At 42.5% G+C, this 71,159-nt stretch overlaps 5 protein-coding genes across 9 annotated transcripts in view; 3 read left to right on the top strand and 2 right to left on the bottom strand.

Annotated features, from left to right (window-relative positions):
* Positions 1-6,809: 6,809 nt before the first annotated feature.
* zgc:86599 (cytochrome c oxidase subunit 5B, mitochondrial) lies at positions 6,810-15,071 on the bottom strand. Its single transcript, XM_024397164.2, has 4 exons — positions 14,916-15,071; positions 14,386-14,456; positions 7,125-7,224; positions 6,810-6,962 (listed from the first exon to the last, which is right to left on the bottom strand). The coding sequence occupies exons 1-4, from the start codon at positions 15,010-15,012 to the stop codon at positions 6,850-6,852; spliced, it is 381 nt and encodes a 126-aa protein (XP_024252932.1). The 5' UTR covers positions 15,013-15,071; the 3' UTR covers positions 6,810-6,849.
* Positions 15,072-25,714: 10,643 nt separating this feature from the next.
* Positions 25,715-48,497, top strand: tcf7l1a (transcription factor 7 like 1a). Of its 3 annotated transcripts, none has more exons than XM_024397162.2 (12): positions 25,715-26,681; positions 26,826-26,904; positions 27,251-27,414; positions 37,388-37,471; positions 39,698-39,815; positions 45,189-45,282; positions 45,419-45,505; positions 46,203-46,340; positions 46,425-46,590; positions 46,733-46,840; positions 46,926-47,013; positions 47,124-48,497. In XM_024397162.2, exons 1-12 carry the CDS (start codon positions 26,496-26,498, stop codon positions 47,696-47,698), a joined length of 1,887 nt encoding a protein of 628 aa, XP_024252930.1. In that variant the 5' UTR covers positions 25,715-26,495; the 3' UTR covers positions 47,699-48,497. The 3 variants fall into 3 exon arrangements, with proteins under 3 accessions (XP_024252930.1, XP_024252929.1, XP_024252931.1); XM_024397161.2 differs by having other exon boundaries at positions 26,823-26,904; XM_024397163.2 differs by having other exon boundaries at positions 25,716-26,681; positions 26,823-26,904; positions 46,224-46,340.
* Positions 48,498-49,894: 1,397 nt separating this feature from the next.
* Positions 49,895-55,768, bottom strand: LOC112230827 (caspase-7). The gene is made up of 3 exons (XM_024397160.2): positions 55,174-55,768; positions 50,636-50,799; positions 49,895-50,534 (listed from the first exon to the last, which is right to left on the bottom strand). Exons 1-3 carry the CDS (start codon positions 55,388-55,390, stop codon positions 50,157-50,159), a joined length of 759 nt encoding a protein of 252 aa, XP_024252928.1. The 5' UTR covers positions 55,391-55,768; the 3' UTR covers positions 49,895-50,156.
* Positions 55,769-59,611: 3,843 nt separating this feature from the next.
* dusp11 (dual specificity phosphatase 11 (RNA/RNP complex 1-interacting)) lies at positions 59,612-66,366 on the top strand. 3 transcript variants are annotated; one of them, XM_024397158.2, is made up of 10 exons: positions 59,612-60,023; positions 60,273-60,324; positions 60,451-60,526; positions 61,132-61,263; positions 61,352-61,475; positions 61,629-61,689; positions 61,794-61,840; positions 61,916-61,991; positions 62,086-62,214; positions 65,267-66,366. In XM_024397158.2, the coding sequence occupies exons 2-10, from the start codon at positions 60,290-60,292 to the stop codon at positions 65,658-65,660; spliced, it is 1,074 nt and encodes a 357-aa protein (XP_024252926.1). In that variant the 5' UTR covers positions 59,612-60,023; positions 60,273-60,289; the 3' UTR covers positions 65,661-66,366. The 3 variants fall into 3 exon arrangements, with proteins under 3 accessions (XP_024252926.1, XP_024252927.1, XP_024252925.1); XM_024397159.2 differs by having other exon boundaries at positions 60,232-60,324; positions 61,162-61,263; XM_024397157.2 differs by having other exon boundaries at positions 59,614-60,023; positions 60,232-60,324.
* A 4,693-nt stretch (positions 66,367-71,059) lies between these two features.
* Positions 71,060-71,159, top strand: part of atp6v1b2 (ATPase H+ transporting V1 subunit B2) — an 18,322-nt gene continuing 18,222 nt past the window's right edge. Inside the window, exon 1 of the mRNA XM_042311619.1 lies at positions 71,060-71,159. This exon is cut by the window's right edge and continues 94 nt beyond it. Within this exon, the coding sequence (XP_042167553.1) occupies positions 71,115-71,159 (45 nt within the window). The 5' untranslated portion in view covers positions 71,060-71,114.

Genomic DNA, 71,159 nt, shown 5'->3' with positions numbered 1-71,159 from the left:
AAAATACTACTTGAGTGAAAGTCACCCAGTAAAATACTACTTGAGTAAAAGTCACCCAGTAAAATACTACTTGAGTAAAAGTCACCCAGTAAAATACTACTTGAGTAAAAGTCACCCAGTAAAATACTACTTGAGTAAAAGTCACCCAGTAAAATACTACTTGAGTAAAAGTCTAAAAGTATTTGTTTTTAAATATACTTCAGTATCAAAAGTAAATGTAGTTGCTAAAATATTAAGTAGCCAGGGTCACACTCCAACACTCAGACATCATTTAAAACCAAAGGATTTGTGTTTAGTGAGTCCACCAGATCAGAGGCAGAAGGGATGACCAGGGATGTTCTCTTGATACGTGTGCGAATTGGAGCAGTTTCTGTCCTGCTAAGCATTCAAAATGTAGAGTACTTTTGGGTGTCAGGGAAAATGTATGGACTAAAAAGTACAGAATTTCCTTTAGGAATGTAGTGAAGTAAATGTAGTCAAAAGTAGAAATAGTAAAGCAAAGTACAGATACCCCAAGAAACACCTTATGTAGTACTTAAAGTATTTTTACACCACTGCATAATTGGCTGAGGAGACCAATGACTCAAGATAGAATGCATCATGACAATTGACAAAGACATACATACTAACACCCTTGGGAAAGAGTGAAGTCATAGACAGGTTAGCACCTACAGTTTAATTTGGTTTAATTTCTAATCTTTATGGATGGACTAACATCCTAGGACTGTGTAATATAAACATTGTGAATATTTATTTGGCAAAAGGATTGTATGCTGGTATGTACATGTGTGTAAAATTGTGAAGTGTTGTTACTACAGGAGTGTTGGAGGGGGTGTACTTGTTTTTGTGTAATTAAGTAGGTAGAAATATTATATTGCCCCCCCAACTAATCTACAGTTATAATACAAGCCTACTACTAATGAGTTTCTGGAGTTCCAACATAATCTGAAGGATGGCAGCCTAAAATCCCAATCCTGCCATATTGCACGTAAATACAACATGTTTTTCATGCAAAACATTCATTTGTGGTTTAGGCTGCCACCATTGGGATTATTTTGGAACTGCACAGTGTGCGCAGCATGACTATCTCAGCAGTAACGTGACCAACATCAACATGAGGCTTTTTAAATGATTTTTTATTGCCAATCAAATATTGGACATGGTTTATGAAAACATTGCAACTAAATGATAAATACTTTTCCCAACAATTTTTCTTAATGGAAAATTGTGATGAACTCTGATCACAGCACTGTCCAGATCCTTCCAACCTACCTTACAGCAGTAAACCCCTTGTGAAATCTGTGAATGTGTGGACTGAGGACAGCATAGAATCACTTAAGATATTTATTTTATGTACAGATTGGGACATTTGTCATGAATTAGACGTGCACAAGTCAACACTGATTGTCACAGACAACAAGTGTTGACTCTGTGATACCCAAAAAGCAAACAAAGGCATACCCAAACAACAAACCGCACATCACAATGGAGGTAAAGGACTGTATCAACTGCAAGAGGCAAACGATCAAAAACAAGGACCAACAACCACTGCTGGGGCGGCAGGGTAGCCTAGTGGTTAGAAGGTTGCAAGTTCAAATCCCCGAGCTGACAAGGTACAAATCTGTAATTCTGCCCACTGTTAACCCACTGTTCCTAGGCCATCATTGAGAAAGAAAGGTAAAAAACATTTTTTTATAACCTTTAAAAAAAATGTGGGAGTCAAGGAGAACAATCACCAACATGAACCTGCAAAACAAATCCTTGCACACACCAGATGAGCTGACCAAAGCCAATTAATTACATGTTTTTGCATGCAAGATTTGACGTGTATAATGTGATTGACTCCATTGTTATTGATGGTTGTGTTCGTAGGTTGGAAATCAACCCTATAGTTGTCACTGGAGTCTTCAAGCACACCTGTATGAATAAGGCAACAGGTCCTGATGACATCTCTGCTTTTCTTCTAAAAACATGTGCAGAGGAACTGACTCCGGCTTGGTGCCCTATCTTTCAGAGGTCTGTAGACTCCCATACCGTCCCATCTCTGTGGAAAAAGGCTCTTATCACTCCAGTCCCCAAAAAGCTTTGTCCAAAAGAAAATAATGACTAGGCCTGTTGCCCTGACGCCCAGTGTTTTGAAAAGATAATGGTGTGCGAGCTCCGTTCAGATGTGAACCGTGTTTAGCAAATTGATAAAAGGATCTATAAGTAAAGTCATGGGATTCATGATGCAATCAACACCATAGTGCATCTCATTGTTTAGCATCTGGAAAACCCCAAGGCTTGTTTCTGACTAGCTGTACTCAGCAGCTAGTTTCTGACTAGCTGTACTCAGCAGGTTAGAGTTGACAATACCCTCTGAGGCTAGAGACATTAGCACAGGGGCCCCACAGGGTTGTGTGAGTTCACCAATGTTATTCACACTGTACACAAACGAATGCACTAGAGTAATCCTGATAATTATATTGTCAACTTTTCTGATGATACCGGCATTTTTGGTCTGCTGTATAAAGATACTGACACTGCTGTGTACAGGTCAGAGATTCAAAAAAAAGTTAGTCAAGCGGTGTGATGAGAACCATCTCAATGTTAATGGTGTTTGACCCCAAGTACCTGGGTGTACACATGGACAATGTGCTGTGCTGGAAGGTCCAAGTAGAGAGTGTCTACTGCAGAGTCCAACAATGCCTCTATTTCCTACTTAGACTCTGGGATTTTGGAGTTGACCAGAAAAGAATGCTCTCGTTCTGCAGTGGAACCATAGAGATTATCCTGAGATATGGCATCAAAGTATGGTTTGGTATTTGATCAGTTCAACTGAAATCCCAAATTGCCCACCTGGTACAAACTGTCATGAAGGTCATGGGTGGCAATTATCATCAGCTGTTTGCGTCAAGGGTGTAGACATGGGAGGCCCACCCACTGGGAAGCCAGGCCTTGACAGGCCCATCCAAACAGATTTGATGTGGTTTAAGCATTGTTGTGGACTTACATTTTATTTTTTATATATGTTCTATTAAAAAAAAGTGCAATTTTGAATGAAAATATAGGATTTTTCACACAGGGGTGCCTTTCCTAAACTGGTGGACCGTTTGGGGACTTTTTGGCAAAAGTAGAGTTATACCCACTTCTCCAGGCACCACTGCATAGGACTGATGGAAAGACAGCAGTCACACACAGCATGATGTTAAAGCACCACTACACCACAACATAGGGCTGATGGAAAGACAGCAGTCACACACAGCATGATGTTAAAGCACCACTACACCACTGCATAGGGCTGATGGAAAGACAGCAGTCACACACAGCATGATGTTAAAGCACCACTACATAGGGCTGATGGAAAGACAGCAGTCACACACAGCATGATGTTAAAGCACCACTACATAGGGCTGATGGAAGACAGCAGTCACACACAGCATGATGTTAAAGCACCACTACATAGGGCTGATGGAAAGACAGCAGTCACACACAGCATGATGTTAAAGCACCACTACATAGGGCTGATGGAAAGACAGCAGTCACACACAGCATGATGTTAAAGCACCACTACATAGGGCTGATGGAAAGACAGCAGTCACACACAGCATGATGTTAAAGCACCACTACACCACTGCATAGGGCCGATGGAAAGACAGCAGTCACACACAGCATGATGTTAAAGCACCACTACACCACTACATAGGGCTGATGGAAAGACAGCAGTCACACACAGCATGATGTTAAAGCACCACTACACCACTGCATAGGGCTGATGGAAAGACAGCAGTCACACACAGCATGATGTTAAAGCACCACTGCATAGGGCTGATGGAAAGACAGCAGTCACACACAGCATGATGTTAGAGCACCACTACATAGGGCTGATCCCATGTATTATAGATGATGCTTGTACCACGTTTGACCATGATTGTTTTTAGTATCTCAATAAGCAATTGGATTTGTCCACAATGTGTTTTTAAAAATAAAATCTGGAGTGATACTTAAATTCATTTTTCGAACACAAACATACAGCAGGGTCGGGAAGGTCTTATGGTCTCAGACCCATCCGGCTGATCTGACCCTAGTAGCCTGATGCTGGAGCTGACCGGGGGCTCTCACAGCAGATATGCCCATGATGAAGACAGGGTAAGACACCCTGGACCTCTAGGAAGAGACCAGCAGCAGCCTGAAGGTAGGATAGTTCCTCCAAATCAGACCTCTGTGTCAGAGAGAGACAGGAGAGCAGTGGCTCAGCGGCAGTAGACAAAAAGTAGCTTAATGAAGTCAGCACAGTTGATGTAATCCCCCTGAGTTCTCCTCCCGAAACACAGCCTTTCTGCCTCTCCCCCTTTCCATCTACCTCTTCTCCTCTCTATGGCATTCACCCTCTCCCTTCTCACTCATCATATCCCCCCCCTTTTCCCCCTACACCCTTCCTACCTCCTTTCCTGCAGTATTAATAATTTCCCAGCTCAAGTCAGGCATTTCTCAGACCTGTAGGATGTGACTGTCCTCTCTTCCTCTCCCTCCCCATTCCTCAACCTCTCCTGAAAGAGTGGTAATGGGTAGAGGAGATGGAAATATAGAAGGACAAGGAATGAGTCCCAAAATACACAGGAAAATAAAACAAAAAACACAATGGGTAATTGGGCTTCACCATCCTTTTCTTCTAGTAGCCATGGAAACGCAACTTCATTAGGCTACAGGGGATTGTAGCTCCGGGCAAATCTCCACTGACAACCTAAACCTAGACTATTCCCCCTCCACTTAGTGCACTATATGGGGAATGGTGTCATTTAAAAGTTGTGAACTATAGTGAATAAGGTGACATTTGAAGACAAGCAGTGGGTCAAAGAACCCTCATATTTCCCACCATCTTGTGGAAGACATCCGTATCAACATCCTGTAGGCCTACTGAGAGAATGGAACAACACTAGTGTGACTAACTTAAAAAGAACTCAGACATTCTGATGTTCTGTCCGGTACAGGAGAAGTTGTGGAGTCAGACTGAGATGTAGACGCGCTTCAACACAGCAGTTTCCAAACTAACCAGCCAAATGACTCAAGATCCTCAGGAATAACTAAGCAGAAGTTGTTTTAAATGATATCGGCCAGTCCCTGAAGGTGTCAGTACGGTTCACTAATTCATATTAAACTGCTTATGGCAGTAGGCAGAGCATGGCATTAGTCATGTAAACACCTTACTTTGCTCATCTTAAAATCTCCACATGGGTCATAATCAAAGTAAACATAAGTACGCTGATTAAAACTTGGTTTTCAGGGCAATTTTGAATGATTACATGTAAACACCTTAAAAACATTTTTTTTTGCAGTTTCAGCAGTGTATTCTGTCTGTGCATGTAGTAGCACCAGCCGACTCGAGCAAGCCTCCCTCTAACACGAGTGACGCGTCCCTACGTCCTATCGGCATCGAACATGTCACCCTCCCTAGCAGAGGGGGTGACCTCGACAATTTGTTAAAATGAAAGGCTGCCTGGATCTTTCATTTAAAGACCCTTGCGCCTGTCGGTCTCAACGCCGATTTTGATCTGAAGCCAATCTTGTGATTTTGCATCACTATGTAGCCAAATTCTAATCGATGATATCCATTTGTATGTTTTCTTAATATGAGAATTAACCAATGATCTCGGGCCACACCCAGCCATGATTTGACCCCTGTATGTGTCCTTTGACTCTATATAAACTGGTCACCCCGCAGTGTTTGTCATTATACCCTGATGAAGACAGCGTCTCTAAATGTTGGATATTAGGTTATTGCGTCTGAGCCCCTAGTGTGCGGCTCACTATTTTTTCAAGTGTTCTACTCCGCTAACCAGCACCTCTCCTAAACAGGTGTTCCACTCCGCTAACCAGCACCTCTCCTAAACAGGTGTTCCACTCTGCTAACCAGCACCTCGCCTAAATAGGTGTGCGTTTCTTTCACTTCTAGATCGAACTCCCCCCAAAAATAACATGGTCGGTCAAGTAGAACCTTTATTTTGAGAGGCGATTTTCTGCATTCATCAAAGTCCCATCAGGTAGCCCGACTTCATGTGTCCATGTAAACAACTATTAGGGAAATTGTTCTCCTCAAACTATGTGAACATTTTTAATCAAACCACTATATTAATCTGACTACCCACAATAAATTGTATTGTGTGCATGTAACCGTACTCATTGTATAGAATGAATATGGAACATCTGCAGGGAGGCACAGATCTGGGATCATCTGATGGTAAATGTCTCCCTCTGTTGGTGACTGGCCACATGTAGCAGAAGCAAGTCAGAGAGACCTACAAAACTGAGGTACATGTACAGAACATCACACAACCCACCACAAAGGAGATTTTGTTTTTTACAAAGTGTCCCGGCATCACCACCACAATCTACACGTCACCACTGAAAAAGCATGAGGAGTTAAAGAGTTTATTGGTTTGATAAGAGGGGTAAACTGGACCAAGTGTAGCATTGTACAGTACATACGTCAACGTAAACTGCTGTTTGAATATAATTGCTTGAACAATAACATTGTGTCCCACACCGTAAAGCCTAGGCTTTTGGTACATTTAAAACAATAACTGGCACTGTAAGCACAGACCGACATTGAGGTTAGATCATCAAGTACACGCTAGGATGAGAAAGAATTGGACAGCAAAGAAATCATAAAAAGGAAACCAGAAAGTGCACAACATTCTAATTTAGAAACCCCTACTCCCAGTGCAAAGACACTTCCTGAAGGAGCATTGTGATTTCTGACATCACTGTCTAACCCCACTTCACCCCATTCTAAAGAAGCTGGAATCTTTCAGAGTGAATGTAAGGGAATAGGTGTGTATGTATATAATAGATAGAGGGTGTATATATATTTTAGTGTGGCAGCTCGTGGGGCACCAGTTTGTAGTGGGAGCCACAGGAGGGACAGCGCTGAGCCTCGCCCTGATGGAGCCAGAACCACACCACTGCTGTGTTATCCTCCTCACCTAGAGATGGAGAGAAGGGGGAAGGGGGGAGAGTGATCGAGAGATTAGATATGAGCAGAGACGAGAACAATCGGACAGCCAAGACAAATGAGTGGTTTGGCTTCTGGCAACAGAGCGCTACCAGACAGATGTTGCAAGACTAATATGAAGCCAGTCACGTACAGACACAGCCCACAATCCTCTTTGTGGTGACGGAGGGCACCAGATGAGGGTCAGCCTTGGAGCCAGCATACTCCTTGGGTTTCAGCATGCTGTAGGGGTCCTGGAAGGAATTCAAACAAGGCAGGTTCAGTAATAGAGACTTATACAGTATGAGAGAGAACTACAATAAGGGCAAAGCCCACTAAGAACCCTTGTAATGATCCTAGCTAAGTTAGCCAAGTAACATCAAAATCACACGGTCACATGCGTCGTAAAACAGGTGTAGACTAACAGCGAAACGCTTAATTTTACCGTCCCTTCTCAATGCAGAGAGAAAAATAAGAGGAATAAATACACAATAAGTAACTTGGCTGTCTATACACACACACAGCGTACCAGTACAGAGTCAATGTGCAGGGGTCCGAGGTAATCAAGGTAGATAGAAAGGTATGTGGACACCCCTTCAAACTAGAGGGTTTGGCTATGTCAGCCACACCAGTTGCTGACAGGTGTATAAAATCAAGCACACAGCCACCCAATCTACATAGGACAAACTTTGACCATAGAATGGCCTTACTGAAGAACTGACTTTCAACGTGGCACCGTCACAGTATGCCACCTTTTCAACAAGTTAGTTTGTCAAATATCTGCCCTGCTAGAGCTGTCCCGGTCAACTGTAAGTGCTGTTATTGTGAAGTGTAAACGCCTAGGAGCAAAAATGGCTCGGCCGCAAAGTGGTAGCTCACACTAGCTTACAGAAGAAGCTTGTTCTCTGGAGTGAGGAATCACACTTCATCAGCTGGCAGTGATGTAGACACCGAGGAACTTGAAGCTCTCAACATGCTCCATTACAGCCTCGTCAATGTGGACATGCTCTGCCATCCTTTTCCTGTAGTCCACGATCAGCTCCTTTGTCTTGCTGACATTAAGGGAGAGGTATGTCCTGGCACCACAATGCCAGGTCAAGGACCTCCTCCCTATAGGCCGTCTCATCGGTGATCAGGTCTACCACCGTCATGTTAATCAGCAGACTGCAGTTGCTACATCCATTTCCTTACTTATAAAATGTGTGATATTTACCCATTGATTCCTGACGAATGTAACAACACTATGCCACTTTGTTTACATGCTCATCTCATATGTATATACTGTACTCAATACCATCTACTGTATCTTGCCTATGCCGCTCTGTACCATCACTCATTCATATATCTTTATGTACATATTCTTTATCCCTTTACACTTGTGTGTATAAGGTAGTAGTTTTGGAATTGTTAGCTAGATTACTCGTTGGTTATTACTGCATTGTCGGAACTAGAAGCACAAGCATTTCGCTACACTCGCATTAACATCTGCTAACCATGTGTATGTGACAAATAAAATTTGATTTGAGTTAAGTTTGGGGAAGATATTGGTCACCATAAATACGCACCTTTTTAATAAAGCATTACATGCATAAATCGCATTGGCCTTCACTTTCCAGAAGTGTTTTCCCGCTAATTGATTGCATTTTGGAACATTTGCGCTTATAGCCTACTGCCATGTGCGCATTGCTGCGCTTAAAATGTGAAGAAAAATCACATAATAGCTTATCAACATATTAAGCTAAATGTTCTGATCTGTTGCATCAGCCTCAATGCTTTTAAAAGATTAATACAACTACTCGCATCAATTTGGGATCTATCGCATCCCACAACTGTCCCAGAGTATGTTTGGAATATTTATTTCTTGCACAGAACAGTTGACTTATAGCATAGGTCAACTTTGGTACTATTAGGGATAGTAGATTGACATAGGCTTTTCTTTTCTTTAGGCCTACTCATCTTGTTGGCTGACGAAAATTAGGCCAAATATGGAAACCTCTAACATTTCAATATGGGCGTCGGAATTTAATTGTAGCCTACTTATGAGTTGAAATGCATTGGCTACAATCTGAAGGGGCCAAGTGAATGAGGGGCTTCGGAGCACAGCAGCCAGGAATTACAATTATATTCAGCCCACGGATACAAAAGGCATAGATTTCTTTTTATAAATATCCTTTTCATTTTATTAAGCTATGTTCAATTGTATCCCTCATACTATAAAATAAAAATGTATGGCATGGAATTCTAAGCAAATCTTGCCTGCTAAATTAACTACCGTCGCCGACAGCCATGTGGCATAGCCATATCAGGGCCTAACATAAGGACAACTCCGCATGCTATTCTGTTCTTCTGAAATATACTACATCTTCAAATTATGTTTCTTTAAACCTGTGTAAAATAATGGATTTGTGATGGTGTAGAATATTTTACATCGATTTACAGTTTAAAATGTAGACGTTCCAAAAAGGTCTGTGTCAGTGGCTCGTAGACTATGCATGGAAGCCAGGAGATAAACATGTTTATGTTAATTAACGTGAGACTTGCAGTTATTTGCTCGACAATCACCGGCTGACAAAAGTGTGTGACCGCCACAGCCCTAGCCCTGCCACATCTGACAAGCATCAGAGCCGGCGTACTAGGATTCAATCTTGGTCCTGTGTAGACACTGTCTGTTTGATGGCTCGGAGGTCGTAGCAGGATTTCTTATAAGCGGTCGGATTAGTGTCCCTCTACTTGAAAGCGGCAGCTCTTGACTTAAGCTCAAGGCAGATGTGGCCTGTAATCCATGGCTTCTGGTTGGGATATGTACGTACGGTCACCGGGGACGACGCCGTTGATGCACTTAAATCCTTAGCCTATAATTTATGCCGCCCCATGGAAATCTAAGTAACATAAAATCCCAATCAAAATGTCTGCTAAGCTAGAGATGTGTTGTTTTTACATGGGCTGCGTCTCAATCCACCACATCCACTGATATCGCACTTTCCAGTGAAAGGTGGCAGAGCTTGAGCGGTGTTTCAGACCATGAGCCATCTCACAAAAATGTCTGTAGTGTCCAAACGGTTTGGCCTACAAAGTGTTATGACCACTACTGAACCACTTTAGCTCTAGGATGCCCACAAACCTCATGATCATAAAAAGAAAATGAAAGTATATACAGAGATATTTTAGGCACTAAACTAAGGGGATAAATACATGTAAAAAAAACAAATCCTGATCTCTCATATATAGGAGACTTCAGAATAAACTTACTTTAGATTTCTGGGGGGACTTATTCAATGTGTTTATTGGCTAATAGCAGTAATGCCAAATTCAATGTTTCATCCAATAATTTCTGTCTTTATACCTTAAGGGGTCTTAATTAAAAATGATCCGTGCTTCTACACCTGCATTGCTTGCTGTTTGGGGTTTTAGGCTGGGTTTCTGTACAGCACTTTGAGATATCAGCTGATGTACGAAGGGCTATATAAATACATTTGATTTGGTAAGACCAAAACAAATCCATATTTTAGCTTACAACAATATGCATATAACTGGTAGAGTTGGATAGAAAACTCTTTAGTTTCCAAAACTGTTAAAAATAGTGTCTGAGTATAATAGACCTGATTTGGCAGGCGAAAACCTGAGAAGAATCCATTCAGGAAGTAGGATTTTTTAAAGTTTTGTAGTTCTCTATTCAATGCCATTACAGTATCCATTGACTTAGGACTCAAATTGCAGTTCCTATGCCTTCCACTAGATGTCAACAGTCTTTAGAAATGGTTTCAGGCTTGTATTCTGATAAATGGAGGGAGTAAGACCAGTCTGAATAAGTGGACCCTACCGTGTCAGAGCTTTTTCATGCGCAATCCCAAGAGAATGCCTTTCATATTGAGGACGTTATTGTCCAGTTGAAATATTGATTATTTAGGCTAAAAACAACCTGAGGGTTGAATATAAACATCGTTTGACATGTTTCTATGAACTTTGCAGATACAATGTATTTTCTGTCTGCCTGAGGTTTTTGTATATAAAGAGACTATCGAACAATACGAACATTTGAGTAAATGAATGTCTTCTGAGTGCAACCATATGAAGATCATCAAAGACAAGGGATTAATTATCTTGATTGTTACTGTTTGTAATGATATGTCTGCTGGGCTGTTCTCAAATAATCGTAAGGTATGCTTTTGCCGTAAATTTGACACCGTGGTTGGATTCACAAGTTAATCTTTAAAGCTATGTAAAATAAGTTCTGAATTTATATGAGTATTTCTGTATTTGACTTTGGCGCTCTGCAATCTCACTGGATGTTGGCCAGGTGGGACGTCCCACATACCCTAGAGAGGTTAAGCTGCCTTCCCCTGATTCTGATCAGCTCCTTTTGTTGGTAGTGTTCAAATTTTGTGATGATCGGTCGGGGACTTATGGTCTTGTCCGAGCTCCAAGTCTGTACTCGGTGGAAAGTCACCTTGTTTACAGTCTCTATAGGAAGTTTCAAGGCGGATTGCATGAATTCTCTGATCTTGATTATTGGATGAGTCCTCAGGAATCTCAGAAGAAAAAAAAGATTCACGCATGCTACGACTTTGTATGTCTAGTAGCGACTCCACCACCCTGTTTTCCCTGAGTAGACAATCCAGGTTGGAATCGTGGATTTTTACCTTGGCTGCGAGTGCCTTGTTCTCTCCTTGGAGTGTGAGAATTTCACTCTGGCTAAACTCCAAACTCCCCCTCAGACCTGCTACCTCCTCAAAACTTCTACAGTGTTGCATGAATTCCAGCCAGAGCACTAGCCTCTAATTCAACGGTAGGTAAATCGGTTTCTTTTTTGGGGTTAAAGTTATTTTGTGAGGTAGTCGGATCTTTCCATGATGGAGAATGTTGTTCCTCCATGGCGTAAAGCTGTTGGTACTCGTCTACTTCCCTCAGGATCTCCTTAGTAGCCAGGTTCGCTTTTACTGCAACCAGTTTTCCAAAAAGATAACAATGAGTCTATCCCACAACAGGTGTCTGTAGTACAGCCAGCTAGCACTCGCAGAACCCATTCAAAAACACGTTTGGTCTTTGTATTTAATTACCTGCCATTTCGCTTTAATCAAAACTAACAAACCGAGTGTTTTCCAGCATACAGTGTTCAGCTGCGCACTGATGACATCACCTTGCAGAGTTGGCCTTTATTTCTTGATGCACATCAGTTCTAGCGTGTTAATATGCTTTATGGGAAAAGTGTTGGAAATAGGTGTCTCCATAATGACAATCAATATAGCCTACCGACAACTGGTAAAAAGTTATAACCCCCCCCACCCTAGCCTGGGGTGACAAGTGGCATCCTGTCCTTTGTTCTGTGGAGAAAAACTGACAGGGAAGACTGAATGTCCACTTTTTAGCATAGCATCTATGATTTGTCCTTCTCAAATAAATATATTTTCTCCCCCTGATTTGCTTTGGGGTCAGTGTTATTGAAGAATAACATCAATTGCTAACACCGGTGTAGGCCGTCATTGTAAATAGGAATTTGTTCTTAACCGGCTAGCCTAGATAAATGTAAAAATTAAAGTTAAAGTTCTACCTGATGTTATTTTTTTCAACATAGAATTGCCTAATTTTCACATATATGTTGACACTGGTATTGTGCTGGATGAGATAATGAAAATGAGATTAAAACATGGGAGTTGTCCATTAACTTTCATATGAACAAGAACAAATGTTCCAGATACAAAAGATAAACATACTGTATGCAGTTTAACAAAGTTGCTTTGAGTAAAGGCATCAGCATGCTTCAGTTTGGCTGGCGGTCAGCCAAAGTCAGCTAGGCGAACGTGTTCGCACACTCCCGTAAAAGACCTTTGCTTCAAAAACGAGACAAAAAGCAACAATAGTGTAGTTTGTCCATTTTGAGATGTCCTAGCTTCCTCAAAATGGTCAGAATTCATCTAAGGAACCTCAAGAAATCTGTCCATAAATTACATTTTTGCAGAGATCTTAGTCGCACAATTTTACATCCAAGATGTTTGGTGCAGTATTTCTAAATGTCAGTGCGCATGAAAATAAGTAGTCTTTTGTTGAATTGAAGATTTCCTGAAGAATCCATACTGTTAACCAATCACGATGAAGGGGCGTAGACTTCGGCTTGCCTCAAGAAAAAAATTGCTCAAAAAACCCTCGGCGAAGCTCAAAACTAACATATTTGGATGACATTTTGATGTATATGCACAAACTCTTCCGAACTGTTTCGGCTGGGAAGCATGCAGACGCCTTAACACCTGCTTCCCACCGGAAACGTGGATTGAATGGTCCAATAGAAATGCGAGTGCAATGTGAGAAGATGTGTCGTACCTTGGCTGGAGACTGTGTTAAAGCCAGGTGCAACTTTGCTAAACTGCGTACATTAAGTGCATCTTTTGTACATTAAAAATATAATTTCTCACTGGTATGAAAATGAGGTCCAAAGGTTTGCAAAAAGTGAGGATTAACATTTCTAACTAGTGATATACATATTGCCAGTGCATGTAAACTTCCAACTATAAGTATTCAGACCCTTTGTTATGAGACTCAAAATGGAGCTCAGGTGCATCCTGTTTCCATTGATCATTGTTGAGATATTTCTACAACTTGATTGGAGTCCACCTGTGGTAAATTCAATAGATTGGACTTGATTTGGAAAAGCACACAGTTGACTGTGCATGTCAGAGCAAAACCATGAGGTTGAAGGTATTGATTTCAACACGAAAGCGGTACAAGTGATTTCACAAATAAGTGTTGCGTTTTGGCCACCCCCATATCAAAATGCATCACTCCAAAAATGTAGCTGGCTGTCTTCAGTAACTTGTCTTCTAACGAGTGCTGTAAACAATATTTCCAGTTTCCATGTGTTTTTTGAGTTGTGTTAGTTTCAACAGTGCATAGTAATTCATACGAGTGATTTATTTCCACTTGTCAAAACAGGGGGATTGGTGCAAATGCAGTTTATAAGGTGCTCTAAAAAATAAACAATAAACAATATGATGACTAATGTAGCACTTGCATGTGTAGGTAACACATTTGATGTTTAGGTTTTAAATATATCATGAACTGGTTTAACATATTCATTGATTTAAACTGACCTTTGTTTTGACATTGGTCTATTTATCAAAGGTTGCTGCCAACAGGATGTCGTGACGGAGTCATTTTCAACCGGTTATAGGAATGTACCTTCAAAACTTTCGACAATTCAATTCCAAAAGTATTGTACTTAATTTTGAACAAAACTGCGTAATGAGTAAAAAAACGTGATGTGATTGATGATCTACCAGAAATGATTAAACAAAACAACTGATTTGACTTACCCCGGCCTTGGGTTCTCGAGAGCTACATCAAGCGTTCTAACGTTAAGTATCACTGACTAGCGAACTGACATTAAAATATATTTTTTTAAATACTCCAAAATCTTGACCTACCGCGCCCTGTTGGGCAGCCTTCATAACGATCTTCTCCAGACCAGTGGCCTGCTCCTCGTCGGTGGGGATGCCTGAAAACATGTCATCGTCAGTGTTTGGTAGCAAGCTTAGCTAACTAGCTTGTCAGCTGGCTGATGTGATTGGATTTAGCTAGCCAGCTAGCGAAATTAGCACTGGGCTTCTTTCGCGCTACACTCAATAATAAAGTCGACACTAAGCTAGAAGGCTGATGCACCATCTTTGGCTACGGTCGCTACAAAGACAAAATAGCTCAATATAGAACATGGAAAAATGTACATCTGCTCAGTTAGCTACTTCATGTGAACAAAAAACGTAACATATATAAAAATAATATATATATTGCTACAACGAACATTTTATGACAGCAATCTAATACTATACTGTTAGCTAGCGCTGATAAATTGGATAGCTAAGCCTTGCGCCATTGCCTGGCATCGTCTGTCCTTGGCATGACATCAAATATGTCTAATATGATGCTTCTGCACAAAAACCCAACATTACCGACTCACCTCCAGCAGCCATGCCGCGGGTGAGAATAGGGACCGGTGCGGCCCGGCAAGTTGTAGCGGCCCTGATGGACGATCGGAGCAGTAACCTTGCAGCCATTTCTCCTTCTGGTCGAAAATACAACTGGCAGCACGCTGATGACGTTTAATATTTTCACCTTCTTCTACTTCTTCTTCTTCTTTGGAAGTTAATTGGCGGATCGCATCCAACTTTTAGGTACACACACCGCCACCTACTGCACTAGTGTGTGATGCCATTCACGGCCTACCTACATTATATTCTTAGATACAATAAATCAAAATTGGGGAAAAAGAAAATTACCCTACCATCTATTAGTCCTCTATAAAAAAAACACCACCCATTCCACTATTTAACCCTATCCAGTCCTACTCCAGACCAATGTTCTGAGGGGACATATCAATACCACTCAACACCCCCTGCAGCTGTTCTGCAGTAAATCTTCGAAATCTCAAGTACTTCTCTGCCGCTGCCACTACAACCTCTATTTTCGGTGACTTTCAATTCATTTCTGCTGTACAATTAACAACCATGGCTATAAATGCTAAAAAGCCCATGTTACTGAATCACATATTATTCCCATTACTCTCTCTTGATCTCTGCCTCCTCACAGGAATCCTCTCACGATCTTTCACCCTGTAGCCATCTTCCTCTAACACTCTTCACTGCGTCGGCATACAAAACTTTCTGTACTACCCTAACCCTGGCAACCTCAATCTGCCTTTCTATCACCGGACAGCTCCGATCTCCTGCCCCATGATCACCCCCACGACTAACACACACAACTTTCTCCACCGATACCACACTTTCCCTCGTCTCATGCCCACTCATGCACACTTCTCACATCTAGGCATCGGCCTCCTACACACTGCTGCAATATGCCCATAACTTTGACACCTAAAACACTGTCATATTTTTGGAACATTAACTCTCACAGGATAACTGACACTTCCCACCATGACCTTATCTGGTAACAATACCGCATCAAAGCACAGCATGACAGATGTCTTCTCCTTTTCCCCACCGGATCTACATCTCATCAAGCGGCGGGCGTCACAAACTCGGAGGATCTTCCATTTCAACTGCTCCTCTTCAACACTTTATGCCACCCTTGTTATCACTCCATTCAATGGCGTTCGGAGAGAAAGGTTCCTGCCTTTCTTGGGTGTTTTCTTAGCCAACGTGCTGAATTCTTCTGTATAAGCACTTTGTTACAGATACTGATGTAAAAAGGGCTTCAGAAATACATTTGATTGATTGATCACTATTCCACTACCGTGGCCCTACCTGATCTGCTCAAAACACCTTGTAACTCTTCTGCAGTAAAATGTCATACACCCAAGCACTTCTCTGCAGATAATATCACAACATCTATCCTCTGTGATTTACGTTCTATTCCCGCGATACTGTTGACAACCATGACCATGAACGGCAACAAAAAAAAACCTTACTGAAACACATGTTAATCCTATCACTCTCTATTGATCTCAGCCTACTCACAGGGATACTCTTAAGATCCCTCCCACTCTACTACTCTCCTTTCTCTCACAGTACACCTCTGATCTCCAACACCATGGGTTTAGCACCTACAGAACCTACAGTTTACACACAAGTTTTTCCACTGATACCACACATTCCTTTGTCTCATGTCCAACTGCACATTTCTCACATCTAGGAATTTCTCTCCTACACACTGCTGCCACAAGACCATAAGCTTGACACCTAAAACATCGTAATGGGTTCGGGACAAAGCTCTCACGGGATAACTGACATCCTAAATTGACTATTTGGTCAAAACTCTGCATCAAAACTCAGTAGTAAAGACATCTTAAACTTCTGCTGGCCCTCAACACTGAATGCCACTCCAGTTATCACTCCTTTCAATGGCACCCTGCTCCGGGAAGGAAAGCAAGTCACAGTTCTTGTCCCCAGTCGCATGGTGCGGAGAGCACGCTCCCTCTGAACAGCAGAAACGCAAAAAATCGACATGATTCCACCGACCCAACCTCTTCTCCACCCAACCTGGCACCACATATGGATCAGCCAGAGGACAAGGATCCATTCTCTCCAAAAAATCTCACTCCCACTGGGCAAAAAAAAAGATCTTTATCACCATCTGGACGAGGCTCAAACTCAGCAGTCTTCACCGCACATGCCTCCGCAGTTAATTCATCATCAATTTAGTCCTGTCCAACTTCCTTCTGCAGCACTCCATACTCTTAATATTTTGTACTTTCTTCCTTTTTTCCTGCCCACCTTCTTACCAACCTCTATGGGTTCCTTCGTCTCCATCTCCAAATCCGACCCGCCATTTTGTCCACCCGTCTTCTTTTGACGCGCTAGTCAAAGACAGTCTGTGCTCTTTATTAAAAAATAGATGGGGTGTGTTCGAAGGGCCAGGGTTCCAGTTCCTTAATACACACAAACTAAAACAAAACGAACGTAACAAGTTCTAACTCCCTCCCCAAGCTCCGGGGCCTGAGAGGGTGGTACTGCTCGTGCAAGTACATTATGTAAATCTCTTGCCGAAAAATCCTTCAGGCCCAGGAACCGCTCTGCCACATCCACAATAACGTACATCCTTCTGGACTTCTTCTCCACCTTAGCCATGCCATTGACCACCATTGCCATAAATAATATGATTTGCAGATGTCAGTCAGTCACAATTTACCCATGACGCATCACGGTTTTAATGCTCTCAAACAACTGCTCCATTTGTGGTGGTTGACTGCACCTGAAAAGGTAGGCTATACACATGCAGTACTTCATCATGCCAGCTAATTAGCTCCAGCTTTCTGTACATTCAGTATTCTATATGACATGGCTCATGACAAAGATGGTGGCATGGCACTGTTCCTCTGCTAATAATCAGATGAGCCCAAATACACTTACCCACATTTCGTAGTCGAGGGAAGACCATAAATAATCTAGACTTGACTGTGCTTCAAATGCTAGAAAAGATTATGCAAACGTAAACAATTGGACATGCAACCATCTTTATTTGATTTAAAAGCTCAATCAAAATCAAAAGCCTGACAAGACAGATAGTAAAACACAAATCTCCCTGATCACGTAGAAGACCATGAGTTAGAGCCTAATAGTCTAAGACCGGACTAAAACCAGACTAATAAACTGACATTATCCCTGGGTTAATTAAGATACAGTAATCAAGTCAGTTTCTTTCCCTGATGTCTCTCCACTCTCCCCCTATAAATCTTAGCACGGTTCCCAGAATGATCCAACTGATGCGCCGCTTAGTTGTATAGGCATGTGGGGGCTTTGGGACTACAGGAGCTCAACGTAATTGTCCGGGAACATTCTGTAGTGTCCGTCCTGGTCTGTGGCCTCCCCACCAATCCTTGTCCACCATATCGATCCCTGAGATGACGTCATCTGAATCAGAGGTGATAGTAGAGTGGTCAGCTGAAGAGAGGATATAGAGGTGAGAATAGATGAACGAAGGGAAGAAATAGAAAGATGACAGAAGACATGAGAGATGAGAAAATATGGAATGAGATAAAGAGGGATGTGATATGAAACCAGAGCTGGGCAACACTCATTGGCTTAGTAGTCATACAGGGCCCTAGTACGCAATTTCTGTCCACTGGCCTCCTCTCCCTGCTCCACCACCTGAGAGAGAAGTTATTCAAGTGATTTTCAAGTGATAAGTAGTTAAAGAAAACCTAAAGACGATTAACGTTGTATTCATAACATGGCTAAGGGCAATGTCGTCCTACTTCATGTAGACTCAGTGTTGGTGTGTCCTGGTAGATGCCCTCATTTGTCTCAGCCAATGGCAGGGGCTCGTAAACCTCGTCTGGGCCAATGGGCGCCTCTGTACCCGGAACCAGGGTGGCAACGGTTGGCTCAGAGAGATGAAAAAGACCTCCGGCCAGCTGTAGTTTTTAAGCGGTAACAAAGTGAGAGTGGAAATGACGTGTGTGAGGCCTACTGTCCTCTAGTGCTGTGTCCTCTGGATCATCAAAATCATCAGGCCAGTACTCCTTTTCAGTAAATGAAGACTGACACACACAAACATTTTATTTTGACTGAAAGGGTTAGCGGCGTGCATGCATGTCTGACCTGTTTGTTGGACAGGTGAGGGCAGGCAGCTGGTGACTCAGGCTGTGAGAGCAAAGGAGCAGGGGTTAAAGCGTTATTTATGATAAAGGTGTGTGCATGTATGTCTGACCTGTGGGTTAGACAGGTGAGAGCGGGGCAGCAGTTTTAGGGGTTTCTGGGAACAGGGGTTTCTGGGAGCAGTGGAGCAGGGGTTAAACATTATTACATTATTCATCTCATATGCATACGTTGATACTGTACTCTATATCATCGACTGCATCCTTATGTAATACATGTATCACTAGCCACTTTAACTATGCCACTTGGTTTACATACTTATCTCATATGTATATGCTGTACTCGATATCATCTACTGTATCTTGCCTATGCTGCTCTGTACCATCACTCATTCATATATCCTTATGTACATATTCTTTATCCCCTTACACTGTGTATAAGACAGTAGTTTAAGACAGTGTATAAGACAGTAGTCCCAAATTTTATTTGTCACATACACATGGTTAGCAGATGTTAATGCGAGAGTAGCGAAATGCTTGTGCTTCTAGTTCCGACAATGCAGTAATAACGAACAAGTAATCTAACTAACAATTCCAAAAAAACTACTGTCTTATACACAGTGTAAGGGGATAAGGAATATGTACATAAGGATATATGAATGAGTGATGGTACAGAGCAGCATAGGCAAGATACAGTAGATGATATCGAGTACAGTATATACATATGAGATGAGTATGTAAACCAAGTGGCATAGTTAAAGTGGCTAGTGATACATGTGTTACATAAGGATGCAGTCGATGATATAGAGTACAGTATCTACGTATGCATATGAGATGAATAATGTAGGGTAAGTAACATTATATAAGGTAGCATTGTTTAAAGTGGCTAGTGATATATTTACATCATTTCCCATCAATTCCCATTATTAAAGTGGCTGGAGTAGAGTCAGTGTCATTGACAGTGTGTTGGCAGTAGCCACTCAATGTTAGTGGTGGCTGTTTAACAGTCTGATGGCCTTGAGATAGAAGCTGTTTTTCAGTCTCTCGGTCCCAGCTTTGATGCACCTGTACTGACCTCGCCTTCTGGATGACAGCGGGGTGAACAGGCAGTGGCTCGGGTGGTTGATGTCCTTGATGATCTTTATGGCCTTCCTGTAGCATCGGGTGGTGTAGGTGTCCTGGAGGGCAGGTAGTTTGCCCCCGGTGATGCGTTGTGCAGACCTCACTACCCTCTGGAGAGCCTTACGATTGAGGGCGGTGCAGTTGCCATACCAGGCGGTGATACAGCCCGCCAGGATGCTCTCGATTGTGCATCTGTAGAAGTTTGTGAGTGCTTTTGGTGACAAGCCGAATTTCTTCAGCCTCCTGAGGTTGAAGAGGCGCTGCTGCGCCTTCCTCACGATGCTGTCTGTGTGAGTGGACCAATTCAGTTTGTCTGTGATGTGTATGCCGAGGAACTTAAAACTTGCTACCCTCTCCACTACTGTTCCATCGATGTGGATGGGGGGGTGTTTCCTCTGCTGTTTCCTGAAGTCCACAATCATCTCTTTAGTTTTGTTGACGTTGAGTGTGAGGTTATTTTCCTGACACCACACTCCGAGGGCCCCACCTCCTCCCTGTAGGCCGTCTCGTCGTTGTTGGTAATCAAGCCTACCACTGTTGTGTCGTCCGCAAACTTGATGATTGAGTTGGAGGCGTGCGTGGCCACGCAGTCGTGGGTGAACAGGGAGTACAGGAGAGGGCTCAGAACGCACCCTTGTGGGGCCCCAGTGTTGAGGATCAGCGGGGAGGAGATGTTGTTGCCTACCCTCACCACCTGGGGGCGGCCCGTCAGGAAGTCCAGAACCCAGTTGCACAGGGCGGGGTCGAGACCCAGGGTCTCGAGCTTGATGACGAGCTTGGAGGGTACTATGGTGTTGAATGCCGAGCTGTAGTCGATGAACAGCATTCTCACATAGGTATTCCTCTTGTCCAGATGGGTTAGGGCAGTGTGGTTGAGATTGCATCGTCTGTGGACCTATTTGGGCGGTAAGCAAATTGGAGTGGGTCAAGGGTGTCAGGTAGGGTGGAGGTGATATGGTCCTTGACTAGTCTCTCAAAGCACTTCATGATGACGGATGTGAGTGCTACGGGGCGGTAGTCGTTTAGCTCAGTTACCTTAGCTTTCTTGGGAACAGGAACAATGGTGGCCCTCTTGAAGCATGTGGGAACAGCAGACTGGTATAGGGATTGATTGAATATGTCTGTAAACACACCGGCCAGCTGGTCTGCGCATGCTCCGAGGGCGCGGCTGGGGATGCCGTCTGGGCCTGCAGCCTTGCGAGGGTTAACACGTTTAAATGTCTTACTCACTTCGGCTGCAGTGAAGGAGAGACCGCATGTTTTCGTTGCAGGCCGTGTCAGTGGCACTGTATTGTCCTCAAAGCGGGAAAAAAAGTTATTTAGTCTGCCTGGGAGCAAGACATCCTGGTCCGTGACTGGGCTGGGTTACTTCCTGTAGTCCGTGATTGACTGTAGACCCTGCCACATGCCTCTTGTGTCTGAGCCGTTGAATTGAGATTCTACTTTGTCTCTGTACTGGCGCTTAGCTTGTTTGATAGCCTTGCGGAGGGAATAGCTGCACTGTTTGTATTCAGTCATGTTACCAGACACCTTGCCCTGATTAAAAGCAGTGGTTCGTGCCTTCAGTTTCACACGAATGCTGCCATCAATCCAAGGTTTCTGGTTAGGGAATGTTTTAATCGTTGCTATGGGAACGACATCTTCAACGCACGTTCTAATGAACTCGCACACCGAATCAGCGTATTCGTCAATGTTGTTGTCTGACGCAATACGAAACATCTCCCAGTCCACGTGATGGAAGCAGTCTTGGAGTGTGGAGTCAGCTTGGTCGGACCAGCGTTGGACAGACCTCAGCGTGGGAGCTTCTTGTTTTAGTTTCTGTCTGTAGGCAGGGATCAACAAAATGGAGTCGTGGTCAGCTTTTCCGAAAGGGGGGCGGGGCAGGGCCTTATATGCGTCGCGGAAGTTAGAGTAACAATGATCCAGGGTCTTTCCACCCCTGGTTGCGCAATCGATATATGCTGATAAAATTTAACAGAATGTGACTGGCAGAACGGGTGTTGTATGTGGAGGATGAGGGCTGCAGTAGATATATCTCAGATAGGGGGGAGTGAGGCCTAAGAGGGTTTTATAAATAAGCATCAACCAGTGGGTCTTGCAACAGGTATACAGAGATTACCAGTTTACAGAGGAGTATAGAGTGCAGTGATGTGTCCTATAAGAAGCATTGGTGGCAAATCTGATGGTGTTGCTTATCTATGGGCAATTCCACGATAACTGAAATGCGCCAAGACTCAGAAACCATTGATTTCAAAGTTTAACAAACCATACTCTATGCACAACTACTTTAACAATTTACACTGAACATTTGACCTAAAAACACATTTACTGAAAGAATTGTGCAGATGCAAAAAGTTTGGTAAAATAATTTATGTAAAATCTCCCTCAGTTTATTTGTATTTTTATGTGATCTCGTTTTCCATGATGTCTGCAGAAAGAAGGGGGCGCCAGCCATGACATGACACCTCGAGTTTGAAAAAAATCTATTTAGATTCTTGATCTACAGTAAGTGAAGTGGATTTACACCCAGTAACATAATTTAATTATTAATTGAATTTAATTATTGTGTAGAATAATGAAGAGATTGACATCCATTATGTATTTCTGTGTAGTACAGATCAGGGACCCATAATCTGTACTACACAGAAATACAAAATGGATGTCAATCTCTTCATGGAGATGTATTCTAAATAGGCCCACAAAGAAAGGTAGAAATATGCAATATCCTCCTTTGCATATCTGGGTATTATTCTACAAACGGGCTATTACAAGTCTAAGCCAGGGGAATTGTTTTCAGATGGTCATAAAAAGGATCATTTAAATATTTGATTTAATTTTTGGACCCCATTCAGGTATAAAGATAAATAATAACATTTTGATTGAACATTGAATTTGGCCTTTCTGCTATTAGCCCATAGAAACATATTGAGTAACAGATGCATACATGGAAAAACAGATAGTCAATAAATAAATAAATAAGAAGTTTGTTTCGAAGTGTCTGTCCTGTATCTGAGAGATGATATATACAGATATATACAGTACCAGTCAAAGTTTTGGACACACCTACTCATTCAAGGGGTTTTCTTTATTTTACTATTTTCTCCATTGTAGAATAATAGTGAAGACATCAAAACTATGAAATAACACATATGGGATCATGTAGTAAGCAATAAAGTGTTAAACAAATCAAAATAGATTTTATATTTGAGATTCTTCAAAGTAGCCACCCATTACCTTGATGAGAGCTTTGCACATTCTTGGCATTCTCTCAACCAGCTTCACCTGGAATGCTTTTCCAACAGTCTCGAAGGAGTTCCCACAGGTGCTGAGCACTTGTTGGCTGCTTTTTCTTCACTCTGTGGTCCAACTCACCCTAAACCATCTCAATTGGGTTGAGGTCAGGTGATTGTGTAGGCCAGGTCATCAGATGCAGCACTCCATTAATATCTTTCTTGGTCAAATAGCCTTACACAGCCTGGAGGTGTGTTGGGTCATTGTCCTGTTGAAAAACAAATGATAATCCCACTAAGTGCAAACCAGATGGGATTTCATATCCCTGCAGAATGCTGTCGTGCAGTAACACTCCCCATCCAACCCGACAGAGCTTGAGAGGATCTGAAGAGAAGAATGGGAGAAACTCCCCAAATAAAGGTGTGCCAAGCTTGTAGCATCATACCCAAGAAGACTCGAGGCTGTAATCGCTGCCAGATGTGCTTCAACAAAGTACTGAGTAAAGGGTCTGCACTTATGTAAATGTTATATTTCAGTTTTTTTAAATGATAAATTAGTAAAATTTCTACAAACCTGTTTTGCTTTGTCATTATGGGGTATCGTGTGTAAATTGATGAGGGGGGTTGAACTATTTAATACATTTCAGAATAAGGCTGTAACATAACAAAATGTGGAAAAAGTCAAGGGGTCTGAACGCTTTCCGAAGGCACTGTATAACAGTCATAGCAATAAAACAAAAATATATTACCTTTACTGTGAATGTTATTGTACCTGAAGTGGTCTGTTGGTTTATTATGTAGATTTACTGCCAGTTTTAAAGAGTGGCTTTGCCTAAAAAGTAATGTCTCCGTTTGACAATGGCCTATGTGGCATTGATATGAATCAAAAACATTCATTCTAGTGTCAAAATAAACTATACAGTGTAAATATGATACTCTTTGTCATTAAAGTCAGTCTCCTCCAAAACGGAGATTTGCGAGCTGTTAGGAAAAACTTCGGAATGAAGGATACTCTAACAGTTTTATTTTGGTTTAGTTTATTTCAACCCTGCCCACGTACCCATAGTTGGCATCACCCAAGTAATCGTCAATTCCGAGCGCGGCTGCACGCAATCATAATGCCCACGGTCAATTTTGTTCGCACACCAGCTGGCTGAAGCCAATTGGTGAAAGAAGTTGACTAGGCCTATCTAGCCTAGGCGACTTCAAGACCTTGTTAGACTGTTACAAGTTATCTAGAAGATGAGTTACTGTAACTGTTGACTGTTTTGGCCACCTTTAAAGATTTTAGAAAAAAGCTAACATAAAAGTACATGTGACAGATTGTATCAATAATAAATATATGTTGCAATCTTTAGTTGGTTCCTTTTTCCAATATGAAATGGATTTTAAAAGCGTTATTGTGATATCATGCTTACTTCAGTGAGATTGAATGTGCAGTATAGATTTAGCCATTACTAAAATACTTTCATTCAGAACTGAAAATGAGCCTGATTTCAACGACTGTAAAATACGTATTTCGACATCTGGAAAAGAGGTCTTTTCAACTTCCGAAAAAAAGTATTATTTTCAACCTTCATTCAGATCCGAAAATGAACCTAATTTCAACGCCTAGAAAATACGTATTTTCGACGTCCGAAAAAACAAACATATTTTCACCTTTCATTCAGAACCTAAAATGGACCTAACTTCAATGACTGGAAAATGTTCCTTTTAGAGGTCTTTCAATATCATTTTGCTATCTGGGTTGTCTCATTAACTCATTGGTGTGTGGTGGGATTATGATAGGGATGGGTGCATGCGCATTATCATCATAGTACATTCTTCACTTCACACCACGAATATGTACATGGCCAATGCAAATCCAGTCTAATTCAGTGTAGTGAAAAACCAGCGATATTCAGTGTGCAATCCAGACTAATGCAGACATGGCAAAGATATTCAAAAAATGTACACGTATTGCCAGAACTTTCACACTGATTCAAGATTTTTTTTTTTTTTCATTTGAAAGAAATCAACTGGGAAAGATCAGGTTCTACACATGATTGATGGCTGGACTGGCATTTCTCCGCCCAAACGTCTTCCCTCCTCCCCCTGTCTACCTTCCTCCCCCTCTTTCCCTCCTCCTCCCTTCCCCCTCCCTCTTGTCTCTTCACCCCCTCCCCCTGTCTACCTTCCTCCCCTCTTTCCCTCCTCCTCCCTTCCCCCCCCTCTTGTCTCTTCACCCCCTCCCCCTGTCTACCTTCCTCCCCTCTTTCCCTCCTCCTCCCTTCCCCCTCCCTCTTGTCTCTTCACCCCCTCCCCTGTCTACCTTCCTCCCCCTCTTTCCCTCCTCCTCCCTTCCCCCTCCCTCTTGTCTCTTCACCCCCTCCCCCAGTCTCCCGGCGGCGGCCTAGCTCTCTTCCTTCCACTCCACTTCAGAAACACCAAGCGACTTTTCTTCTTTCCCACGCCAACACAGACACACAAAAACAGAACACAGACAGCCCGCGAGTAACTTCTTCTCGAAGTCACAACAATTACATTTTTCTCAGTTTTAACGATAATGGACGACGAAATAAGCAAGAAAGTAGGGCTGGTGAGCTGACTTCGCTTCGGATGGATTTTACTCGGGGGGGAAACAGGATAAAGTTTTATGTGCGTGCGTGTTTCAGCGAACTTCGACGCACAACTTTTCATTGTTGTCGTTTTCCCTTTCAGTTGGAGGAGATACTAGCTATATATATTTTTTTTACACCCGTATGCAAATATTAATGGATTTAACTTTTTGGTTTCGTCAGTGTGTTTTGTAACTTGTTTTTCTATCCCAGAAGACGCAACAAGGAACGAGGGGGGCAAGTCAAGAAACCAGCTACCCAAATAGCTACTGGAGTTAGCTTAGCTACTGTAGCTAACAAAAATGAACAGTCGTTGAATGCTTATTTTTGCGGGGTTTGCGATAAATATTATCTTGTTTATGGGTTATATTGTTACTACCACTGAAAAGCGTGGAGATATAAATAATACCGTGTGTTAGCTAGGTAGCTAAGTGTTTTGAGAGAGGGTTTTTGGAACTGGATATTTTCCGAACGGAGTAAGTTAGCTAGCTAAAACAGGACTTCCACAGCAAGACCGCACTGTTTCGAAATCCAAGATGCCGCAGCTGGACGGGGGAGGAGGCGATGATTTGGGGGCAAACGACGAGTTAATTTCGTTTAAAGACGAGGGGGAACAGGAGGAAAAAACAGCCGAGAATGTGTCCTCTGAGCGGGACCTGGACGACGTCAAGTCCTCGCTGGTTAACGAGACGGAGAACAACAGCAGTTCGTCTGACTCCGAGGTAACTATTTTGTCTACTTAGTTTAATGTTAATGTGACGGAAGATTGAATCACTCTATAAACCACTGCAGTACAGTACTAGCCGTTGTCTTCTAGCTACCAATCTGTGTTGTTTTACAAACTATGTTTATGTGTTTGTCAGCAGGCAGGCAGTCACAGACGTCCCCAGCAGCACAGACCAGATTGGGAGAGCTATGTCAGGCAGAGAGAGTTCTTTGCAGAAGGTGGCTAAAACTTTACAAACTCATAGTAAAAACTATTACTGTAACTCTCACGGATCCTTTATGAATGCTCCCCCGTTTTCTCTCGTTCTCCTATGCATTATCTTTCCTATCTCTTTCTACCTCCCAGTCTCCCTTTATCTCCCCATTCATTTAAACAAGCTTTGTTGAAATGAGGTCATTTTACACCCCTTATAAGAAACAACCAAAACCCTCCTTTCTCCCTCTTCCTATCCCTCCGCCCCTCCTCTCTCTCAATTCAATGAGCACTGTTGACCCCAGTCTATCCCCCAGCTCAGAGGAGGGAGTGGATCAGCAATTGCTAAAGTTGTGTGTGTGTCTTTTCCAGCTCTGAGACAGCAACACGACAGTGGGTTGTTCAAGGCATCTCCATATGCTGGCTATCCCTTACTGATGATCCCTGACCTGGGTAACCTAGCTAACCTGAGTCACCTGGGGAACCTTGGCAACCCCTACCTTTCTCCCGGAGCCCTCTCACCCGGCGCCAGGACGGTGAGTCAGTCACGCATGCACAAACATGCATTAAACACACTCAATCTTTAGTTAATATTTTTTTGCAAGTAAGGATGCTAGACTAACATAGCTTTCTATGTGGTGTGGCGGTGTATCTAGTGTGTGATGTCTGGTGTGTGTTATAAGGGACAGTGAACGATGAGTTCTGTGTGTGCTCTGACTGAGCAGTGTAATATGTCTCGTAGCGATTAATGGTGTGTTATGATAGCACACTAGCGTTTCAGCAGCAGGCAGGCCTCAACACCATCCTGCTAAAACGCTGACGCAGGAATGTGTGCACGTGTGAGAGAGACATGTATAGATGCTACAGTATTTCTGTCATCACCATCCATGTGTACCCATGTTAGTTGTAGTTAACATTGTTTTTTTGTTTGCTTTCTGTATATTGGGGCCGAGGACCTATTTGGGTTTATCCCCTAAGTCCGTTCTGTTTGTGTCTAATAAGACATAAAATCTTAGATCATAATGTTAGCTTTTTAACTCAGATGTGAAAAATAGTTCCTACGAACTGGCAGAAGCTGCTCTTTTAACATGGACGTTTACCCCCCCATTCGCATACCCTGTCTGCCTCTACATTCCCCTCCCCAGGTATTAATGAGCTATTGTTGTCATGAGGAGGAGGAGGTGGAGAAGCTCAATTGACCTAATGTTGCTCTCCACAGGAGATCATTACCACACGCACACACAGTGGAGGTTGTGTTGACTTTAGTCAGCACCGTGGTTAATGCTCCCTCCTCATTAGATGGCATGTGTGTAAGAGATGCACGCCTCTCTGTCTGAGTGAAGATCTACATGCTAATGTAAATTGTACAATAGCTGAATCGTAGCACACCACCATGTGTGTTATCCAGCGTCTACCCTCACCAAAATATGGAACAAAAACTCTCGGGGTATCCAAAACAGTAAGGGTGAAATCAGGTGCACTCTAGGCCAGGACTGAAAGTTAAGTGTGAAACGTTCTGTGATCGGGGCTTGATATAGGTGGACCCCCCACGGATACTGTAACCCAAGGGAGAGTTGCTCTGGCCCCTTTCCTCTTTTAACACACGCGTTTGAGTTGGAGTTAGACAGGAGTGTTGGGGATGGATTCAGCCTTAAGTTGCTGATTTTACTCACTTGGTGAGCTTTCAACACACACACACTTGGTTGTCAGTCACCCCTAAGCATTAGTGAATTTGTGGAGGGGATGCTGGGAGAGATTACTGACACTGTTTTAACACGTCTCTCTACCTCACTCCCTCTTTGTGAATGGTGTGTGTGCTGTCGACAGCCTTCTCTCCTGGTATTTTAAGTCCAGTGAGACAATGTGGAGTAAACACAAGCCAGAGGGCCTCACACTTTACATAAACACACACTGCAACCTTTACACACACACACACACACACACTGAGCGAGAGATACCGACCGTCTGAAGAGTGAACTCACATGGGACAATGAGGTCAGTTGCACAAAGTCTACAAGGCTGACATGGAGTTGACTTTTGTGTTCTCCACAGACCTGGGCAGAAAATAGTTAGATTTTTTTATTATAGTAGTTTATTTGAAAATGCCAACTTATCAAATACTCAAGGTAGTCAAAGATGGTTTGTTTTGCGTTTCAACTAAAATGCAACAATTTGATATACAAATACAGGTCTCAGAAAACCAAATAATATTTGAAGGTAATAGAACATATGCAAGTTATTTGAAAAATGTATTTATGACTGCCGAATATTTGTCGAAGAACCAAAATCTACAACAGTTGTAATTAGTCTAAATATATGATCATACGCACATGGTTTGGAGGGCACCTGGATATCCTTCTTAATAAAGCCTACAATGAAAGGCGCAGTGCAGTAAAAAAAATAGATTTTCCTGTTTTATGCAGTGTCTTCAAAGTATTCATGCCCCTTGACTTGTTCAAAATTGTTATCGGCTCAATTAAATAAATAAAAAATTCTCGCCCATCTACACACAATATTCCATAATGAAATGCATATCTTTTCTGAAATGTTTGCAAATCTATTAAATACAGAAATATCTTATTTACAATACAGTGCCTTCGGAAAGTATTCAGACACTTTCACCTTTCCCACATTTTCCCGTTACCGCCTTTTTCTAAAATTGATAAACTCATTTCCCCCCTTATCAATCTACAAACAATACCCCATAATAACAAAGCGAAAGCAGGTTTTAAGAAATGTTTGCAAATCTATAAAGAAAATACTATTTACTTTAAGTCCTCAGACCCTTTGCTATGAGACTCAATTGAGCTCAGGTGCATCCTGTTTCATCCTTGAAAGGCACAGAACTGTCTATAGAAGGTCCCACATTTGACAGTGCAAGTCAGAGTAAAAACCAAGCCATGAGGTCAAAGGAATTGTCCGTAGAGCTCCGAGATGGGATTGCATCGAGGCAAAGATGTGGGGAAGGGTTCCAAAAAATGTCCGTAGCGTTGAAGGTCCCCAAGAACACAGTGGCCTCCATCATTCTTTAATTGAAGAAGTTTGCAACCACCAAGACTCTTCCTAGAGCTGGCTGCCTGGGCAAACTGAGCAATCAGGGGAGAGTGGCCTTGGTCAGGGAGGTGACCAAGAACCCGAAGATCACTCTGACAGAGCTCCAGAGTTCCTCTGTGGAGATGGAAGAACCTTCCAGAAGGACACATTTCTGCAGCACTCCACTAATCAGGCAGAGTGGCCAGACGGAAGCCACTCTTGAGTAAAAGGCACGTGGCATCCTGCTTGGAGTTTGCCAAAAGGCACCTAAAGGACTCTGTCTTTGAGAAACAAGATTCTCTGGTCTGATGAAACCAAGATTGGACTGTTTGGCCTGAATGCCAAGCTTCATGTCTGGAGGAAACCAGCCACCGCTCTTCTCCTGGCCAAAACCATCCCTATGGTGATGTGTGGTGGTAGCATCATGCTGTGGGGATATTTTTCTGCGGCGGGGACTGGGAGTCTAGTCAGGATCAAATGAAAGATGAACGGCGCAAAGTACATATCCTTGATGAAAACCTGCTCAGGGCCTCAGTCTGGGACAAAGGTTCACCTTCCAACGAGACAACAACCCTAAGCACACAGCCAAGAGAATGCAGGAGTGGCTTTGGGACAAGTGTTTTAATGTCCTTGTCTGATCCAGCCAGAGCCCAGACCTGAACCCGTTCGATCTCTGGAGGGAGACCTGAAAATAGCTGTGCAGCTTTGCTCCCCATCCAACCTGACAGAGCTTGAGAGGATCTGAAGAGAAGAATGGGAGAAACTCCCCAAATATAGGTGTGCCAAGCTTGTAGCGTCATACCCAGGAAGACTTGAGGCTGTAATTGCTTATAACAGTGAACCTTTTTTTTGTGGGATACACAAGATATCAAGGTAAGATAAGGTCTTGTGGAATATTTTGGTTGAACTATCCCAATTTTATATTTTTTTTAATTGAATTTATTTAACCTTCAATTAACCAGGCAAGTCAGTTAAGAACACATTTGTATTTACAATGACAGCCTAGGAACAGTGGGTTAATTGCGGCCACTGCCTTGTTCAGGGGCAGAATGACAGATTTTCTTACCTTGTCAGCTCGGTGATTTGAGCTAGAAACCTTTCGGTTACTTGCCCAACGCTCTAACCACTAGGCTACCTGTTGACCCAAATGTCCTTGTGTGGCCCATCCAGAGCCCGGGCTTGGACCCGTTCAAAAATCTCTGGAGAGACTTGAATATAGCTGTGCAATGGAATTGCAACCCTCTGCATGCGCAGTGCATTCTTCCATCACATGTGCAACGCACTCTTCCATCAAATGTATAGCTGATTCTCAAGATCTTGCACACTAATGAGATGCTATTGAGCCCACACTACTAGACTGTCTGAGACAAGAACTACATGCTTTCTGGTAAGTTTTTTTTACAATACTGGGTAGGGTGAATTTTATATTACATGATTCTTTGTTACTCTTGTAACTACCCATCCCGGATCCGGGAGAATTGTCATCAACTGACACTAAGTAGCATAACGCAACGGACAGAAAAATCTTACTAGAAATCAATTCAAACACAGCTTAGCCTTTTGTTAATCACCCTGTCATCTCAGATTTTGAAAATATGCTTTACAGCCAAAGCAAGACAAACTTACACAAATGCTTATCGATAGCCTAGCATAGCATTATGCCTAGCTAGCAGCAGGCAATCTGGTCACAAAAATCAGAAAAGCAATCAAATGAAATCGGTTACCTTTGAGCTTCGGATGTTTTCACTCACGAGACTCCCAGGTAGATGGCAAATGTTCCTTTTTTGAGGAAAAAATATTTTTGTAGCCAAAAATAGCTCCGCTAGTTCTTCACGTTTGGCTGAGAAAACGACCAGAAATTGCGGCCACGACAAAATTAGCTCCATAATATCGACAGAAACATGGCAAATGTTGTTTATAATCAATCCTCAAGGTTTTTTTCAAATATCTATTCGATAATATATCAACCGGGACAAAGCTTTTTTCAGTAAGACCGGGTGGAAAAATGGCTACCTCTGTCTTTTGCGTGACATACATTTTTCAAAATAAAAGCCTGAAACTATGTCTTGTGATACTAGACACATTAAAGAAGCCATAGAAAAAGGAATCTCGTTGATATCCCATTCACTGCTCAATAGGGAAGCATAGGAAGGGACTCTTATTTAGAAACCGCTGCGTTCCTGATTGGATCGTTATCATTCTTTTGCCTGCAATATCAGTTCTGTTATACTCACAGACGATATCTTTACAGTTTTGGAAACTTTAGTGTTTTCTATCCTAAGCTGTCAATTATATGCATATTCTATTTAAATAGTAAATAGTATTTAAATAGTATTTAAATAATAATAGTAGTAAATAGTAGCCTACAGCAAAGTGTTTAAATAATTTAAATAATTTATAACTTAAGTTTCCGCTAGTTAGTTTTTGCCACCATGTGGGGTTTATCTTGCTTGAACCTGCTATGAGTGTTGATTCACCTGTTTCCATACACGTTTCATTTAAAAAAAAAAAAATCTTTCAAAGGAGTTGTTTAATCTAACTGCCTAACTATTTATCTGTACATGGAATAGTTTTTTTTAAAATTGCGCATTTTGTTCTAATCTTTTACAGGAAAATGCTGCGGGCACTATCTGATGTGTGGAAACATTTCACTGCAGCTAATGTAGAAGGAAAAGCTGTGTACATTTGCAAATACTGTGCCAAATCATATGTGGAGAATGCAACAAAGATGCAGAATCATCTGGCCAAGTGCATAACGTTCCCTCAGCGCTCACAACAAGCAACCTCTGACAAAAGTCCCTCTACTACTATTCGAGGTGAAAATTATGAATTAGACACTATCGATAGCAACAGCTCATGGTCCTCCTGGAATCAGAAGGTTTTTTGACTCAATGGAGGAACGCAGTCAGAGGAATGCTGATGAATGTCTTGTATAAGCTGTGTATGCAACTGGTTCACCTCTGCTCACAGGCAATGTGTATTGGAAGAGATTTCGGAATGTTCTTCGTCCAGCAAACACCCCCCCCCCAACCAGACATGCTTTATCTACTCATTTGCTGGATGCAGAGTTCAACATAGTTCAAGTGAAGGTCAAGCATATCATAGAGAAAGCAGACTTCATTGCAGTCATCTCTGCTGGGTGGTCGAATGTTCGTTGGCAAGGAATAATGAACTACATCTCCATCCCTCAACCAGCATTCTACAAGAGCACAGACACACCGGTCTCTACATTGCAGATGAGCTGAAGGCAGTTATCAATGACCTTGAACCTCAGAGGGTATTTGCACTGGTGACAGACAATGCTGCAAACGTGAAGGCTTCTTGGTCTAAAGTGGAGGAGTCCTACCCTCACATCACCCCCATTGTCTGTGTTGCACATGCATTGAATCTGCTCCTCAAAGACATCATGGCACTGAAAACAATGGATGCACTCTACAAGAGAGCCAAGGAAATGGTTAGGTACTTGGGGTCATCAGGTCATAGCAGCAATCTACCTCACCAAGCAACGTAAGAATAATAAGAGCACCACATTGAAGCTGCCCAGCAACAACCATTGGGGTGGTGTTGTCATCATGTTTGACAGTCTCCTGGGGTGGGAAGGAGTCTCCAAAAAATAGCCATATCACTGTCTGCCGATATGGAAAGCCCCATCAAGTGGATCCTCCTGGATGATGTATTTTGGTTGAGTGGTAAGCAGCCTGAAACTCCTGAAACTTATTGCAGTAGCCTTTGAACAGATTGAGGGAGACAATGCCATCCTGTCTGATGTTCACTCTGCTTGCAGATGTAAGGGAAGAAATTCATACTGCCCTGCCCACTTCACTGTTGCTCCAAGCAGAGGAAACTGCAGTTTGGAAATGCATCAAAATGTGTGAAGACTTCTGCCTGAAGCCCCTACACACTGCAGAGTACTTGTTGGACCCCAAGTATGCTGGCAAGAGCATCCTGTCTGGTGCAGAGATCAACAAGGCCTATGGTGTCATCACTACCGTGTCTCGCCACCTTGGCCTGGATGAGAGCAAGGTTCTTGGCGGTCTGACGAAGTACACTTCCAAGCAAGGGCTTTGGGATGGAGATGCAATATGGCAGTCGTGCCAATATATCTCATCAGCCACCTGGTGGAAGGGACTTTGCGCATCTGGGGCTCTTTCCCCTGTTGCCTCCATCCTCCAAATCCCACCAACATCAGCCGCCTCAGAGCGCAACTGGTCCTTATTTGGGAACAGACACACCAAAACACACAACAGGCTGACCAATACAAGGGTTGAAAAATTGGTGGCCATCCGGGCATATTTGAGGCTTTTTGAGCCTGACAACGAGCCATCCTCAACAAGGTTGGAAAGTGACAGTGAAGAGGAGGCCTCACAGACTGATGTTCAAGAGGTGGACATTGAGAAGGTCCAGGGAGAAGACATGGAATCTTGAGAGGAAGACATGGAAGCCTGAGAGGAAGACAACCAAAGCTTTAGTATGTTGAAAAACATTTTTGGGGATGTGATAGGTCATTGAGCGTCATTCGATATTCCCTTTTGTTTTTCAGTGAAATCATCCCATGTGAAGCGTCAACTAATTTAATTAAAGTTCAATTCGTAACTAAATGTTTTATTTATTTTGGAAGGATTTAGTCATTTGCAATTGTCTACTTATGATAAGGTAAATGGTTTGTTTCTGTCTCCATATAATATGGTAAATATATCCAATGCAAAAATAACAAATACATTTAAATGGTATTAATATTAATTCCCATATGTTTCCACCTCTGAATATCCCCAAAATGTGCAACCCTAGTCATACCCAAGAAGACTGGAGGCTGTAATAGCTGTCAAAGAACTGGGAAAAGGGTCTGAATGCTTCAACATCAACAAAATGAAGGAACTGATTGAAGACTTCAGGAGACAGCAGAGGGAAACCGCCCCCATCCACATTGACAGGAAAAACTTCAGGTTGAAAAGCTACAATCTGAAATGGTCCACCCACACAGTGTGGTGAAGAAGACGCAACAGGTCCTCTTCAACCCAAGGAGACAAAAGACCCTCACTACCTTCACATCCTGTCGGGCTGAGTCAGAGATCTCCAGAAGGTGGTGCGATCTGCCCAACGCATCACTGGGGGCACACTGCCTGCCCTCCAGGACATAAATAACATCCGGTGTCAGAGGAAGCCCAAGAAAATCATCAAGAATTTTCCATGACTGGGAATACAGATATGCATCTGTTGGTCACAGATACACGCCCCTACTTAAGGTATCAGAAAACCACCATTTGTCTCGTAGTGCGACATCTTCTTTGCATAGAGTTGATCAGGCTGTTGAATGTAGTCCCACTCCTCTTCTGGAACGTGCTTGAATGTGCTGTCATACATGTCGACACAGAGTATCCCAAACATGCTCAATGATGACGTCTGAGTATGGCCATGGAAGAACTGGGACATTATCAGCTTCCAGGAAATGTGTATGGATCCTTGTGACATGAGGCCGTGCATTATCATGCTGAAACATGAGGTGGTGGCTGTGGATGAATGACACGAAAATGGGCCTCAGGATATCGTCACGGTATCTTTGAGCATTGCAATTGCCATAGATAAAATGCAAGTTTGTTTTCTGTAGCTTATGCCTACTCATAACCTCAGCACCACCATGTGGCACTCTGTTCACGACGTTGACATCAGCAACTGCTCTCCCCACGGTGCTGTGCATGCTGCATGCCAACTGCCCGGTATAGTTGAAACCGGGATTCACACATCTCCCGCATGCCAGTGGCCGTCGAAGCGAGGATTTTCCCACTGAGGTCGGACATGACGCGTAACTGCAGTCAGGTCAAGACCCTGGTGAGGATGACGAGCACGCAGATGAGCTTCACTGAGACGGTTTCTGACAGTTTGTGCAGAAATTCTTCTGTTGTGTAATCCCATAGTTTCTGTTATGCCAAATTCTCTAAAACAATGGAGGCGGCTTATGGTAGATAAATGAACATTCAATTCTCTGGCAACAGCTTTGGTGGACATTGCTGCAGTCAGAATGCTCATTGCACACTCAACTTGAGGCATCTTTGGCATTGGGTTGTGGGATACAACTGCACATTTCAGTGGCCTTTTATTGTCCCCAGCACAAGGTGCACCTGAGTGATGATCATGGTGGTTAATCAGCTTCTTAATATGCCACACATTTCAGGTGGATGGATTATCTTGGCAAAGGAGAAACTCACTAACAGGGATGTAAACAAATTTGTGCACAGCATTTGGGAGAAGTAAGCTCTTTGTGTGTGAACAATTTCTGCAATCTTTTATTTCAGCTCATGAAACTTTGGGACCAACACTTTACATGTTGCGTTTTATATTTTGGTTTAATGTAAGCACAGAATGGCATGCTAATTTAAAAGAGCATGTCGCCTGGCCGGCGGACACTCCTGTATGTCAAGCCGTGGTACTGTTTACGCACCCTTTTCATTTATGGTGAATAGCATTCACAAACCTAAGTGGAGGGAAGGGGGTGTTGGTGTGTGTGGTTTCTATCTTGGTGTTTTGTAAGAAGCAGTAAGTTTAGCCTCCAGCCATGCAGCAACATCATGATTGTACAGCAAACTACTGATTGTTTAGGGATAAAGAGGGAGAGGCAGAGTTGTGTAGGCTTCATCAGTATGGTATTTCTAACAGCTGGTTTCATTTAGAACTCACAGCCAGAACTTCCTGGGGCCTTGGAATGGGGGTATATGTGTGTGTGTGTACTGGAGGTCGGTGTGTGTGTGTGTGCTCAGCCCCACTCTCCCTCACACACACACACACACACAGGGCCTACACTTTCTCCTTGTGCAGTGAACACACTCCCTGCACAGGCAAACACTTATTATGTTCTTGTGGTCCTCATTATTTGAGTTTTATTTGACCTGCCACACAATGGGACCCTTATCCATGATGTGCGTGTGCTCTTGTTTTTTTTCCTCAACTGAAAGTCAGCGACTCGGCGTAGCATGTTGGTCTGCTGTGAACATTATACCACAACCCTGACACACATTCCCCGACACTCTCCCCTTTTCTACTCCTCTATATTGCCATGTCCATTTTTAGCCCTATATCTTATCCCTTCTTCCTTCCTGTCTCACCACCTTGGAGTGGTGACTGACCGCTGAGCGGTTGTGCCCTACGTTAAAAGCATGTGTGTGTGTGTGCCCGCTGCTTTTCTAAACTAATGCGCTCCCACACATAAACCTTCATGCAGAGAGACGTACAGCTGGAGTCTGACTGATACACTCACCAGATGTCTGCAGAAAGTAATCCGACCAGGACCCATGTGGAGAGTCATCGGAATTCACTTCTCATTCTCACCTCTCACACTAAGGCACACACATCCTACCAGCTGTACCCATTTCATGATATGTTGTTTGTCCACAGTTACATTTTTTTTGTGTGGTGCTTAATTGTTTGCACGCAGTCTTTAAATCTTTGAATTCTCTCTCCCCATTCCTTTGTCTTTCTCTCCAGTATCTACAGATGAAGTGGCCCATGCTGGATGTTCCTGGAACCTCTGCTTTAAAAGACCCTCGCTCCACCTCCCCCGCTCACATGGTAGGGCTGGGCGGTATACTGTATTTTACTATATACCGGTATTGATGCACGGACCAGTTTGGGTTTTTACTTCACCTTTATATAATATTGTTTCAATGTTTGGTTTGTTAAATGTGATACGCTACTGCGCCGTGTGTAGCGTCCATTTAATATAGTTTCCCCCGCAACTTGAGATGTCTCTCCTCTTCCTTTCTCTCTCTCCATGCCACTTTCCACACCGACCAAGCTCCCATCCCTGTCACTCAAGGAGTGTGCAGTTGTTGCGTTCAGTTTGCATGGTCAATGCAGCACATGCAACAAGATGTTGATGACCACCATGCTGATTTCCACTTTACTAAATATAAATCTACAAGCGTTCTATAATTACACTTTGTTTGTGTATCTTACTGTCTGCAAACAGCTAGTTTGTCTTAGCATGTTTCAAAAATGTATTGTTTTTGACACTAACGCTAACACAAATGTTTTTGACATTAGTTAGATGTCTGGCTAACTAGCTAGCTAATAATTCGACTGAGTCAGAGCAAATGTAGCTAGCTAATACAGCCTTGTACTAGTGATGGTGTAGGCCTAAATCAGCACATTTCTTCAAAATCAAAGGGGAATAGGCAAAGCGTGAATGTTACATGACGTAGCTAAGAGAACATTTTAATGTAACCAAAGGTTATAGGGTCCCCTAGGAAACACTGACCAACACTTTGGTTCCTACCCGGTCACAACTACTCCGTCTTTTTTTATTTGTCATGACAAACACTGTATTCGAAGTGCCCACTATTATATTCTAACTTTGCCCCAAGTTTTTTGATCTAAATCGCAAGTCAAATTGCAATTGCAATATTTGGTAAAAAAAATAAGGCCTAGATTTTTGCCCATATTGTGCAGCCCTATGTGGCAGTGTGGAAATGGTCTCAAAAGAGTGTAGGAAATGGATGAAAATGCTGAAATTTTAAGTGTAAAACATTCAGAAGAGAGCCATTGAAATCACTTAGAATAATGTATTTGTTTCCACCTTATCGTCATGCACTACTTACCCATAAAGCAAATGTGGAGCGATTTATTGTTCAAAAACATAAAATGCCATCCAAATACCATCACACCGAAAAAATGTTGTTTTTTTTGCCATATTTCCCAGCCGTTGTGTGTGCGCGCTTCACAATCTAGCCACCATGCAGTGACAATGGTTGGAGCACAATTGGCCCAGCGTCGTTAGGGGAGGGTTTGACCAGGGTAGGCCCTCATTGTAAATAAGAATTTGTTCTTAATGGACTTGCCTAGATAAGTTTACATAAATAAAATTAAAACACCCCAACTGACATCTAAAAGACCAACTGTTGCTCAAGCTAGCTTCTTGCTAAGTACCTGGTCTTTCTTACAAAACGTACCTGGGTATGTAACCCTGCTCTGCTAGTATAAGCCATTTAGATTGTCTCCTAGAGTGCTCCCACACACACACACATACATACACACAAAGCACTCAGGTGACCTGACTCCTGACCTCCCTCAAACTCGCTGCAGACAGACACTGGAATGTTCAGGCAGATTAACACTATTCAGCATGGAGACACAGGACTTTCACACCTCGGGGTGTGTGTGTCTAAGACCGGTGGAGTGAGTGTGTATAAGATGAGCGGGATTGTATTCCAGTGAGTATTAGCCAGTGTGTGTTGTGTATCTGAGGATAGACCTGCTCTGCCATGGAGGACTGATCCCCTGTCATTGATAGTCAGACAGAGAGGCCCTACCCAGAAACAAGCCCTTAGGCTCATGTGTAGTTTTTAAGGCATTGTACAGTAGGGCTGGGAATTGCCAGGGACCGGACACTACGATATTATCACGGTACTTAGGTGCCAATACAAAATGTATTGCGATTCTCACGATACTGATTTATTTTGATTCGATGTTCCAAACATATTGCTGCTCATATGTCTGCTGCAGAGGGACGAGAGTCATGAGAAAACACGTTTGTCAGTCATGTAAATAAGTGCTGGGGGAAAAAAAATGTGGATCCCTATTTAAAAAGATAAAGAACAAGCAAATAAGGCAAATAATATTGCGATATTGTCAAAACTATATGATATATTATCAAAAATAATATCCCGATATGCATGCTCAATGTAGTGAAAATTCCACCTAGGGGAGAAACTGTTACTCCTTGTGACCAGACACAGTAAGAACTTTCCTCTGTTCCTAATCTCTTGCTCCCATCCCTCTCGCTCTTCTCCTCTCTAGTCCAATAAGGTACCAGTGGTGCAGCACGGTCACCTGCCCCCCTTCTCTCCCCTCCTGTCCTACAGTCCAGACCCCTTCCCCCCGCGGACACCCCCTCCTCACCTCTCACCTGACACAGGTATGGAACCTCCTCATCCCTCTCGCTAGTCTCTCTGTAACAATGGATGTGTGTTTATTTATATATATATATATTTATATTTATTTATATTTATACATACAGTTGAAGTCGGAAGTTAACATACACTTAGGTTGGATTCATTAACTCGTTTTTCAACCACTTTAAAATTTCTTGTTAACAAACTATAGTTTTGGCAAGTTGGTTAGGACATCTACTTTGTGCATGACACAAGTAATTGTTCCAACAATTGTTTACAGACAGATTATTTCACTTATAATTCAATGTATCACAATCCCAGTGGGTCAGAGGTTTACATACACTAAGTTGACTGTGCCTTTAAACAGCTGTGAAAATTCCAGAAAATGATGTAATGGCTTTAGAAGCTTCTGGTGGGCTAATTGACATAATTTGAGTCAAATGTAGGTGTACCTGTGGAAGTATTTCAAGGGCTACCTTCAAACTCAGTGCGTCTTTGCTTGACATCATGGGAAAATCAAAAAATCAGCCAAGACCTCAGAAAAAAAATTGTAGACCTCCACATGTCTGGTTCATCCTTGGGAGCAATTTCCAAATGCCTGAAGGTACTACCTTCATCTGTACAAACAATAGTATGCAAGTATTAACACCATCGGACCACGCAGCCGTCATACTGCTCAGGAAGGAGATGTGTTGTGTCTCCTAGAGATGAACGTACTTTGGTGCGAGAAGTGCAAATCAATCCCAGAACAACAGCAAAGGACTTTGTGAAGATGCTGGAGGAAACCGGTACAAAAGTATCTATATCCTCAGTAAAACGAGTCCTATATCGACGTACCGCTCAGCAAGGAAGAAGCCACTGCTCCAAAACCGCCATTAAAAAAGCCAGACTATGGTTTGCAACTGCACATGGGGACAGAGATTGTCCTTTTTGGAGAAATGTCCTCTGGTCTGATGAAACAAAAATAGAACTGTTTGGCCATAATGACCATTGTTATGTTTGGAGGAAAAAGGGAGGTGTTTGCCATTTGAAGAACACCATCCCAACCATGAAGCACGGGGGTGGAAGCATCATGTTGTGGGGGTGCTTTGCTGCAGGAGGGACTCGTGCACTTTACAAAATAGATGGCATCATGAGGTAGGAAAATGAGGTGGGTATATTGAAGCAACATTTCAAGACATCTTCCAAATGGACAATGACCCCAAGCATACTTTCAAAGTTGTGGCAAAATGGCTTAACTTCTTGATGCACCCATCCCGTTAGCGGGATCTTTTTCGTCAACCACCGCTAAATTAAATCGCTTACCTTTGATCTTCGGATGTTTGCACTCACGAGACTCCCAGTTACACAATAAATGTTCCTTTTGTTCCATAAAGATTATTTTTATATCTAAAATAATGCGCCAACCAAATGGAGGTATGTTCAGAAATCCACAGGCTCGAGCGATCACGACATCGCAGACAAATTCCAAATAGTATCCGTAATGTTCGTAGAAACATGTCAAACGTTTTTTCTAATCAATTGTCAGGTTGTTTTTATAATATATCACCCGGGATTGTAGCTTTTTCAATAGGAGAGAGCGAGAGAGAGAAAATGGCTGCTCCAAGCTGTTGCACATACAAAATGCTGCTGGCACCCAGCCATACAGTGACGCGATGTGATCTTTTTTGCTAATTTTTCAAAATAAAAGCCTGAAACTGTCTAAAGACTTCACACCATGGGGAAGCCATAGGAAAAGGAATCTGGTTGATTTGATATCCCTTTAAATGGAGTGAAGGCAGGCTATGGAACATGGAGCTTTCAAAATAGAGGCCACTTCTGGGTTGGATTTTCCTCACGTTTTCGCCTGCAATATCAGTGCTGTTATACTCACAGACAATATTTTGACAGTTTTGGAAACTTAAGAGTTTTCTATCCTAATCTGACAATTATATGCATATTCTGGACCTGAGAAATAGGCAGTTTAATTTGGGTACGTTTTTCATCCAAACATCAATACTGCCCCCTACACTCAACAGGTTAACCTCTCTGGGATATGGCCAAAAGCCAGTGAAAATGCAGAGCGCCAAATTCAAATAAATTACTATAAAAATCTAACTTTCATGAAATCACACATGCAAGATAGGAAATTAAAGCTACACTTGTTGTGAATCCAGCCAATATGTCAGATTTCAAAAAGGCTTTTCTGCGAAAGCAAACGATGCTATTATCTGAGGATAGCACCATAGTAAACAGAGAGAGAAGCATATTTCAACCCTGCAGATGCGACAAAACACAGAAATAAAAATATAGTTCATGCCTTACCTTTGATGAGCTTCTTTTGTTGGCACTCCAATATGTCCCATAAACATCACAAATGGTCCTTTTGTTTGATTAATTTAGTCTATATATCCAAAATGTCCATTTATTTGGAGCTTTTTATCCAGAAAAACACCGGTTCCAACTTGAGCAACATGACTACAAAATATCTCAAAAGTTACCTGTAAACTTTGCCAAAACATTTCAAACTGCTTTTGTAATACAACTTTAGGTGTTTTTTGAACATAAATAATCAATAAAATTGAAGACTGGATGATCTGTGTTCAATACAGGAGTAAAACAAACTGTAGCATGCTTTCTGGTCACATGCCTCTATCTTCAAGTGACCCTTGTTCAAGATGGCCGTACTTCATTACACAAAGGAAAAACCTCAACCAATATCTAAAGACTGTTGACATCCAGTGGAAGTGATAGGAACTACAAGAAGGTCTCTTAGAAATGTGGATTCCCAATGAAAACTCATTGAAAAGAGTGACCTCAAAAAAAAAAAAATCTGAATGGTTTGTCCTCGGTGTTTCACCTGCCAAATAAGTTCTGTTATACTCAGACATGATTCAAACAGTTTTAGAAACGTCAGTGTTTTCTATCCAAATCTACTAATAATATGCATGTCTTATCTTCTGGGGATGAGTAGCAGGCAGTTGAATGTGGGCATGCATTTCATCCGGACGTGAAAATACTGCCCCCTGTCACCAAGAAGTTAAGGACAACAAAGTCAAGGTATTGGAGTGGCCATCACAAAGCCCTGACCTCAATCCCATAGAACATTTGTGGGCAGAACTGAAAAAGAGTGTGCGAGCAAGGAGTCCTACAAATCTGACTCAGTTACACCAGCTCTGTCAGGAGGAATGGGCCGAAATTCACCCAACTTATTATGGGGAGCTTGTGGAAGGCTACCCGAAACATTTGACCCAAGTTAACCTTTTTTCTTCAACTTCCGGTGAAATTGCAGAGCGCGAAATTCAAAATATAAAAATCGTAATATTCAACATTCATGAAAATACAAGGTGTCATTTAAAAGCTCAACTTCTTGTTAACTTCTTATGGCTGCAATCATGTTAACGGGGGCAATATGACAACAGCCAGTCAAAGTGTAGGGCGCCATTTTCAAAACATCAAAAATCTCATAATTAACATTCCTCAAACATACATGTCTCATACCATTTGTCACAATAGCTGCCATGTTGACGTCAACAAACAAGAAATTACATGATAAATATTCCCTTACCTTTGATCTACATCAGAAAGCACTCCAGGAATCCCAGGTCCACAATAAATGTTTGTTTTGTTAGCGTGTTTTTAGTATACATATCCAAACGCTCATTCTGGTCAGCGTTACATCGGACAAAAACATCAAAAAGTTATATTACAGGTCAAAGAAAAAATTCAAACTATGTACAGAATCAATCATTAGGATGTTTTTAACATATAGCTTCAATAAAGTTCCGACCGCACTATTCCTTCTTGTCTTCATGAGCTATGGAACGCAAGTGACCACGAGGAATAAGCATGATCAGAAAATGGCTGACTTCCAGACACCTGACTGATTCTGCTATCATTCACTCCCACAACACCAGAAGTCTCATTATAATTTCTATTGATGGTTGACATCTAGTGGAACCCCTAGACAGTGCAACATCATTCATATCTCAAGGGGATTTCATTGGGGACTCTGGTGAATACATACAAAGCTCAGATTTCTCACTTCCTGTTTTGATTTCTCCTCAGGATTTTGCTTGCCATATGAGATCTGTTATACTCAGACATCATTCAAACAGTTTTAGAAACTTTAGAGTGTTTTCTATCCAATACTAATAATAATATACATATTTGCAACTGAGACTGAGGAGTAGGCCGTTTTACTTTCGGCAACTTATTCATCCAAGCTACTCAATACTGCCCCCCAGCCATAAGAAGTTAATCCAACTGCGTTGTCAGATTTACTCTTTTTAGGCTTTACGGCGAAAGCATACCATGCGATTATCTGAGGACAGCTCCCCACACAAATACTTTTTCAACCAGCACAGGTGTCACAGAATCACAAATAGTGGTTAAATAAATCACTTACCCTTTGAAGATCTTCCTCTGTTTGCAATCCCAAGGTTCCCAGCTACACAATGAATGGTCGTTTTGTTCGATAAAGTCCTTTATATTAAAAAAAAGTCTGTTTAGTTGGCGCCAATGATCTCAGTAATCCACTCATTCAACATGCATACAAACTAATCCAAAAAGTTACCAGTAAAGTTCGTCCAAACAAGTCAAACGCTGTTTCTAATTAATCCTCAGGTACTCAAATATCTAAATAAACGATAATGTTTAAGATGAAGAATAGTATGTTGAATAGGGAAGATAAATAATGAAGAGTGAGCACCTCATTCACTCTCTAACAAGACCACTTTTCTAATGAGACACCTTGTAGTTTTTCCAACTACTCATTTTTCAAAAAACAAGCCTGAAACCCTTTCTAAAGAATTGACATCTAGTGGAAGCCATAGGAACTGCAATATGGGTCCTTTCTATTTGTATTTCTTATGGACTGTGACCTCAAATTACATTTCCGGATGGATTTTCCTCGGGTTTTCGCATGCCATATCAGTTCTCTTATACTCAGACATTTTTAACAGTTTTAGTAAATTCAGAGGGTTTTCTATCTAATGCTACCAAGTATATGCATATCCTAGCTTCTGGGCCTGAGTAGCAGGCAGTTTACTTTGGGCATGTCAGTCATCTGAAATTCCGAACAAAAACCAGTCTCCAAAACCGGTTAAGCAATTTAAAGGCAATGATACCAAATACTAATTGAGTGTGTGTAAACTTCTGACCCACTGGGAATGTGATGAAAGAAATAAAAGCTGAAATGTATCATTCTCTCTCCTCTTATTCTGACATATTACATTCTTAAAATAAAGTGGTGATCCTAAATAACCTACGACAGGGCATTTTTACTCAAATTAAATGTCAGGAATTGTGAACTGAGTTTAAATGTATTTGGCTAAGTTGTATGTATACTTCTGACTTTAACTGTGTGTGTATATGTGTGTGTTGCTCTCTCTCCACTGTCCTTCTCCACCTTCCAGGTCTTCCCCGCACTCCCCACCCAGCAGAGCTCTCCCCCTACTACCCTCTCTCTCCTGGAGGCATGGGACACATGACACATCCTTTGGGCTGGCTGTGAGTCACACACTCACATCTACCATCTTGTGATGGATACAATGATGGTTTAGTTTATTTTGCTAACAATTTCTAGCCGAATGAATGATATTGCAACACAAGCGACACTGTTTCCCCTCTCTCTCTTTGTCTCCAGGCCGGGCCAGTCTATGTACGGTATTCCAGCGGGGGGGTTTAGACCATCCTACCCTGCAGCTCTCGCCATGAACTCTTCTATGTCCAGGTACAGCTCACCTAATCACTCACACACATCCATGTATTACTGCTCTGGAGACTTAATACTATAGAGACTGGACTTATATCTGTAAAGCAAGGGCTCTCAAACTGTTTGTGGCCTGGACCCCTTTTGAAATAGAACATTTTTACTATGACTTCGGCCGGATGAACCAAGTGTCGGGCCCTGGGAAATAACATTTTTAAAGGCCTGCCTTTTGGCATCGGTGAGAAAATGTTGCAGTGTTCAAGCTAATTTTCTGCAATTCTACACAATTTGTCATGGGGCAGAGATTTATGTTGTTGCCGCGTTAAAGCTAATATCCTAGAATTCTACACAATTTGCCATAACGCAGAGAGAAAACGTGGCCACTTTCTTTTATGCTTAAATTAAATACAAGAAGTATTGATTTGGATAATGAGTAATTGGTGGAGTACTATGGATACCAATATCCCCCTGTGAGCCTCCCTGGTCCATGTTGCCCAGGGTTGTTAACATCTACTGGAGATGAAGAAAATTATATTGCTCCCTCAACTTATTACGTGAATCCCTTGATCAAAATGTGTTTCATCGGTTATTAGTAATATTCATGAAAAAATATGTTTATTGATCGTTATATTTTGAGCTCTTGCCCCGGACCCACTTTGAGAACCTCTGCTGTAATAAATACAATCATGTCATTTCAAATGGTATTTATGCTTAATAGACCTGTGTGTGTGATTGACAGCTTGGTGGCCAGTCGTTTCTCGCCCCACATGGTCCCGTCCCTGCAGACGTCTGTCCCTCACCCTGCCATCGTTTCCACGGCAATCAAACAGGAACCAAGAGACGGCAACCGCCACGGGTACGCATCCTAACACACCTTTCTATCACACACATGTTAACACCTCTTGCCGACTCACTGACTGTCTCTGTCTGGTGTGTGTAGGTGTGGTGTATCCATGGGGGACAGAGAGAAAGAGGAGGAGAAGAAGCCCCATGTGAAAAAGCCCCTGAATGCCTTTATGCTGTACATGAAGGAGCAGAGACCCAAGGTGGTGGCAGAGTGCACGCTGAAGGAGAGTGCTGCCATCAACCAGATACTGGGACGCAGGGTAAGTGGCAGCGTGAGCTTGCACACTGTCTTTCTTTGGAGGATTATACAATGGCTGTGTTCATACTGAAAACTGTTGTCGATGGCCTATGCTCCAGAAGGGAGCATGTGTTAACCCTTTGTGTGTGTGTTTCTCTCTACAGTGGCACTCTCTATCTCGTGAGGAGCAGTCAAAATACTACGATATGGCCCGTAAAGAGAGACAGCTACACTCCCAACTCTACCCTGGATGGTCAGCTAGAGACAACTACGTAAGTACTATAGTAAACATTTAATAGTGATTTGATTGGTTGCTTTGAGGTGGAGGTTGTGATATGATTGGTTGTTTGTGTGCAGGGGAAGAGAAAGAAGAGGAAGAGAGATGGCAGGCCAGAGACTGCTCCAGATGGACAAATAACACACACCCAGTCTGCTGCTCCAGAGGGTAAGTGACTTCCAAGACCAGAGAATTATGAGAAGTGACCAAACTATATTTTTTGACATTACTGGAAACTAACGGAAAAGACTGATCAGTGTTTTATTTTGTCTCTCCAGAGCACTTCTCTCCACAGCCCAAGAAGTCATGTGTGTCGTATGGAACTCAGGAGAGGCCCAGTGTTTCTCACACACACCTGACACACACACACCTGTCCCAGGCTAGTCCCGCCTCCTCCCTGGACTCTCCAGCCACGCCCACCACTGCTCTGGCCTCCCCTGCCGCTCCCGCACCCACACACACTGAACACACACACTCTCACTCTGAGCACACACATCCTGAGCAGGTCCAGCCCCTCTCCCTCACCACCAAACCCCCTCGCCCACACTCGCACAGGGAGACACACGGTCAGACTTACACCCACATCCAGTCTCACACACACCCACACTTGTTCACTCACACACACCTGCCCCTCACCACTAAGACCACTTCATCTCAATCCTCTTCCTCTCATCCCCCCTTTTCTCCCCACATGAGCTCATCCAGTAACCAGACTCCGCCGCTCCTTACTGGACCAATCCCCTTCACCTCTGGCTTAGCCCCTACCACCTCCATCCACCAATCGACAATGAGCTCCCATCATGCCATGCTCCAGTCCCAGCCTCTCTCCCTCGTCACCAGAAATAATCATTGAAACCCAAAGATGCTAACCACAGATCTAGGATACAATTTTGCTATGCCCAGTCCTAACCTTAAGCATTACACTAACCCTAACCACTGATCTAGGATCAGATTTTCCCAAACCGTAAGCATTACACTACCCCCAGATCCTTTATGCACAGTCTATCCATATTCATGGGTCGGATGAAAACCTATCTGACCCTGTATCAGTGGATAGGAGGGTACTCTAGTCTGGGCAGGGGTGAACAACTCCTTGAGGGTTTTAGCTCCAGAGCAGCAATACACCCAATTTGAATAGTGGTTTAAATGAAGATCATGATTAGTTGGTTAGCTGAATCATGTGCTGGGCTGGGGAAAAGCCTGCAATAACCAATAACCTGTTGCCTTTGAATTAGGATCAACTTTTTCCTACTTTTTTTTTTTTTGTCTCTGTTTGTAAATAAACTTTTTTTTGTTTTTTTAACCTTTTCTAGATAGTAGATCTGGTTTCATATTAGTATGAAAAGAAAACAATTATTGGTCAATATTTGACCACCTCTTCTTAACTTGTCTTTGTGAAACCAAGCATATTTTTAGTCAAATGGTATTGTAGAATATTGCCTTTTTTTGATGAATTTGTCCAATTTGTTACTTGTATGAAATACAAAAATGTAAAGGCACATTTTTTTTTAAAGAAAAATAGATCAAAGTAATAATTTCTGTCTTTGGTAGGAATGAGTGCAGATCTGTTTCTCCCCCCCTACTCTTTTATAAATCCCCCCTCCTGTATGACTGAGTCTTTGTTGATAATAAACATCTACTTATTTCTGAAACTTGTCTTTGCCCGTATGTATCTGTGTGTTTCTGTTCCTGTGTGGTCTTTGCCTTTGGATGGTCTTTGACATGAACTCAAGGCAACTTCAATGGATCTCATTGGAACTAGTTGTTTCTTAACAAACAAATACAATGTTTGACCAGCAGAAGTAACACGTTTTAGATATGGTCTTTGTCCAAGAACATGTTTCCTTAACTCAACCTTTTATTGCTACAATAAACAAACTACAAAGTGCAGTTACTGGGTGTGCTCGAGAAACACCCAATATGTTGCAGAAACTACCGGACTAATTTAATATTATATGATCATCTTACCCAAATTATGATAAACCCTGCTTAGATTGTATGTGTGCGCACGGACCAGTTTGGGTTTCCCTGTACCGTCCCTGGGTAAACTGTGTTGTATAATGTTTGCTCTTTTAAACTTTCAGTTCGGTGTCTGATCGGCTTCCTGATGGAACACCGCTTCCCGTAAATTAATCTTTAGAGTGAAAAGCAATAGCTAAGAAGCACAATTTTATCAGTAATGAATCAATAATGTGTGGCAGAGTTGGGGTCGACTCCATTTATATTTGTCAACTCTGAAATCAAAACAAATGTTCCTAATTGAAAAGCATTGACATTTTAGCAGACACTTATCCAGATCGACCTACAGGGGCAATTAGGGATAACTACCTTTGCTCAAGGGCACAGACAGATTTTTCATCGGCGACCTTTCGGTCACTCATGTGTTCCTCTGTCCCATTCTTACCTGTCTGTGTCGGGAAATGCCCCTAGTCCTTCCAACAGCTCAGTATGTCTTCCTCACCTGCCCACCTACACATAAGTGGGTTTAATCTTTTAGTATATATGGGCTGTTGCTCCTCATTCCTCTACAGCAGAGGTACTCATATTTGGCTGTATCTTCAACTTCACTGTATATAGACTTTGTTTTCTTTGTTGTACTGTATTATTGACTATGTTTTGTTTATTCCATGTGTAACTCTGTGTTGTATGTGTCGAATTGCTATGCTTTATCTTGACCAGGTCGCAGTTGCAAATGAGAACTTGTTCTGGTTAAATAAAGGTGAAATAAAAAATAAATCAACTGTATCAGCCCAGTCAGAGCCATAACTCAGAAATAAACTAATTTGTCTTAGTTACAATACAAAAAAATACCTTGAACATATCAGTCAATGAATTAAAAATATCAATTTCCTCAAGGTAGTTTTTAGCACACTCAACTTACATTAAATGGTTTCAAATAAGAGCATAGCAGCAGAAGCTAAGTGATAGCTAGCCATTTTCATCCTCTAGGATATTTTAAGACGCATTCGTTTGTTGAGGAAAGGGGCAATGATAATCTACTCTATGGTGAAACCATCAACACCTCCCGATCTGTTCCTGCATCCACATGTCTGATCATCACAATGTTATTTTATTTCATGCACACAAATGTAACAGAGTGGAAATTCAATCCCAACCTAGGCCCACAAACACAACCTTCTGACCAACAACACTCGAAGTCAACCGTACTAGCTGACAGAGCAAGAGTCAAGCCTAACAATCCGAGAGAGACCGTTCTCTTCAGATCTAACAAAGGCTTTGGGTTCAGCTTATATGTTTGTGAGGTCTGTTGTACTCTGGGTTGCCGAATGTTGCGGCAGAAAGTCCATTGGCTACGCCCTCCTTCCGGGCTCGGCAAATGGGAACACCTCTCTGGTCAGTCGTGATACGAAGCAAGGCATTTCCTTTTTCCCCCCCAGCAGACGACCTTTGGCCTCGAAGCAAAAGGCCACATGATGGGAAAGGCGTGTGAGAAGGCGTGTCAGTTCCAGTGCACCACCCCCTTCCTCCTCCAATAGGATGCAGAATGTCTGGAGGAAGACGGCCCCCAGAGGGTTCATGAACGCCCCGTAACCTGGTGCGGTGGCGTACATAACTGCCGTATCCATGGGGATGGACATGTATTGAGACAAGGTGTCCTCAATGATGTCACTTCCTGCTGAATCCGCCTCCACTGTCACGCCATCATCCAGCTCACCCCCACGACACGCCTAGAGAGAGAAAGAGGTAAAGATGATTACTATTGATTATTATCACTGACTGATTGAATGACTGACCTCACTGTTGTGGGTGTGGTGATGATGGTACTGACCTGGATGAAGAACAGTTTGATCTTTCCCTCCATGTGTGTGTTGTTGAAGAAGGAGAAGATGTGGGACAGTCTAACCGGCATTCCGTCCGCCCCGAACACACAACCCTCCTCCCCGTGAGATGATAGCACCGCCAGGAAGCACTCTTTCACCGGCTGCTCGCTCTCTGCAATCAATCAATTAATCAAATTGTATTCATTTATACATTTTTGGGTCAGAAAATGCTTTATTGGCCTAGACCCACTAAGAGCAAGCAGCAGCACAGTGGCAAGTAAAAAAAACCTTGAGAGGACCAGACTAGCTTTCTGGCTGAGCCAGTTAGCAGAAAAAAGACAACTAGAAAATTCTATGTCCTGCTGTGGCATGTGACGATGGTGGCCCTTGATTCCTCGAAACAGTCTGCTTCAACTAACAATTAGCTCACCCATCAGTCATCCTTCTGTCTGCAGGGCACAACACAGTGTGCACATGTCTGCAGGTGTTTGCAGAGTAGTTATTAAATAGGTGTGTATGGGACTGTGCAATGGATCACTAGGACATTATGTCTCTCTCGCTGTGTGCATGTGTGTGTGTCATAGTTTCATCCTGTCTGCGCCCTTTACATATTTCACATCTCCAGTGGTTTTTACTGTAAATAACAATGAATGACAGTATCTTTCCTCTGCCTCCCCCCTCCTTAATATTTATTTAACCTTTATTTTGACAGGGAAGACATATTGAGACCTAAGTCTATTTACAAATGTACCCTGTATAATGCAATCTAAAAGAATAGAATATGTTCCGGGATTCATCGAATGGCTTTGAGGAGTACACCACATCAGTCACCGGTTTCATCAATAAGTGCATCAACGACGTCGTCACCACAGTGACCATACGTACAGTACGTATCCCAACCAGAAGCCATGGATTTGATGCAACATCCACACTGAGCTAGGGCTGCCACTCAAGGAGCGGAACACTAATCCGGATGCTGATAAGAAATCCCGCTATGTCCTCTGACGAACCATCAAACCGGCAAAGCGTCAATGAAGGACTAAGATTGAATTCTAGAATTCTACACCGGCTCTGACGCTCTTCGGATGTGGCAGGGCTTGCAAACTATTATGGATTACAAAGGGTAACCAGGATACATACTCAGTGGCTGCACTGGCCAACTGGCAAGTGTCTTCACTGACATTTTCAACCTCTCACTGACCGAGTCTGTAATACCTACATGTTTCAAGCAGACCGCCATAGTCCCTGTGCCTAAGAATGCCAAGGCAACCTGCCTAAATGACTACCGCCCAGTAGCACTCACGTCTGTAGCCCATTCCCATCGACGGGGCTGTAGTGGAGCAGATCGAGAGCTTCAAGTTCCTTGGTGTCCACATCAATAACAAACTATCATGGTCCAAACACACCAAGAGTCATGAAGAGGGCACGACAATGCCTATTCCCCCTCAGGAGACTGAAAAGATTTGGCATGGGTCCTCAGATCCTCAATGAGTTCTACAGTTGCACCATTGAGAGCATCCTGACAGGTTGCATCACTGCTTGGTATGGCAACTGCTTGGCATCCAACCACAAGGCGCTACAGAGGGTAGTGCGTCCGGCCCAGTACATCACTGGGACCAAGCTTCCTGCCATCCAGGACCTCTATACCAGGCGGTGTCAGAGGAAGGCCCTAAACATTTTTAAAGACTCCAGCCACCCTAGTCACAGACTGTTCTCTCTGCTACCACACAGCAAGCATTACCGGAGTTCCAAGTCTAGGTCCAAAAGGCTCCTCAACAGCTTTTACACCGAAGCTATTAGACTGCTAAACAGTTAATCAAATGGCTACTCAGTAAAATCTTTGAAATTATTTTATGTTACATTTGTATTTTTGTTCAGTATACAGTACCAGTCAAAAGTTTGGACACACCTACTCATTCAAGGGTTTTTCTATGTTTTTACTATTTTCTACATTGTAGAATAATAATGAAGACATCAAAACTATGAAATAGCACATAAGTAGTCACCAAAAAAGTGTTAAACAAAACATTAGAGATTCTTCAAAGAAGCCGCCCTTTTGCCTTGATGACAGCTGTGCACACTCTGAGCATTCTCTCAACCAGCTTCACCTGGAAGTAATGTAGAGATCTACAGGTCTTTAGTTAAGCCAACGTTTTGATACAGGATACAGCGATAGGTATCAAAACGGTCACCTGTAAACAAAACGAAGGGCACTATGGTAGATGGCATCCAAAGGTTTAAGAGTAGGAGCAGCTGCACTTTGATAAATAACATCACCATAATCAAGAACAGATAAAAAGGTTGACTGAATGATCTGCTTCCTACCTGCTTAGAGAAAGGCACAATCTGTTTCTGTAGACAAAGCCAACTTCAAATCTTAGCTCCTTAACCAGCTCATATATATGTTTTTTAAATGTCAAACCCATACAAATACATGTGTCTAAGTATTTATACGAGGGATTCATTCAATCGGAGAACCATCTAATGAGTGAACATGTAAGTAATTTGAAACGTTCTTACGAGAATTTTTAAAAACAACATGAATATAGTCTTGCCCATATTAAGCACAAGTTTTAAATCAGCTATAAAACCTGACTGTAGTTTAGACACAGCCAGACCAACAGTCAGGAAATAACATACATAATACTATCGTCCGCATATAGATGAAATGTACCATTTGTAACAGATTGACGTATGATGTTAATATAAATAGAGAACAGGTCCCAAAACCGACCCCTGTAGTACACCTTTATGGACTTTAAGAAATTCATACTAAACCGCATAAATCTCGATGGCCAGAGTTCTGTCACTAAGATAATCATGAAACCATGAACAGGCGTCAGAGCTCAGGCCTATCAAGGCCTATCAACTTAGTCAATAAAATAGCACGACCAACAGTATCAAAAGCTGTTGACAAGATCATTAACAATTAAAGTGGTTGCTGTCATAACGCTACGCCAGGCCTAAACCCTGATTGGCTTACGTTCAAAATACATTTCTCCGATAACTTTTTTTTAGCAAAGTTGTACAATTACCAAGGATTCGAGAATCTTAGCTAGACAAGGACATATTGAAATGGGGCGATAGTGATTAAGATCTCTACTATCCCCGCAATTATGGAGTGGCAGTACAAGAGCTGATTTCCCATACATTTGAAATATTTCCTGATAACAACATTAAATAAAAACAGTGGGTTATTGAACCAACAATGATGGGCGCTGCACAATGAAGCAGACCAGGATCCAAATTGGTCAGCTCCAGCTCCTATAGATTTCTTGTTGTCTATTTGCTAGCAAAGCATCCAGGAGTTCCTTTTCTGTAAATAACCTAAAAGAAAAGCACTGGCTATCAGCATCCAGCCTAATATCATTGTGAATAGGCTAAGAAGTTATTTTCAAAGAGATAGCCCAAATAAAATGGTGATTCAATTTTGACATTTTTGTTGTTGTAATGAAGCCAGAGTCTGAATTAATTTGTTGTGGCAGAGAGGGGGAACGAGAACTATTAAGGGATTTTTACAGTTTTCCAGAATTTAGCCGGGTTCCCATTACAATCTGAAAGCACAGTTACTTAATAATCAGATTTTGCCTTTCTGATTTTTTTTTAACACAATGATTGCTCAGTTGCTTAAATGCTTGCCAGTCTGGGCCTATGCCTGTCTTTCTGGCCTTGACCCAAGCCTTATCTCTTTTGTGAATGACTTCTGATAATTCCGGAGTGCACCAGGAAGTCAAACTACCTTTAACCCTTAATTTTTTAAAGGGAGCATGATTATCCACAATAGCATTTGAAGACATCTGCAAAAAGGCTCAAAGCTAAATCAGGTTCAGGGAAAGCTGAAATACAATCAAGCTCACTAAAATAAAGATCCTGTAAAAAAGTCTATTCGTTGTGGTTTTTAAAGTTCCTGTTTGTCATGACACAAGGCTTGGATTTTTGTATTCTCACATCTCTAACACAAACAACTGGGCAATGGTCATTAACGTCTTGGGCAAAGACACCAGTAGAAATCAAATCAAATGTTATCTGTCACACGCGCCGAATACAACAGGTGTAGACCTTACAGTGAAATGCTTACTTACAAGCCCTTAACCAACAATGCAGGTTTTTTTTAGAATACCTAAAAAACAGTAAGAGATAAAGTAACAAATAATTAAAGAGCAGCAGTAAAATAACAACATTTAACATTTAACATATTTCTCTGGTGTTAAAACAAGATCAATCAGTGTTGACTTCGAAGGATCTTGAGGGTTGGGCTGTTTTCAGGAGACGAACAGTTAACGATTCCTCCCAGAATCTGAGACCTTCATAGACTTTTAGGACTTTTGGGTTAGAGAACATGATAAGTGTGTTTGTATGTGTGTGTATACGTTTTCCATTGCTTTGTGTGCTGGGCTGCGGCGGACTCCGTGACCGTCCCCTAATTGATAACATTATGTAGCAACTCTGATAAGTTTGATAACATTGATAAAACCAGGTTATAAAGTATTTATTATTGTTTTGGAGCTGATTTGTAGCAGGGGCGTGTGTATAAGATGTGTGTTACCTGTCTTGAAGAGTGTGTAAATCTCCTCAGCGTTAAGATCCATGTGAATGTCCACCCTGTAGCCCAGTCTGGTCAAGGCACCGTGGAGTCTCTTGGTGTCTTTCTCTGCCCCCGGCCTTCTGCCCAGTGGTACCCCGTGGTCAAAGTTTGACTCGGAGACCAGCACGGCCCGGTTGCACTCCTCATCGCCAGCAAGTGTCCGTCTCCACAGCGGCATGTCCAAATATATAGAGTCCAACGGCCCAGTCACGTTGTTGCAGTCTGGTTCCTCTCAAGATTTCTACCTATCCCTTGGGAGTGTGTCCGTGCTCCTGTCTTCCCCTGCTTGCTCTCTGGGGGTTTATGTCAGAGTCTGTGACAAATGTACCGCTATATTGTGCACAAAGCGCGACACAAGTCCAATGTAATAGAAAGAGTGTGGATCAGAGCACTGAATGAAGTGAGCTCTCTTCCCTTATGGGGTAAGGTCCAACAGGTAAAAACCTACCTGAATAGACCACCAGCAGGCAAATATCCACCTGAGCTGTGTGTCAGTCAGTGTAAAGTCGGAGAGTGTCCGGTTCATGTGTGCATATGTATTTTATACTGCAGCTGTTCCAACCGGCAGACAGGAAGGCTACCGGCTACAGCCACTCCCTCAACACTAACACACCTGGGTGGTTGTTGGCAAAATGTCACGATCGCATGCTGTTGCATCACAGTTCCTGGTATTACCTGTTATTTTCTACATTCATTCCTCCTTCCCTCCTCCATTCCTCTTTGCTGACTACTGGGAATGCCAGCTCAGTAAAACATGTGCTAGCTCATCTCTGGACTTACCCACCTTTTACATTCAATAGCAATTCATTACCAGCTCATCTATCATTTTTACAGGGCTTGCTGGACAGACTATCATCAGTAGCTTCACTTTCACAATGACTTGGGTCTTAAAAGGTCACATTATATGAATAGGGGTAAAGGGTTCTGAGAAATCACATCACTGCAGGGATTGACATTAAACCAAAGTCTGAAAGGCACATGCCCATCAGGCAGGTCAGGATTTTTGAGGTGTTGCCCAAAGATTATGATCACTTGCCTGAACATTTAAAGTATTTGTTTTCACCTACACACAGGGGCGGAACCACAAAGACCAGACTACTGTCTTTATCTTATTTTTTACTTATTGTTAGGGATGGGTCTGAGTACTCAATTCAAGGTTAGTAGTCAATAACTAATGCTGTGTTCAAGTGGGATACTCAGAAAGTACTACTTGTAAACTGGGAGCAAAGAGTTGTGTGCATTCACGTGCTTTCAACTTGAGAACACCGCAAACAAATTGTAGTGTTAAAAACCATATTAATATATTGTTTTTCACAAATAATGTTTTGTTGTTGCATTTAACTTCTGAAAAATGCTGTTATCGAGGTAATTTCCTTAGTGTGTAACGTCAGAGTTCAGCATGTAACATAGGTCGGAGCTCAGAGATGATAGACACGTTTCCCACTACTAGTTACCAGTTGCGGTGGCGTTCAAGTGTATTACTCCCAGTCGTATTCTGGTATTTACCAATTTAGGAGCTGTTGTGAGCGCCACATAATAATCGCCACATGAACTTAACACAGCCTGGATGACTGACTGACAGACATACACACCTGCCTGGAGCAGACACATACTAACAGTAATGGGATCCCTAGGCTCTCTGAAGGCTTCGGCGCTTGCCCGAAAAAACGGATCATTACTGGGAGGTTCATTATCTGTGTTACCAAATTACCGTACAACAGACCACATATTCACCCTGCACACACTTAAAAAAAAAAACTTTATTTAACTAGGCAAGTCAGTTAAGAACAAATTCTATTTACAATGACGGCCTAGGAACAGTGGGTTAACCGCTTTGTTCAGGGGCAGAATGACAGATTTTTACCTTGTCAGCTCGGGGATTCGATTTAGCAACATGTACGGTTACTGGCCCAACGCTCTAACCACTAGGCTACCTGCCACTCTAATTGACAAACATACAAACCAAAACAAAGGCAAAGTCTTCTCATGCTTTCTTGATTTCAAAAACGCTTTTGACTCAATTTGGCATAAGGGCCTGCTATACAAATTGATGGAAGGTGGTGTTGGAGGAAAACTATTATAGACATTATAAAATCCAAGTACACAAACAACAAGTGTGCGATTAAAATGGGTAAAAAACACACACATTTCTTTCCACAGGGCCGGGGGGTGAGACAGGGATGCAGCTTAAGCCCCACCCTCTTGAACATATATATCAACGAATTGTTGAGGGCACTAGAATGGTCTGCAGTACCCGGCCTCACCCTACTAGAATCTGAAGTCAAATATCTATTGTTTGCTGATGATCTGGTGCTTCTCTCCCCAACCAAGGAGGGCCGACAGCAGCACCTCAATCTTCTGCACAGATTCTGTCAGACCTGGGCCCTGACAGTAAATCTCAGTAAGACAAAAATAATGGTGTTCCAAAAAAGGTCCAGTTGCCAGGACCACAAATACAAATTCCATCTAGACACTGTTGTGCTAGCCTAGAGCACACAAAACACTATACATACCTTGGCCTAAACATCAGCGCCACAGGTAACTTCCACAAAGCTGTGAACGATGTGAGAGACAAAGCAAGAAGGGCCTTCTATGCCATCAAAAGGAACATGAAATTCGACATACCAATTAGGATTTGTCTAAAATGACTTGAATCAGTTATAGAACCCATTGCCCTTTATGGTTGTGAGGACTGGGGTCTGTTCACCGACCAATAATTCACAAAATGGGACAAACACCAAATCAAGACTCTGCATGCAGAATTCTGCAAAAAATATCCTCTGTGTACAATGTAAAACACCAAATAATACATGCAGAGCAGAATTAGGCTAATACCCACTAATTATCAAAATCCAGAAAAGAGCTGTTAAATTCTACAACCACCTAAAAGGAAGTGATTACCAAACCTTCCATAACAAAGCCATCACCTACAGAGAAATTAACCTGGAGAAGAGCCCCCCCTAAGCAAGGTGGTCTTGGGGCTCTGTTCCCAAACAGACCCCACAGAGGTCCAGGACAGCAACACATATAGACCCAACCAAATCACGAGAAAACAAAAAGATAATTACTTGACGCATTGGAAATATATATATTTATTAAACAGAGCAAAACAGAACACTCTTTGGCCCTAAACAGAGTACACAGTGTCAGAATACCTGACCACTGTGACTGACCCAAAATTAAGGAAACCTTTGACTATGTACAGACTCAGTGAGCATAGACTTGCTATTGAGAAAGGCCACCGAATGCAGACATGGCTCTCAAGAGAAGACTATGTTGTCTTATAGGTCTCTCTTTATGTAGTGTTGTATTGTCTCTCTTGTCGTAATATGTGTTTTGTCCTATATTTATATATGCTATTTTTGATCCCAGCTCCCGTCCCCGCAGGAGGCATTTTAAATAAGAATTTGTTCTTAACTGACTTGCCTTAATTAAAGGTTAAATAAATATGCACACACTGCCCACAAAATGAGGTGGAAAATGAGCTGCACTTCCTAATATCCTGCCAAATGTATGACCATATTAGAGACACATGTTTCCCTCATATTACACAGACCTCCAATTTTGATAAACTCCCATATCTATTGGGTGAAATGCCAGTGTGCAATCACAGCAGCAAGCTGTGTGACCTGTTGCCACAAGAAAAGGGCAACCAGTGGAAAACAAACACCTATATTTATGTTTATTTATTTTCCCTTTTGTACTTTTACTATTTGCACATCATTACAACACTGTATATAGAGATATGACATTTGAAAAGTCTTTATTCGTTTGGAACTTGTGTAAGTGTAACGTTTACTGTTAAATATTTGTACTGTTTATTTCACTTTTGTTAATTATCTATTTCACTTGTAAATATGTAAACATATGTTTCCCATGCCAATAAAGGCCCTTTAAATTGTAATAGCCTATAATAGATTGGAATAGCATGTCTACATCCTGTCTGCCTTCAAGTTGACTATTTTTCTAAAACGGAACCTATTGCATTAATTAGGGTGCTTAAGGGTTAGGGTGCATAATCTTACACTAGACTTAGTAAAACACATGAACACACTGCAGAAAGTATGGTTTCACATAAAACAATTTGCAAAATAGAGTGCCTTCAACCTCACACCGTTACGTCTCTAACTGTTCTATAGTATAGACTATACTATAGTATAGAACAGTTATAGTTCCCGGCTAAGCTACCGGTCTACCAGTCAGGTGAACCTATTGGCACAACATCCTAATTCTATTTGTGAGTACGGTGTACAGTAGAAGTCGGCGTTAGAAAGCAGCTTGGACTCGGAAGAAAACACCGGAACCACTGCAAAACCAGCCGGGATCCCGCATTTTGCTACACAAGGGTTGAAAAATCACGTGATTAAATGAAGCTTCGGATGTCGTTGATGACGTCCTTTTGATAAAGCGAAAAACGCGTCCGCCACCCCGCACACTGCTTCGAATTCAGCTGCTTAGCGAGTTCGCCACCGGCCTCGGTGCTCCGGTATCACTACAGACAACTGACTGACAACCCAATGGTGCTTTAGAAAGACCGTGTCAAAATTGGTCTAGCAATGTCTACTATGCTTGTATTCAGGTTTAAATTGTGGTTCCTCTCCTGCCATAACACATCCAAACCACTAGGGGAGAACAGAGACATTCTGACCGCAAGATACACTAGACTCTCCTTACGTCATCCAAACGCGGCAGCTGAAAGGTGGAATGCGATTCATGCTAACTTGCTTTCGGTTGAATACATTGACTTCTGTTTTCAGGTCAAATGAAACACGGTTCATGTTAACTGTTGAGAAGAGTTCATATTTGACTGGGTGAGTAAGGAAATTGTTGACGTGAATAATGTGCCTTGAGAACTAACGTAGTTAGCTAGCGCTAGCTAATCCTCCGTCGACCGCCCAGACATTTGTGATCCCTTTCTCAATACGTCTGTGTTGTCGATATAATTTGATAGCTAACGTAGACATACTTTGGTTTTGCTGCTAGTGGCTAATACACTTTTTATTTGATTTTTTATTGCAGAACATGTTGATTGTATAAGTGAGGTTAACTGTTATCCAAAGGTGAACCCAAGAAAAAGATGCCTCCTCACAAGAAAAACGGGATACCGGACAGGTAAATAGCCACTGTTTAAACGGTTAACTATTTAATGCTAATGTTAGCCCCCAGAGCTGGACCTCAATTAGTAATGTAGACTGGATTCTAGACTGTCATATTGATGTCCTGCAATCTCTCCTACAGATGGGAAGACTACCAGGCCGTAGGGAAGATTATATCTGGGACGCGGTTCATCGCTTTTAAAGTCCCTCTGAAACCGGTAACAGTCAAGAGCTGTGTGTGTGTGTGTGTGTGTGTTAAGTCACTCAACTCCACGATGTACTTGATGTGAAATACATGGTGGATTTCAGTGACTTCGCTGTGTGTCCCCCTGGTGTGTTGTCAAGCACTGGGTAGTCTAGGAAACCCAGAACTAGAATCTAGCGGAATTGTGTCAGCTGCTCAATGTTATGTTTTATTTAATTTAACTAGGCAAGTCAGTTAAGGCCAAATTCTTATTTTACAATGAAGGCCTACCATTATGCGAGTCTGTCCAAAAGAGATTAAGCACTGAGTTACGGGGTTGGTGTTAGTGGCCTTGGGGTTTGTAATAGGTATACTGGGATGTATTTGTTCAGATTCCGTTGCAAAAGTTTTGCAACAGAAACCTTTTACTCTAGGATGCAAACAAAACGGTGAGGGACCTACCTGAATATGTCAAATAGAAAATGTTTGTTGCAAAATGTTTTCCGTTTGGAGTAAATTTATTTTGCAAAACATTTTGCAACAGACGAAACGTTTTGCAACGGAGTCCGACTAATGGTACACCCCTGGTAGCTAGGAGTGTTAGTAGTTACTAGGCTAATAACTGTGTGTGTGTTCCAGTCCCTGTGTCGTCATGTTGAACGTTCGCAGGCATTTGGTCCATGGGAGCTGATGCAGACTATGGAGAAAGATGGACAGGAGCTGGGACTGATTATAGACCTCACCTTTACTACGCGCTACTACAAACCTGAGGTACGCACACACAATCACACACACAATCACTTCCCCACACACACACAAACACACAATCACTTACTGTGTAGTTTGTGTGTGTGTGTAGGACCTTCCAGACTCCGTGTTCTACCTGAAGATTTTCACAGCTGGTCATGAAGTTCCCAGTGACCCCACAATCCTTAGCTTCAAACGTGCTGTCCGTGGGTTCCTACGAGACAACACACACAACGGTCAGTCACACACCACACACACACACACACACACATCCACACCCTCACTTGTGGTTTGTGAAACTGATTGTCTGTGTCTTGTTAGTTAATCGTCAACACATCAGCAGAAATACAAGATAATGTAAACGTATTTCTTATCTTTCTCTTTCAAAGATAAGCTGATCGGAGTACACTGTACTCATGGGCTCAACAGGACAGGCTACCTGGTCTGTAGGTAAGGAGCTTTTAGCAGATTTTGTGGAGTTTCTGGTAGATTCTACATGTGCTTAGTTTGTAACCTACATCTTTCTTTTCCTCTTCTCACTCTCTCCTCTTCAGGTATCTGATAGATGTAGATGGGATCGATCCTAAAGAGGCTGTGGAGTGTGAGTACTGAACCTCATTCAAAAATTGTGTGCACACATGCCTGTGTGTAATGTATTTTCCATGTGTTATTCCAGTGTTTAACTCTTCGCGGGGTCACCCCATAGAAAGAGAGAACTACCTGAAAGACCTACAGACTGGGCCAAAGAGAAGGTAATTTGTGTCTCTGTTGGTTGATCGGTCGGTCTCTATTGTTGTCTGTCCATCCATACTTTTATTCATCCATCCCTCCTCCCTCCCTCTGCAGTAATGATGGGATGGAGGAGTCGGAGCAGGAGCCAATCAGAGGCCGCTCTGGCAGTCGTCATAACATTCTCGACTCTCCTGCCCACGACCGCGACAGACATTACGACAGGCATGACTACAACCAATTTGTGTAAGCACCCTGTCCTCTAACCCTTATAGACATACAGGTATGTCGACATACACCCCATAATTTCAAAGCGAGAGCAGGTATTTAGACATTTTTGAAACCAGATACCTTATTTACATGTACAGTTGAAGTCGGAAGTTTACACACACTTAGGTTGGAGTCATTAACTCGTTTTTCAACCACTCCACAAATTTCTTGTTAACAATCTATAGTTTTGGGAAGTCAGTTAGGACATCTACTTTGTGCATGACACAAGTAATTGTTCCAACAATTGTTTACAGACAGATTATTTAACTTATAATTCACTGTATCACAATTCCAGTCAGAAGTTTACATACACTAAGTTGACTGTGCTTTAAACAGCTTGGAGAATTCCAGAAAATGATGTCATGGCTTTAGAAGCTTCTGATAGGCTAATTGACATCATTTGATTCAATTGGAGGTGTACCTGTGGATGTATTTCAAGGCCTACCTTCAAACTCAGTGCCTCTTTGCTTGGCATCATGGGAAAATCAAAAGAAATCAGCCAAGACCTCAGAAAAAAAATTGTAGACCTCCACATGTCTGGTTCATCCTTGGGAGCAATTTCCAAATGCCTGAAGGTACTACGTTCATCTGTACAAACAATAGTATGCAAGTATTAACACCATCGGACCACGCAGCCGTCATACTGCTCAGGAAGGAGATGTGTTGTGTCTCCTAGAGATGAACGTACTTTGGTGCGAGAAGTGCAAATCAATCCCAGAACAACAGCAAAGGACTTTGTGAAGATGCTGGAGGAAACGGGTACAAAAGTATCTATATCCACAGTAAAACAAATCCTATAAGGACAAAACCTGAAGTCCGCTCAGCAAGGAAGATGCCACTGCTCCAAAACCGCCATAAAAAAGCCAGACTACGGTTAGCAACTGCACATGGGGACAAAGTCCTTTTTGAAGAAATGTCCTCTGGTCCGATGAAACAAAAATAGAACTGTTTGGCCATAATGACCATTGATATGTTTGGAGGAAAAAGGGGGAGGCTAGCGAAGCCGAAGGACACCATCCCAACCGTGAAGTACAGGGGTGGAAGCATCATGTTGTGGGGTTGCTTTGCTGTAGGAGGGACTGGAGCACTTCACACAATAGATGGCATCATGAAGTAAAATGATGTGGATATTTTGAAGCAACATCTCAAGACATCAGTCAGGAAGTTAAAGCTTGTTTGCATATGGGTCTTCCAAATGGACAATGACCCCAAGCATACTTCCAAAGTTGTGGCAAAATGGCTTAACAACAAAGTCCAGGCATTGGAGTGGCCATCAGAAAGGCCTGACCTCAATCCTAAAGAAAATGTGTGGGCAGAACTGAAAAAGCGTGTGCGAGCAAGGAGGCCTACAAACCTGACTCAGTTATAGCAGCTCTGTCAGGAGGAATGGGCCAAAATTCACCCAACTTATTGTGGGAAGCTTGTGGAAGGCTACCTGAAACATTTGACCCAAGTAAAATTGTTTAAAAGGCAATGCTACCAAATACTAATTGAGTGTATGTAAACTTCTGACCCATTGGGAATGTGATGAAAGAAATGAGAGCTGAAATAAGTAATTCTCTACTATTATTCTGACATGTCACATTCTTAAAATAAAGTGGTGATCCTAACTCACCTAAGACAGGGAATTTTTACCTGGATTGAATGTCAGGAATTGTGAAAAACTGAGTTTAAATGTATTTGGCTAAGGTGTATGTAAACTTCTGACTTCAACTATAAGTATTCAGACCCTTTGCAATGAGATTTGCAATTGAGCTCAGGTGCATCCTGTTTCCGTTGACCATCCATGAGATGTTTCTACAACTTGATTGGAGTCCATCTGTGGTAAATTCAATTGATTTGACATGATTTGGATAGGCGGACACACCTGTCTATATAAGGTCCCACAGTTGACAGTGCATGTCAGAGCGAAAACCAAGCCATGAGGTCGAATGAGTTGTCCGTAGAGCTCCGATACAGGATTGTGTCGAGGCACAGATTTTGGGAAGGGTACCAAAAAAGTGTCTGCAGTATTGAAGCCCCTAACAAACAGTGACCATCATTCGTAATTGGAAGAAGCTTGGAATGACTAAGACTTCCTAGAGCTGGCCGCCTGGCCTAACTGAGCTATTGGGGGAGAAGGGCTTTGGTCAGGCAGGGGACCAAGAATCCAATGGTCACTCTGACAGAGCTCTAGAGTTCCTCTGTAGAGATGGGAGAACCTTCCAGAAGGACAACCATTTCTGTCCTACTCCACCATAGTAGTGGCCAGGCGGAAGCCACTTCTCGGTAAAAGGCACCTGACAGCCTTATTGGAGTTTGACAAAAGACACCTGAAGGACTAAGACCATGAGAAACAAGATTCTCTGGTCTGATGAAACCAAGATTGGCCTGATTCCAAGTGTCACATCTGGGGGAAACCTGGCACCATCCCTACGGTGAAGCATGGTGGTGGCAGCATCGTGCTGTGGCAGGGACTTGGAGTCTCGTCAGGATCAAGGCAAAGATGAATGGAGCGAAGTACAGAGAGATGCTTGACGAAAACCTGCTCCAGGGTGCTCAGGACTTCAGACTGGGGGGCGACGGTTTACCTACCAGCAGGACAACATCCCTAAGCAAAGACAACGCAGGAGTGGCTTCGGGACAAGTCTCTGAATCTCCTTGTGTGGCCCAGCTAGAGCCCAGACTTAAACATGATCGAACATCTGTAGAGAGGCCTTTAAATGGCTGTGCAACGACGCTCCCCATCCAACCTGACACGGCGTGAGTGGATCTGCGGAGAAGCGCTCCAAATACAGGTTTGCCAAGCTTGTAGCTTCATACCACAGACTCTAGGCTTTCATTGTCGCCAAAGGTGCTTCAACAAAGTACTGAGTAAAATTGTCTGAATACTTATGTAAATGTGATATTTAAGTTTATAATAAGTTATTATTTTAGAATAATGCTGTAACAACAAAATGTGGAACAGGTCAAGGGGTCTGAATACTTTCCGAATTCACTCCATATGTTTAATTTTGGTCTGACGGTTCTGCTCTCGCTCTCTCTACAGGCCTCTCCACCAGAGGGGTATGAACCACCAGACTCACGGCTTCCCCCCTCCTCTGCCTCCTTATGGCATGTGGCCTCCCCACCCGAGCCTTCTCCCCCATCCTCCTCACTTCAACAACTACCAATGGAGACCCCCCCAGCCACAGAACAACTGGAGGAGGCCCTACCCACCAGAGGAAGACAGGAGGGGAGGGGAGGACTGGAGGTCCTCACACCACGAAGGCGAGAGGAGAATTCGTTGCCCTCCCCCTTTCCCTGTTCTTCCTCGTTACTCCCCCAAAGGGTGGACTAATGAGCCTGAGGGGTCTGCCTCCTCCCTCCCCTCTGAAGAGATAAGTGGCCCACAGAGGAAATTCCGCCCACGACACAAACGCAGCAACGACTGGACTAAATAGAGGAGAGAGGGGGAGTGCAGTGTGCTTTTTAAAAATTAAAAGTGAAGCTTCCCGGTGTTTGACTGCTACAGTTCCATGGGGGCTGAATAGTTTGATTTGCTTTTAGAAACAGATTTTAGGTTTTAATTGAGAGATGTGTACGGTTGAGACGGAGAGAAAGGCCTTAGTTCACCTACATAAAGTGCCTGACTGACTGTTTTCTGACTGACTAACCTTGTCCCCAGGCTATTGCGTATGTAAGGCTGGTACATCAACTATTCAATGTTGGCCTTACTGGGTAAAGGGGCATTTTGTTTGAGAGAATAACACCTGTGAAAGGCAAGGTTCTGCTTGTGGTGTGTTAGCGTATGGGGGAGGTATTATGGAAGATGATTGGTTGGTATATTAAGCTGAGTAAGTTGACTCCCATGCACCTGGAGTTTCTCCAGGTCTTTCTGTATTGGCTAACGGAGGCCAAGTTTTAACACGTTGGTCCACCAGGCTTTTTGCGCAATTTGGGTGGAATTGCCTGGGAATGAGATGACTTGACGATTGATTTGTTGACTGACTGGTTTCCATTAGACATGAGTTGCCAATGCACTCTGTTTCATGTATGTATCATGTATGACAGGCAAATCATATACATGCATGAAAATGTCATTTATGTGCTTTTTGGTCTGAGTGTTTTTGATCAAAGGTAATAAAGAACATTGGGAGTGGGAAAACATGTCGTCTCATGGTTGAATGGTCACTATGTCTTAACTACATGGTCTGTTCCAACTGTTCCAACTACAATAATGAAACAATACTTTTTGAATTGCTGTAAAGACTTCTGTCTCCTGGTGATAATGGTGCCGAAGGCGATGGCTGCCGTTTTATGATACAATAGCACAATTGGTTACGGTATTTTTTTTATTTATTTTTTTGTGTGTTTTTTTTTGCGTTTTAACTTATGTTGTACATAATGTTTCGGCCACCGTGTCTCATGACCGAAAAGAGCTTCTTGATCTCGGCAGCGATTACTCACACTGTACTGGAGGAATTCTTCAACGATTCGGACGGGAAGGATTTACTCCATACACCCGACAAGGCCCTCATCCCTGTCATTTGCATGGAGGAAAAGACGGGGGTATTGTAGACGGTCCGGGTGCCTTGTAAGGATCCATCGCCGAGAGGGTCATTTACCATCGGTCCTATTAGCCAACGTACAACCAATCGATAGTAAAATAGATGAACTACGAGTACGTGTATCCCACCAACGAGACATGAACTGAAATAACTTATGTTTCACCGAGTCGTGGCTGAACGACGACATGATTAACATACAGCCGCCGGGTTTTAAGCTTTTTCAGCGGGATAGAACAGCAGGATAGAACAGCGGCCTCTGGTAAGACAAGGGGAGGTGGCCTATGTATATTTGTAAACAACAGCTGGTGCATGAAATCTAAGGAAGTCTTGAGGTTTTGCTCGCCTGAGGTAGGTTATCTCATGATAAGCTGTAGACAAGTCGATTTACCAAGAGAGTTTACATCTATATTTTTCGTAGCTGTCTATGTACCACCGCAGACCTATGCTGGCACTAAGACCGCACTCAATGAGCTGTTTTCCTCCATAAGCAAACCGGAAAAGCGCATCCAGAGACACGTACAACGCTCTCCCTCACCCTCCATTTGGCAAATCTGACCATAATTCTCTCCAGATTCCTGCTTACAAACAAAAACTAAAGCAGGAAGCACCAGTTACTCGGTCAAAAAGAAAGTGGTCAGATGAAGCAGATGCTAAGATACAGGACTGTTAGCCTAGCACAGACTGGAATATGTTCTGGGATTCTTCCGATGGCATTGAGTACACCACATCTGTCACTGTCTTCAATAAGTGTATCGACGATTTCTTCCCCACAGTGACTGCGTACATACCCCAACCAGAAGCCATGGATTACAGGCAACATCCTCACTGAGCTAAAGGATAGAGCTGCTGCTTTCAAGGAGTGGGACTCTAACCTGGAAGCTTGTAAGAAATCCTGCTATGCCCTCCGACAAACCATCAAGCAGGCAAAGTGTCAATACAGGACTAAGATTGAATCGTACTACACGGGCTCCGACACTCGTCGGATGTGGCAGGGCTTGCAAACTTAGACTACAAAGGGAAGTACAGCCACGAGCTGCCCAGTGCCTCGCTTCGAGGCAAGTAACACTGAAACATGCATGAGAGCACCAGCTGTTCCGGATGACTGTGATCACGCTCTCCGTAGCCGATGTAAGACCTTTAAACAGGTCAACATTCACAAGGCCGCAGGGCCATAAGGATTGCCAGGACGTGTACTACGAGCATGTGCTGACCAACTGGCAAGTGTCTTCATTGACATTTTCAACCTGTCCCTGACTGAGTCTGTAATACCAATGTTTCAAGCAGACCACCATAGTCCCTGTGCCCAAGAACACTAAGGTAACCTGCCTAAATGACTACTGACCGATAGCACTCACGTCTGTAGCCATGAAGTGCTTTGAAAGGCTGGTCATGGCTATCACCACCATTATCCCAGAAACCCTAGACCCACTCCAATTTGCATACTGCCCAAACAGATCCACAGATGATGCAATCTCTATTGCACTCAAGACTGCCTTTTCCTAACCGGAACAAAAGGAACACCTATGTGAGAATGCTATTCATTGACTACAGCTTAGCGTTCAACACCATAGTGCCCACAAAGCTCATCACTAAGCTAAGGACCCTGGGACTAAACACCTCCCTCTGCAGCTGGATCCTGGACTTCCTGATGGGTGGCCCCCAGGTGTAAGAGTAGGTAACAACACATCTGCCACGCTGATCCTCAACACGGGGGCCCCTCAGGGGTGCACGCTCAGTCCCCTCCTGTACTCCCTGTTCACTCATGACTGCATGGCCAGGCACGACTCCAACACCAAATTTGTCGATGGAACTACAGTGGTAGGCCTGATCAACGACAACGATGAGACAGCCTATAAGGAGGAGGTTAGAGACCTGGTCGTGTGGTGCCAGGACGACAATCTCTCCCTCAACGTGATTAAGACAAAGGAGATGATTGTGGACTACAGGAAAAGGAGGACCGAGCACCCCCCCATTCTCATCGACGGGGCTGTAGTGAAAGTAACTATTTCTCGTTAAGGTCTACTCCGGTTGTATTCGGCACATGTGACAAGTAAAATTTGATTTAGATTTGATTTCATAATCTGATTACATATTAACCTTTACAGGATTAGTAGGTCCCCCTCGGGGCGGTTGAGCTAACATGGGCTAATGCCATTAGCATGAGGTTGTAAGTAACAAGAACATTTCCCAGGACATAGACATATCTGATATTGGCCGAAAGCTTAGATTTTTGTGAATTTAACTGCACTGTCCAATTTACTGTAGCTTTTTACAATGGAAGGATACCATGCTATTGTTTGAGAAGAGTGCACAGTTATGAACTTAAAGTTATTATAAACCAATTAGGCACATTTGGGAAGTCTTGATAGAACATTTTGAACAGAAACGCAATGGTTCATTGGATCAGTCTAAAACTTTGCACATACACTGCTGCCATCTAGTGGCCAAAATCTAAATTGTGCCTGGGCTGGAATAATACATTCTGGCCTTTCTGTTGCATTTCAAAGATGGTACAAAAAACCCACAAAAAAACGTGAGTTTTTTTGTTTGTATTATCTTTTACCAGATCTACATTCATTTCACATTCACACAACCTTCAAAGCGTTTCCTTTCAAATTGTATCAAGAATATGCATATCCTTGCTTCAGGTCCTGAGCTACAGGTAGTTCGATTTGGAAAATTGAAAAAAATGGTCCGATCCTTAACCCTGAAAGTGCCACCAGACCTAAAAAAACAACTAAGGTCTCTACACCAAGTTGAGTCTCAGCTTTCAGATGCAATTAGCGCTGATCCCCTTGTTTACTGTTGCAATCTCTGACAACTTTTTTCTGGAAAACTCGATTCCCCCTTCTAACCATTGATTTCAAACTGTGTTTTTAATATACTTTGAAATTAAACACCAACTACATCTTGCTAATCAGGAAACTCTCGGGTATTTGTGGTGGACTTTCATCATAATTGCTTCACGTGAACCTCGTAAAATTATCTTTGTAGTGTGGCTAGCCACTGAAAGGCTCTGAATTCACTGTCAGCATTGTCAAAGCTACAACCAATTTTGGAGCAAACTTACTGCTCTCAAATCGTATTCTGATGGGAGTTGTATTATTAACATGGCTAACAACTGTTATGATAGCCATGTTTGGTGGTCAATGAGACAGAGCTAGCTTACCAGCTGAGCTAGCAAACAATGTAACAAAAATATAATTTCAGATTAGAAAAATGTATTATACATTTCAGGAATCACGTTAGCAAGTTCATCTGGTTCATTGTTAAATTATTTAGCCAAATTATTCCCCACTGCCCTCACTGGCTTTCATGGAGCTCTGCAATTGGTTGGTCAAAATTCTGGGCCTTAGCGAAGGGTCAATTAGAGCTCAGTTGATAGCCCATAGCGTTCCAAAGTTAGAGCTAAATGTCTGATGGCATCGGCCCCTATATCAGCCGCCATATTAGGTCGTACCAGTATGTCAGAATCAGTAGAGGCTGCTGAGGGGAGGACATCTCATAATAATGGCTGGAACGCAGCAAATGGAATGGCATCAAACCATGTGTTTGATGTATTTGATACCTTTCCATTAATTCCGCTCCAGTCATTGCCACAAGCCCTTCTCCCCAATTAAGGTGCCACCAACCTCCCGTGGTCATATTAGCGCAATTGCAAATTTCTCAGCCTCAGGATCACAGAAACACAACACTGAAATATAGCTGCTAGCAGCAATTAACGGGGTTCACAGGATGACAGAAAGGACACAAGATTAGTTGGATAACAAAGCAAGCACTCTATCAGGTCGGAACTATCTTCATTTATGTGCAATCAGTGAAGTCATTACCATGTTTATCTCTCAATACCACAAGGATGATGCATGTGATGTTAGTCTAGTGCTGTAGGTTTGTTATCTTTTAGTGTAGAAGGTAATAATTCTTAAGTCATTACTTAATGTATTGAGTTAATATAATATATAGCCAAGTTATTATTACTCATTGTGTATAAGCATTTCACTGTTAGTCTACACCTGTTCTTCACAAAGCATGTCACAAATAACACTTGATTGTTTTATTTGATTTGATAACATTTCACTATAAATGTGTGAACATTTTAAAATACTGTACATTGTTTTGTCATACCAGTGGTATACAGGTATTATTTACCACGGCTGTCAGCCAATCAGCATTCAGCGTTCGAACTACCCAATTTATAATACTTGTTTTAGCCCAAAATGTCAGTTTACACACCTAAGACAAATCTTGGAATAATCAGCACCTTGGTCAGCTCCTCCGCGTAGCTACCTCGCATGCGCAGTTTTGCTGTCACGACTTGTCTGCTGCAACTCCAATCCAGAGGTAAACATGGCGTTGAAGGTGCTGAAGGGAATGGTCAGCGGAGCTGTTAAC

Source organism: Oncorhynchus tshawytscha, linkage group LG33 (assembly GCF_018296145.1).
Source record: "Oncorhynchus tshawytscha isolate Ot180627B linkage group LG33, Otsh_v2.0, whole genome shotgun sequence".
NCBI lineage: Eukaryota > Metazoa > Chordata > Actinopteri > Salmoniformes > Salmonidae > Oncorhynchus > Oncorhynchus tshawytscha.
Note: the sequence above shows the minus strand (reverse complement) of the source record. Positions and strands in the feature narration are given on the sequence as shown.

Excerpts from the sequence above, each read along its gene's own strand:
- tcf7l1a (XM_024397161.2), top strand. The coding sequence starts at position 26,496 with ATGCCGCAGCTGGACGGGGGAGGAGGCGATGATTTGGGGGCAAACGAC. Across the intron at positions 26,905-27,250 it reads GAGAGAGTTCTTTGCAGAAG|CTCTGAGACAGCAACACGAC; the intron begins GTGGCTAAAACT and ends TGTCTTTTCCAG. Across the intron at positions 39,816-45,188 it reads TCACCTCTCACCTGACACAG|GTCTTCCCCGCACTCCCCAC; the intron begins GTATGGAACCTC and ends TCCACCTTCCAG.
- zgc:86599 (XM_024397164.2), bottom strand. The coding sequence starts at position 15,012 with ATGGCTGCAAGGTTACTGCTCCGATCGTCCATCAGGGCCGCTACAACT. Across the intron at positions 14,457-14,915 it reads CCGCGGCATGGCTGCTGGAG|GCATCCCCACCGACGAGGAG; the intron begins GTGAGTCGGTAA and ends ACATGTTTTCAG. Across the intron at positions 7,225-14,385 it reads AGGCTGCCCAACAGGGCGCG|GACCCCTACAGCATGCTGAA; the intron begins GTAGGTCAAGAT and ends AATTCCTTCCAG.
- dusp11 (XM_024397158.2), top strand. The coding sequence starts at position 60,290 with ATGCCTCCTCACAAGAAAAACGGGATACCGGACAG. Across the intron at positions 61,264-61,351 it reads CGCGCTACTACAAACCTGAG|GACCTTCCAGACTCCGTGTT; the intron begins GTACGCACACAC and ends GTGTGTGTGTAG. Across the intron at positions 61,841-61,915 it reads TCCTAAAGAGGCTGTGGAGT|TGTTTAACTCTTCGCGGGGT; the intron begins GTGAGTACTGAA and ends GTGTTATTCCAG.
- LOC112230827 (XM_024397160.2), bottom strand. The coding sequence starts at position 55,390 with ATGCCGCTGTGGAGACGGACACTTGCTGGCGATGAGGAGTGCAACCGG. Across the intron at positions 50,800-55,173 it reads TTACACACTCTTCAAGACAG|AGAGCGAGCAGCCGGTGAAA; the intron begins GTAACACACATC and ends GATTGATTGCAG. Across the intron at positions 50,535-50,635 it reads TCAAACTGTTCTTCATCCAG|GCGTGTCGTGGGGGTGAGCT; the intron begins GTCAGTACCATC and ends TTCTCTCTCTAG.